Below are 72,089 nucleotides of genomic sequence, written 5' to 3' on the forward strand. Positions count from 1 at the left end.
CGGCATTCTTGAGGCCGAATGGCATGGTGACATAGCAGAAGCACCCGAATGGAGTGATGAAAGCTGTTTTGATTTTGTCGGGTCCATATAGACGTATCTGATGGTACCCGGAATAGGCGTCTAAAAAAGACAATCTCTCACATCCCGCAGTCGAGTCGACAATTTGGTCAATTTGAGGGAGAGGGAAATGATCTTTCGGGCAGGCCCGATTGATGTGTTTGAAATCGATGCACATGCGAAGTGACTTGTCCTTCTTGGGGACCATGACGACATTGGCGAGCCACTCAGAGTGGTATATCTCTCGGATAAACTCTGCTGCTAGGAGTCGAGCCACCTCCTCGCCAATGGCATTTCTCTTCTGGACGGCGGACCGTCTAAGATGTTCTTTAACAGGTTTTGCTTTTGAGTCGACTCTTAGACGATGCTCATCCAGCCCCCTGGGAACACCCGGCATGTTAGCAGGCTTCCATGCAAAGATGTCCCAGTTCTCACGGAGGAACTGGATGAGCGCTTCTTCCTATTTGGAGTCGAGTGTTGTGGAAATATGGGTCGGAGATGCGCTGGGGTCGGTCGGGTGAATGTGAACGGGCTTCGTCTCACCAGACGACTAGAACGCTGACTCTGTGGTAGGCTTCTTGGCCCGCAACAAATCACTCGGATCTGCATTTTTCTTGTATTCCTCTAGCTCTATCACTGTTATCTGGGAATCGGCAATCTTCGAGCCTTTCTGAAAACACTCTTCTGCCTTCTTCCGATTGCCAGTGATAGTGATCACGCCTTTGGGACCGGGCATCTTCAACTTGAGGTACACATAACATGGTCGAGCCATGAACCGTGCATAAGCTAGTCTCCCCAAAATAGCGTGGTAAGCGCTCTGGAAATCTACGACTTCAAATGTCAGTTTCTCTTTGCAGAAATGCTTCGAGTCACCGAACACCACATCCAGAGCTATTTGGCCAAGTGACTCAGCCTTCTTTCTAGGAACGACTCCATGAAAACTTATGTTGCTGGAGCTGAGTCTGGACATCGGAATGCCCATTCCCTTTAGCGTCTCCGCATACAATATATTCAGTCCACTACCACCATCCATCAGCACCTTCGTCAGTCGAGTGCCTTCGACGACTGGGTCGACCACCAAATCTTGCCTCCCAGGGGTGGCTATGTGAGTCGGATGATCGGACTGGTCGAACGTAATGGGAGTTTGAGACCATCTCAGATAGCTTGGTGTCGCCGGAGCGACCATATTCACCTCACGGTTGATAACTTTCAATCGACTTTTGCTCTCCACATCAGCAAAAATCATCAGGGTGGAATTGACATGGGGATACCCTTCATCACTGTCCTCTTTGTCCTTTGCCTTGTCTGACTCCTTTTCCTTATCCTTGGGCTGTTTCCCTTGAAACTACTGAATTAAGAGCCGGCACTGGCGAGTGGTATGCTTTGGGTAGATGAAATTACCCTCTTCGTCTTTCTTCATGTGGATGTGGCATGGAAAATCCATCACGTCGTTTCCTTCCTTATCTTTCACCTTCTTGGGGTTCTAGGATCCTTTGGGCTTCCCTTTGAATTTGCCCTGAGTCACGGCCAGAGCCTCTCCAGGAGCAACTGGCTCGGCTTTCCGCTTCTGCTTCCGACTGGAGTTTCCTTTTTCCGACTGACTCGGCTTGTACTTGCCACTCTGGAGTCTATCCTCTTCTTCACCATTGGCGTACTTGGTGGCAATCTCCATCATCCGACTCAGGGTCATATCCCCAGTTCGACCAAACTTTAGACTTAACTCTTTGTTCTTGACACCATCCTTGAAGGCACAGACCGCTTGATGATCAGACACATTCTACACGGTATGATGCAAAGTGATCCATCTCTGGATGTAATCTCTCAGGGTTTCATTCGACTTTTGCACGCAGACTTGCAGCTCTGTCAATCCTGCTGGTCGCTTGCAAGTTCCCTCAAATGTCCTGACGAACACTCGGGAAAGATCTTCCCAAGTGTAAATGCTGCTAGGAGCTAACTGATTCAACCATGCCCTGGCCGAACCCTCCAACATGAGTGGTAAGTGCTTCATGGCCACCTCATCATTACCGCCGCCAATCTGTACCGCCACTCGGTAGTCTTCAAGCCAGCTTTCAGGTTTGGACTCACCGGTGAACTTACTTACCCCAGTCGCCAACCTGAAGTTGGGGGTATCACTGCGGCTCTGATGGCTCTGCTAAAGCATTCGGGACCTGAAACATGGACTCGGCTGCTAGTGGGCGCATCTCTGTCGTGACCACCTCGATGAGCTCTGTTCCGATCGACCAGACCTTGCACAATGATGGATCTCGCGTCAAAGCCTGGTTCCCTGGGGTCGACCGGAGCTCTTCGCCCAACACTGAGTTGGCGCATGTCATCTTGCTGCCGATGGGCGTAAGACCCACCCCTTGGGGGAGGAGTGGGCACTCGACGCCTATCATCACGATCAAATCGGTCATCATACTGGTCACGCCGACCTTCACGTCCTTCGCGTCGCAGAGGCGATCTTGGGCTATGAGCCGACTGGACAGTATTCGCAGCGACGGATCGACTGTGAATCCTGTTGCGTGACTGTGACACAGCTGAATTCTGATCCCCTGCTGCCCGGAGCAAATCCCGGATCTGCATCAAGCCTCTGCCAGCCTCCGACTGAGAGGGCTGAATTGACTCTGCTATGCGGGCCGCAGCTGCTAAATTCTAAATCGGGGTTCGATATACCAGAGTTGGTTGCGGAAAGAGCTGACGTTGACTGGAGTCGGGTACTCGTTGCCGCGCACGCTCGTCGAGTGCTCGCTGAAGGTTCTCCAGTCGAGTGCGTTCAGCCAAGTTGGCCAAACGCGCCTCTTCCAAGGCACGAGCCTCGGGAGTTTCTCCTGCGATGGGAGTATGCAGGACATCCATGTTCCGGCGACGAAAATCTTCCCTTTGCAGAGAAGTGAGTGGCTCGGGTTGATATTCCTCGTGGGCCTGAGCGGGGTCGCCTCCGCCGTCTATCCCGTCGGTGCGGGGGAAGCCGGGAGGACTACGGGCCCATTGACCATCAGAACCTCCGCCGCTGGATCACTGTTGTCGCACTCGGATGCAGACTCTACGGAGCCAGTCGACAGATCGAACAGGCCGTAGAGAGATTCGTCGGGCTCGATTGCCGCGACTTGGGTGGTGGCCGATTGGCGAGCCACTGTGTGTCTCACCCACCGCTGAAGCCTCGACCGACTAGAGCGCTTGCGCTGGCGGGAAACAAAGAGGGAGGACGACACTGGAGTCGACCGATACGGAGTCGACGGTTGCCGCAGCAGGACGCCGCGGACACACGCCCGAAAATGCGTCGCACCGCGGACGGGGAGCGCGTCGATGTCGAGTGGAGCCTCCTGGAGCCAAGCGGAGTCGTCGGCGATGAAAGTGAGCACACCGAGACGGATCTCGCGGCCCTCGACCAGAACTCCGCCAGAAACCATGATGAAGGCAATCGGAACAATTGCAACTTCTCCAAAAAGTCGCTAAGACACCTGCCCCACGGTGGGCGCCAACTGTCGTGGTACTAAGACTGACAGTAGAATGGGGGTAGGTATGGAGAGGCAAGATCCTAGCTATGGAGTAGTTGTATACGCGAGGAGTTTACGAGTTCAGGCCCTTCTTGGAGGAAGTAACAGCCCTACGTCTCGGAGCCCAGAGGCGGTCGACTGGATTATATGCGTATGAGTTACAGGGGTGCGAACCCTTTACACTGAGGAGGGGGGTGGCTTATATAGTGTCTGTCAGACCCCTCCGGCCCTCAGTTATGCAGGGTTTAAAGTACATAAAGGATTGGCGTTACTGGTAATGCCCTACATAAAGTGTCATCATGACCATAAAGACTAGTTAATTACAGACCGTTTGGATATAGAGTGGCTCTTAATTTCCTGGTGGTCGAGTGAGTCTTCATGGTAGAGTGCCTTCGAGTCCGTCGAGTGGAATCCCTCTTGGTCGACTGGGAGGCAGCTTCTTATGAAGATGTCCTTGGGGAGGGTATTTTGGACAGGTCCATGACCCTACCCTAGGTACATGACTTCATCACCGCTGCTCCTCCCTGACTGCCATGCCGATTCTTCTCCCCGGCCGCGGCGTCCTCTAATCCTCTTTCCGCACGCCGCCACCTCACTCAAGCCTACGCTGCCAAATAAAGCTCATGCCATCATGGAGGATGCCATGTCCGCTGCTCCCACTACCCTACGCCGATCCACAGCCAGAGGGTGCGCCCCGATGGCAACCCAACACCCTCGGCCACCAGAACACTGGGATGTCCCTTCGACTCCATCAACTGCGCGGCCGTGCCGTCGATCTCTCCGGCCGATTCAGGTCGCCCGAGGGACCATACGGACATGGGGAAGGTAGCCCTGTGGTCGGTCCCCCCATCATCTACAACAGCGTCCGAATTTGGTTATCTTCCTCAACTCCTCTCTAGAATTCCACTTTCTCAAACAGCGTAAAGAAAAGGCTGACTGTGTAAGGAAGTTTGTCCATGATAATACGAGTATCATTGCGTGGTGCTTAGTATTCAGAATTCCATAAACGTTTCAGGTCTGCTTCCGGGTAGATGTTGTTATATCCATCTGTATTCGTGTAACTTCAGTATCTGAATCACTTTTTAGACATCTTCGATTAATTGCGTTGCCAAAGTTACTTAAAAATAGCATTGCAGAAACATTGTGGCTAGCAGCCGGAAGGCACATGTGATGGCATGTCTAAATTTCATCACCTGTAAGATAACAAGCGTGATTGTTACTTTCTTTTTGGGCTTGACAGCGGCACCATATATATGTATGCCTTGATAGCGGCACAGGTGGAGTAATAAGGAAGAACCAAATTGTCATAAAGAAAATCTGTAACATCTCCACTTTTTTCTGGTCACATATGACACCATTTAAATCGGTCGTTTTTTTAAGTGTGTTACAAATTCTTCAAGTATGCTTATGAAAATAACAACCATGGTCTCGATGGTGATACGTACTACTATATGGATCTTGAAGATAATAGTTGCACATTACCAATTTGGAGGGCGGTGCCCAGTACAACGAGGAGCACAACAACATCTTGGACCCCAAAATTTGAATTGAAAAGTAAAAGACGGTTTTGTATCCAGAAACCCTATATATGCCAGAAAACCTTTCATTATTAGATTTTTAGTTTATTACTCCCTCCATTTTCGTATACAAGGCCACAAACCCATATTACAGATACCAAGGTAGAAATTAATGCTTACTTAAACCAATGTTGCAAGCTTGTACTTAGAAAAGGGATAATAGACCAACAACAGAGTGATATTGCTTAGAAAAGGGATTTAATATGTGAAAGGTCGAAGTAATGGGTTTTCCTTTGTGGTGATAAGTTGCCTACTTAACTGCTTTGATACGGCAGGAGTCATTGGTTCAAATCCAGTAGTAGGTAAGTAGCTACAAAAATTACTAGATAGCATTGGACTTGCTTCGCTTTGCTATATAATAACTTTTTCTATCCCTCTTCCGTGTTTCTTTATATCAACTATAAACCACTCGATTGTCTATAATTGGGTGGGGGAATCCAGTTGACTGCCTTGATTCGTATCCTAGCTCGTCTAAGAGCGAGCTTCGCTTCAACCAAATCTTTCATACCCTGAGCTTTACTCAAGTTAGCTTCGGCTATTTCTCGCTTCTTCTTTCACTTCCACGCTTGTGCTTTCAACAAGTTTGTACCAATCACTAGAAGAAGAAAAAGAAAGAGAAATGATTGTCTTTGTTGCTCTCCATTATAGGTTTAAAATGTGCATGGTTATATCTGCATTTTATAGCCAACACAAACACTTTGATTTGTAATTGAATGCTTTAGATTTTTAATTCTAAATCAAATAGGTATGATTACACGATCAATTGACACTATTTGGTGTAGCATGTTGTTTTGCATATAAGAAGGTTAGGAAGATTTGCAACGGAGATGTTGTCATGCCAACATTGCAAGTCAACCTGATAGAAGGAAGTCCTTATAGGGGCTTTAGAATATTTATATCCCGTTGTAACGCACGGGCAATTACCTCGGGCTCGAGGATCTAGCCCGAATGAAATTTGTACACATTCATGCTGAACAATATTTTCTATTATCTAGATAATTCACATTCAAAGATTTTTTTTATGATTTGTCGTAAAAAATTATGTACACTCATTTTGACATATATTTTCCTTTATCTAGATTTTCAAATTTCAAATTATCCTAATTCAAAAAACAATGTCGTTGATTTATCAAAAAGAATTTACATACATTCATTCTGCACTATATTTTCTTTTATCTAGATTTTAAAATAGAAATTGTTCCAGTTTAAAAAATTGATTTGTCCAAAAAATTAACTTACATTCATTCTACACTATATTTCCTTTTATCTAGATTTTAATTCAAATTCAAAAAATATATTTGTTTTGTCCAGAAGATTTTATGTACATTCATTCTGCACTATATTTTTATATAGATTTTTAAATATACATTTATTCTAATTCACACATAAATTGAGTTTATTTGTCCGAAAAACATATGTACATTCACTGCGCACTATATTTCCTCTTATATAAATATTTAAATTTAGAATTATTCGAATTCAAAGAAAAATTTCGTTGATTGGTCCAAAAGATTTTATGTATATTCATTCTACATTATATTTCCTTTTATCTAGATTTTAAAAGTAAAAAAGATATATATTTTGCACAAAAGAATTTGTTGGTTTGTCCAAAAGAATTTGTTGGTTTGTCCAAAAGAATTTGTTACTTTGTCCAAAACAATATGCATTCATTCATTCTGCACTACTTTTTACGGGAATATATATTTAAAGTTAGGTAATATGTGCAAACAAAATCTACCTGTGCATAAAAAAAAACATACATAGTTCGCTGGCATTGGGGTACATAAATTTTAAACTATACAATACATAGCACTTTTACCTCTATTTATCACTAATAAACTAAAATTAAATCTATCTGATGTAGAAAAAAAAGAATACAAAAGATAAAATCTGTTTATGCTATTAATAAGTGTCATTGTGGCCTGATGGTTGGCACTGGTACACGAGCTCATAGTATCAAACTGGGGCTTTCCTTTTCAGTACACCCTTTTGTTATTTTAATTTCTATTTTAATTTATGCAGTACGTGTTAAATAGATTTAAATGTGCATTTTAATGTCAGCTATTAGTTGGTCTAGTGGCTCTCTATGCCAGGCGGATCGTGGTAGCTCGTTGCTTCGAATCCCATCGTGTGCTGCAGCTTTTTTTCATTTTATTTGAGGACTTTTTGTGTAAATAAATAGAATGTATGGGTCCTTTTTAATAAAAAAAACAGCCTCAGCCACTGACAGTGGCCCCGCGACGTTGGCATGCGTAGGGTTACGGTATGAAGCACCGTATACGAACGAGATGACAATATCGGAAACATGTATTTTACAAGTTTGTGCACCAAACTGACTATCGGATGCAAGTTTTATAACTCCCGGTGTATTTATCTCGTACTATAGCATCAATATAGTAAATGTAGCGAGTACATGCAGCCACCAACACAAAAATTTATTCACATAAATATATGTTGGTTAGGGATAACACAGAACGGCCTAGGGTTCCTCCCGCGCCTTCGCCGCCGCCGGCCGCCCTTCCCTCCCCTCCCGCGCCTCCAGCCGCCGGCAACGCGCGCCGTGCAGCGCCCCTCTTCCTTCCCCCTCCCGGCCCGCCCTCCCGCTTCGCCTCCCCGAGCAAGGCGACTGGGGGGCCATCATCCCGCCCCCCTAGCTCCTCCCCCTCCCCTTCCCCTCCTCGCGCCGCCGCCGGCGTGCGCCATCGGCCCCTGCCCGCATGGTGTTGGCGGCGGTGGCGGCCTTCCCTTCCCCGCGCGCGGTGCCATGGCTCGGGTGGTGGCGTCCCGCGGCGGTGCTCCTCGGTCGACAGTGGTTCCGGCAGCGGCGGCTGCTCCTAGCGGCGCAGCCCCGGGTGGCCTAGAGGCAGCGGCGCGGCCACTTGGTGGCGTGCCGGCGCGGTGGATGGTGGTGGCGCCCTCCCGGCCCAGATCTGGGCCCTTTTGGGCACCATCTGGGTCTGGGCGGGCCTGACTTTGTCTCCCCTGCGGCAGCTCCGACTGGGGCGGTGGTGGCGCAGCTCGTGTGGGGGGTTGTGGAGACGGGGGCTCGTCTACTGCAGCTCGGCGACAGGTGCTTCACGAGCCCCTTTTGGGCTCGGCTAGGCCTCGAGGGTACGCTCCCCTTGCCGCGTCCGGTCGGTGACCGCTGATGGCGGTGGAGGTTGTCTCCTCCGGCATGGTTGTTGTCGCTGCCGCTCCTCGTTCCCGGCTGCTCCCTCTCGTCCTCGACGGTCTCGCTTCGATGACCATGGTGAGGCGGCGGTGATGATGGCAAGACCGTGGTGGCGCACGTTCGTGGGTGACTTGTCTGGTGGAGCGCATCGGACCGTTCGGGATTGTGAGTGGTTGGTGGATGGGAGAAATCCGTGTCGGCTTGCCGGCACCGACGCGGTGACGCCCATGGTCGCCATCGTTCCTTCCTGAAGGGCGTCGGGTCTTCCCCTTCCCCACGCCCCTTCGCGAACCGGGGGAAACCCTTGGACTTGTCCGGTCAGCAGCGTCGTCGTCGTCGTCATGTTCCTTCCTGAAGATGTTGCTTGGTATGCGGAGGTTCGAGGTGCCTGGAGCGAGGTGGTACATCTCCGGTGGGCGCAACGATTTCGGGTTATCATCGTTTTCGTCGATCCGACGCTGTTAACATTATTTTCTCTCTTCTTTCTCTTTTGTTTCGTTTAGGCATGCTTGTGTTATTTGCCCCAGCATTGGACTCTTTATTGTATCGGGCGGTTGCTATATCTATATAGCGGAGCGAAAGCCTTTTTCGTTGGATAACACAGAACCACACCACAAAAGGCCCATCAAATCATCACATTATAAATAAAAATAAAACACATTCCATCATCTCCCCCACCCTCCAAACTAAATATTTCATTGTTCCAAAATCTAAGAAGTATTATTTTTTTGAAAAGTCAAATATCTTTAACTTTGACCAAGTTCAGAGAAAAAGTATCAACATCCACATTATTAAACAAAGAAGTATGGAAATTCATTTCATGATAAATCTAATCATACTGATTTCATATTATGAATTTTGTTATATTTCTCTACAAATTTGATCAAACTTAAAAGGTTTGACTCTTCAAAAAAGTAACATGCATTATATTTTTTAACAGTGAGTAATTATTTATAAAACCCTACAACAGCAACGGCGCAGCAAAGTGCGTCTAACCCTTCTAGTCTAAGATGATCTACCACAAAAAATCGAAGAACAAATGGAATCACATCAACCTGATGGGTGCCTATGTGGCGATGGACTCGATCACTACCGAAAATACTTCTGATGCGCCTGCTTGCCAGGATGCACCACCTTTTATTGTTGTTGATAGATGCATGAAAACTGTGCATTGCCCATGTTGTCTTAGTATAAGTTGAAAAGAGATAGAGAGGAGGGCCAAAGCGCCGTTAGTGAAGCATCGCCGGAGCCCAACCAACCTCAAGAACCAGCCCTAGGGTTTGCAGCTGCAGCCAGGTGGCTTGCACGAAGGTGGAGGGGCAGGGGAGGGAGGGTGTCGCGGCTGTTAGAAATAGGCATTTTGTCCAAAGCACCGTACGGACGCCTCTGTCCATAGGGTCGCATCCCTTCCTCTATATGGACACCTGTGTCCGATACAGGCGCCTCTTTCTTCGTCGGTGCTCTCTCGAGGCACCCCTCTACTTGTATATATACCCAATTGATCAATGGAAAGAATAGACTGATTCATTCAAAGGAAACGTTCCTGGTCGGGGCACCGGCCGAACCGTTGCGCCGGTCACGCGCGGTTCGTTCGATTGCAGCAGATCGTCTGGCCCGTGTGCGCTCTTATCTGCTGACCCCACCGCTTTTTAATCTACTGACCCCAACTGCTCCTCTTCCTTATCCTTTCTTTCTTATCCTCTCGCGTTCCCAGCCACACAACTATTCTTCCCCCGCGTCCTCTCCCTCTCGTGGTCTACCTTCAAATAAACAGCTCGCCGGCGGCGGAAGAGGTGTGTGGCGAGCGAGCGACCCCGGAGGAGCACAAACGAAGATGCAGAGGTGCGTAGAGGACGACTGTCGGTGAGCGGAGGTGTGGTGCTTCCAGCTACAGCGGCAGCCTGTGGATGCTGGCAAGAGCTACAACCATGGCGGCCAAGTGCTGGAATCCGCAGAAGTTTTTGCTTCAATCGGCGTTCAGTTTTTTGCTGAAACTAGCGCTGTTCTGTATGTTTTTGCTACCTCCGTTTTGTATTTTGCTGGAACCAGCGTCGTTTTTTGCTACAACCGTGTTTTGATTTGCTGGAACCAGCCCTCGACTTTGCATCTTTGCTACAACCATGGTGGCCAGATGCTGGAACCCGCACAATTTTTTTGCTTCCATCGGCGTTTTGGTTTTACTGAAACTAGCGTCGTCTTTTGTATTTTTTGCTACCACCCTTTTGCATTTTGCTGGAACCAGCGTCGATTTTTGCTACCATCCCCTTTTTGATTTGCTGGAACCAGCCCTCAACTTTGCATCTTTGCTACCACCGGTGTTCTGGTTTGCTGAAACAAGCTTCAATTTTTGCTACAACCATGCTCTGATTTTTGCTGGGACCAAACCATGTTTTTGCTACAACCTTTTTGCTGCATTTATATTTTTTTTGCTGGAACCATAATCTGATTTTGTTGGAACCATGTAATTTCTTTGCGACAAGCATATCAACGTTTTGCTGAAAACCATCTCATTTTTTGCTGGAACCACACAAATTTTTTGCTGGAACCATATAATGTTTTTGCTGGAATCATGTTTTTTGCTGGAATGTCTCCGCTTTTTTTGCTACGAACGGCATCGAGATTGATACCGTGGGGCGACGAGCTGGGCGACGGAGGTGCTGCGACCTGCAACCGGCGCACGCCGGAGCTGCGGCCGTCGTTATGGGGAGCTGCAACTACGGGACACGCTGCTGCATGCACGGAACCGACGGGAAACACGGAAGGAGACGACGGCGGCGAGGGCAGCGACCGGCGGCGAGGGAGGCAACCGGCGGCGAGCGCGGCAAGCGCGGCGAGCAGGGATGGTGGCCCGGGGTGGCGAGAGGGCGCAGGCATGTTCGCTGCCGGGGAGAGAGAGAGATGCGGGGGGGATTTTGACCCATGCGAGAGAAAGGAGGAGGAACAGATCCTGTGGCCCACCTTGCTCAGATCGAACGGCCGCCAGCAGACCGGCCGAAAGTTTCGGCCGGCGCACCGGCGCAGAGTGCTGGCCTTCATTCAATCAATCACTTCTCCTTTTCACACTAACACGTTATCAGTACTTTGCTCTCCGAAGAGCGAGAAGGCCAAGCAACTCGCGGCGCTCCGCCCGCGGCCGCACCACGGCCTCCGCGCCGCCGTCCGCCCGGCCTGGCCCGGCCGCTCGGCCGCTGCCCTGCGCTCAGCCGCGCCGCGCCCGTGGCATCTTTCGGAGCCCCGTCCTCCCAGTTCCCAAACTCTTCGGGTCCTCACGACGTCCGGCGCTACGAGTGCAGAGGAGACGTCGGCCCCAACGCTGCTCCTCTCGAGACGGCACCTCACACGTTCGGCCGGCTGCCCGCGGCCGCGCCTCGGCCCCTGCGCCGTCGGCCGTGCCCCTCGCCCGGCCTCAGCGTCGCGCCCCCATCCTCAACCTCAACACCTCCATGGGCGTGCAGATCGAGGACGAGGCGTCGTCCTCCGAGTCACCGCGCCTCCCGGCTAGCGGCGGAGCTTCACGGGGGCGAACCTGGGCGGTCGCCCCCCCCCCAGCAAAATTGAACTTTTTCTAGTACACTGTAATAGCACTGCAGCCCATAACAAATAGGGAAACGGTTGGGGCCGGCGCACCAGCGGAAAGATTGGGCCGGTCTCCCTCTTCCTCGCGTCACTCCGCGCACATCTCGCGCAGCTCGCCGGGGCGCGCGCCGCCCTCTTCTTCTGCCCCCTCCTCCCCACCCCTTCCCCATCCCTTCCCCCTCCCTCCCCCCCCCCGCCCCTGGTTGCAGCACCGCGCCTTCCCTCCGCGCTCGAAGCTGCCATGGATCTGCACGGTGACCATTCCATCTCGCCGGCGACCGAGGGGCGGTGACCACGGGAGATGCTGCAACCGGGGGCGATGGGGTGCTACCACGGCGACGCCTACCTCGCATGCATCGGAGCTCTGCCTACTTCGCCGGAGCCATGGCAGACTACACCCCACGGCGATTTTTTGATGAAACCGGTTGTAGCAAATTCAACTGCCGGTGGTAGCAAAAATCTACTACGGTTGCAGCAAAACGGCGTCATCGTCATCGCGGGGTCGCAGCTGAGATAAGGAGTTTGAAGCTTTTTTCAATGCGGTTGTAACTTTTATAACTATCGGTTGCAACTTTTTGTTTTTCGTCCATGGCTTCGTTTCCACGGTTGAAACTTTTTTTATAGTCGGATGAAGCTTTTTTCATCGCTAGATGAAGCTTTTTCTGTCGCCGGTTGTAACTTTTCTTGGTCATCCATAGCTCCAGTCGTATACTGGTTGAAGCTTTTTTCGTAGCCGGTTGAAGCTTTTCCTATCGCTAGTTGTAGCTTTTTTCGTCGTAGGTTGCAGCACTGAGCATCTCCCTGGGCGCTCGATCTTTTTTGTTCGCAAGCGGGGGATGAGCGCCGGCGAGCACACCGATCAGCACGCCGGTGAGCTCCGGTCGTCGCGCACCGGAGCTGCAACGGTGGCCATGGAAGCTGCAACCGCAGGGATGGGCTATTTGCATGGGGGCGAAGCCGGTGAAGAGTACGGCCGCCGAGGACTACCGGCGACCAGGGCGGCCGCGAAAGACGGCCGGCGAGGACGGTGATCTGGGACGAGGAGGGCGGGCGAGGGAGGGGCGGCGACGAGGGGGAACGCGGGGGCAGCCGGCGAGATGGGGTTCGCGAGAGGAAGAAGACGCTCGTTAGGCGCCCGCGAGAGGAAGACGAGGACCTGGTTGGATAAGGATCCAACGGCGCGGGACGGGCTGATCTGACGGCCAGGGCTGGACCGGCCGAAACGTTCGGCCGGCGCACCGGCGCCTAGCATCGTCCTAACAAATAAGGCCCATTTATCTACTAAAAAATGCTAATGAGGCCAACATCCAGCAGCAACCCGACCAGCTCTGTTCTTCTCGATCTAAAAAAAGCTCTGTTCTTCTCGTCTAGACCTTGCGCGAACTTGGCCTTGGCTAACGGCGACCGGCTGGGGCTGGGGCTAGGGCAGATGTGTTCGGGCGTGGGGCACGGCGGGCCGGCCGCCACGGGCGTCCGTTTTCCTGACTGTCAGATGGCCAGAGGCCTCAACGCCTCGTCACGGCCTCGTTCAACATCAGGGCGACATCGGTGCTCCGCGAGGTGAGCCAGTGATGAGCAGCAGTCTACTCACCATCTCGAGTCCGTAATTTTAACCAATTCGATTAATAGTTTCCTGCTGCATCTTAATTGGTGGGGAGAAGTTCTAACTAGGTCAGATATTTTGGACTAAATAAATTTGTTGTTTACGGCCTAAAGAACCCAAGCTAGCGATGGTTAAGGGGAATACTAATATACAACTGATTCATTTTATACAAAAGAAATAGAGGTGAATGTGAAGCTAATGAACCAACATTGACCGAGTGGTCGACCAACTGTCTTGTTGATCCATTTTGAACATCAAAGTCATAAAGAACAATGACATCAAACTCAGACAATTAAATTCTTATTTCAAGGGATTGAATTCTTGGAACGGCATCCAGCATTGTACGTGTCCACATATTTGGCAATATCCACCTAATCAAAGCGATGATGCGGTGAGCAGACTTGAAGCTATGTCTTATGCAGACCCTTTTGAAGAATTGCAAATTTTAAGATATGCAAGATTGACACTTCACATATAATTGATTCCATCCTTACAATTTGGGGCAGTTCTACGATTTGGTATGAAAAAGTGTTGTAGCTTCGCCCCTCCTAAGATTTCTTTGAAGCTCCGCCACTGCTCCCGGCCCCGCTTCGCCGCCGCCTCCATCGCCCTCCGCTCAGGCGCCTGGGGCCCGGCTGGCCTCAACCTCCCCGGATACGCTGCGGAGGAGGGCGGCCCCTCCTAGAGCTCGCCGGCGCCGGGCTCAGGCAGCCACCATCGTCGGGATCAGGTGGTGAGTGGAGAGGCGGAGAGGCAGGGATGCGGTCAAACACGACCGCGCCCCCTCCACTCGCTCTCTTATCCATCCGCTGGATTAAGCGTCGGCCGGCCTGGGCCTGGGCCGAAAGACCAAGTGGGCTGCATCCCACTTTAGAAAAAAAAACACGAGCATAGGCTAATTTGCAAAAAAAAAATTGCATTAGCCCAACTATCTGTACTATTTAGTATTTATCAAGTTTTAGCTGGACGCGGCGATTCGGTGCCCGAGCTTAGCTGCTCCCGAAATCGTCGGGAGCAACTAATTAACGAGCGCTCCTTCGGGAGCCTCGCAACGATCAGCGCCACTTGGCGCGCTCTCTGCCATTTGCCACGTGTCGCGCTCTGGGTACTCCCTCCGGATTTTTTATTTTATTTTTCCGCACGCGTTGGCTTTTTAAACGGTTTTTTTCAGGTTTTTTTTACATTTTGGTTTTCTATCGGTCTTCCCTAGCTTTTCGACAAAAAAATTCGAAAAAAATAATATTTTTGCGTAAAAAACGCATTTTTTCGTGAGAGTCACGGTTTTGTTTTCGCGAGAGTCACGGTTGTGCTTTCGCGAGAGGCACGGCCGTGCCTTGATACGTCTCCGTCGTATCTATAATTTTTTATTGTTTCATGTCAATATTATTCAACTTTTATATACTTTTGGCAACTTTTTATACTATTTTTTGGCACTAACATATTGATCCAGTGCCCAGTGTCAGTTCCTGTCTATTGCATGTTTTTTGTTTCGCAGAAACAGAGAGATAGATCCAATCTCGGAGGGGCTTCCGCCCCTCCCAAGCTATGGGAGCCAAGGACCAGAGGGGAAACCCTCCTCCCATCTAGGGAGGAGGTCAAGGAAGAAGAAGAAGAAGGGGGCCCCTCTCCCCCTTGCTTCCGGTGGCGCCGGAATGCTGCCGAGGGCCATCATCATCACCGCGATCTTCACCAACAACTTCACCGCCTTCATCACCAACTCTTCCTCCCTCTATGCAGCGGTGTAGCCTCTCTCTTACCCGCTGTAATCTCTACTTAAACATGATGCTCAACGCTATATATTATTTTCCAATGATGTATGGCTATCTTATGATGTTTGAGTAGATCCGTTTTGTCCTATGGGTTAATTGATGATCGTGATTGGTTTGAGTTGCATGTTTTATTATTGGTGCTGTCCTATGGTGCTCTCCGTGTCGCGCAAGCGTGAGGGATCTCCGTTGTAGGGTTTACAATATGTTTATGATTTTCTTATAGTGGGTTGCGTGAGTGACTGAAACACAAACCCGAGTAAGTAGGTTGTTTGCGTATGGGATAAAAGGGGACTTGATGCTTTAACGCTATGGTTGGGTTTTACCTTAATGAATCTTTAGTAGTTGCGGACGCTTGCTAGAGTTCCAATCATAAGTGCATATGATCCAAGTAGAGAAAGTGTGTTAGCTTATGCCTCTCCCTCAAATAGAATTACAACAGTGATTACCGGTCTAGTTATCGATTGCCTTGGACAAATAACTTTCTCGTAACAAAAAGCTCTCTACTAATATTTACTTTATTGCATCTTTTATCTAAACAGCCCCTAGTTTATATTTACGCGTTCTTTATTATCTTGCAAACCTATCCTATCACACCTACAAAGTACTTATAGTTTCATACTTGCTCTAGGTAAAGCGAACATCAAGCGTGCGTAGATTTGTATCGGTGGTCGATAGAACTTGACGGAATATTTATTCTACCTTTAGCTCCTTGTTGGGTTCGACACTCTCACTTATCGAAAACTATTGCGATCCCCTACACTTGTGGGTTATCATGCCTCTTGGTAACGGAAAAAAACGTGTTTTCTGTTTTTTTTTCTTTCGCGAGAGGCGCGCTTTTTCTTCCGCGAGAGGCACGGTTGTGCTTTCGTGAGAGGCACAGGCGTGCCTCTTTCGAAAAGGGAAAAAACGCGTTTTCTGTTTTTTTTCGCGAGAGGCATGGTTTTGCTTCCGCGAGAGGCATGGTTGTGCTTTCGCGAGAGGCACGGGCGTGCCTCTTTCGGAAAGGAAAAAACGCGTTTTTTTTTCTTTTGTTAGAGGCACGGTTTTGCTTCTGCGAGAGGCACGGTTGTGTTTTCGCGAGAGACATGGGCGTGCCTCTTTCGGAAAGGAAAAAAATGTGTTTTCTGTTTTTTTTATTTCGCGAGAGGCACGGTTTTGCTTCCGCGAGAGGCACGGTTGTGATTTCGTCAGAGGCACGGGCGTGCCTCTTTCGGAAAGGGAAAAAACTCGTGTTCCCGGTTCGGTTTTTTCGTCGGTTTTTTCGTGAAAAAAAGTTCGTCAAAACCTATCAACATGGGATCTAGTTTTGAAGATCTCGACGCGAGGAATCCAACAGCGAAAGCGGTTCGAGATTTGGACGCACAGTTTAAGAGATAAAACGTTTTGAATAAACGGATCTACGAAAAAAGGGAAAACTCCCAGGTTGCGACAAGTGACGTACATGCAGCGCGCCACTTGTCGCAACTTGAGGAAGTTGGAGTGATCTCCGCAAGGAGTACTCCTTAACTAGTGATTTCGGAAATCGTCGCGGTCCAGTTTGGCCTTGGGATCCGAATAAATGGGCTTGTGGCGTCTGACGCGAAACTGGAGAAAAGGGCTGTGTGGGAATATACAGTATAGAACAGTACCTCTGGTGGGGCCAGATCGTATTGGGGAAACGGCGGACGCGGACCAGAACGTTGTCATTTATCCCGAGCCGCGGATCAGATAAGGTGTACAGGATAGTATTCTTTTTCCCTTGTGATTTGGGTGAGGTGGGCGGCGGGCCGGCGGCGCTGGGCGTGAGATGGGGTGGCGCGCATGATAGTGGGCCGCTGAGAGTTCTCTGTTGCGGCCGTGAGGGAGATCGGCTGGGGCGGCGTGTCACGGTGGTGGGGGAGGCTGCTTGGTCGGCTGCTGTGGATTCACTTCTCAGGGTCTCTCTCAGAGGTCACATATGTTGGTGATGGTCTGTGGAAGGAGGGTTTCCGGCCGGGGGGGGGGGGGGGGGGGCGGCGGGCGCTGTCTAGCGGGGTTCTTCGTCGCTGATCTGCGGGTATTCTCTCTCAAGATTTTCCTTTGGTGCATTCTGATTCTTTTCTTCACATTTTTGGTTTTGATGTTGAGCGTCCCTGTGTCCGCTCTGCTCCGGCTTCTCCTTCACCTGCTGCACTTCCTTGCCCCGTCCAAATTAGGTGGTCGGCAACTGCAGCCTTCAGCCGTCCCTGCAGCTGCCTAGCGTTACCCTCGGACGCTGCCGACACGTTCCTGGGCACACTATCGGCGCCCATCCTAGAAGAACTCCACCTCACATTGAATCTGAACCCGTGATGCCCCCTCCCAGCCGTCCCTCACCCCCTTGCGCCCCTACACTTGTAAGGCTTCTTCTCTCTTAATTTTTTTTGGTTCCCAGCTGTCCTATTGAAGTATTATGCATCGGTTTCTTCAACCTGTGATAAAGGGGGCTGAGGAATAGATTTAATACAAATTAAGGAGATCGAGAATTAACATAAACTTGATTTTGAGATTTGAAGAAATGTGATGGTAATGAGTGATAGGTAACTGGATCGGTTAGGGTTAGGAATTCACGGTGAACCTACCTTCTCCTTGTCCAGATGAGGAACTCCCGGTGCTGGCCATGGTGACGGTGGCCGGTGAAGGCAGGGAGTGGATCGCGGCGGTGGTGGAGCTTCCCGTCGGCCTAGCGCAACCCTAGATCGGATTGGTGTGTCGGTGGTGTTGTGGTGCACGGTCAACCTCGTGATGTGTGCCCCGGCACCCCACCTCTTTATATTGCGCTGGCGACAGGGGCCCACCAAACCATGGTTTGGTTGGGCGCCCCCGATCAGGGCGCGAGTCAGGGGCCCGTTCGACCCGTTGGGTTCGAACGGGAGAGAGATCAACCTAACATTCTCCCCCTTGATCTCAAGTTTACTTTTAATCTTATACTTTCTAGTTTATTTGTTTCATCACATATTGGTACATAGAGCATGTTTCATCGTCACAGCTTAATTGCCGATAGAATCATACAGCTACAACATACGTTATGTTCAGAAACAAATTATGTTCCTTTTGGGCCTATCCAAAAATCATAAGGCTTTCCCTTAAACCCATGCCGGCTAAGTGTTCCTTGAACACATTGGGTGGTAAGCCTGCATATCCTTTGTCCTTATATGCTCGAGACTTATAGTTTGATCCTGGATTTTATCTTTCACAACATAATACCATATCTCTATTGTTTTGGCAGCATTACTCGACTTGTTGTTGTGAGCGTAAAATACTGTGGGTTGGTTGTCACAGTACATCTTTAGTGGTTTGTGAATACAATCTACCACTTTCAAGCCGGGTACAAATTTCTTTAGCCATATCGCCTGCCCCATGGCTTCGAAGCATGCTATGAATTCTGCATACATTGTGGATGATGCAACTATTGACTATTTGGAGCTTTTCCACGAAATAGCTCCCCCAGCGAGGGTGAATATGTATCCTGACGTGGATTTTCTATCATCTCTGTCCCCCGCAAAATCTGCGTCTGAATACCCTTTTATCTCTAGGGATCACTTCTCTTGTATATTAGCATGTAGTCCTTCGTGCCTTGTGCATAACGCAATGCTTTCTTTACCATCTTCCAGTACTCTAGGCCTGGATTCTCTTGATATCTACCGAGTACCCCGGTGATAAAAGCTAAGTCAGGGCGAGTGCACACTTGTGCATACTGTAAGTTGCCAACTACCGAAGCATATGGTACTGCTTTCATTTGATCGATCTCATACTGGTTCTTGGGACATTGGAATTTCCCAAAACTATCGCCCTTGACTATTGGAGCAGGTGTGGCTTTTACTCGCATGCATATTATACTTTTTAAGAAACTTTTCTAAATATGCTTTCTGCGATAGTCCTAAGACTCCATTGTTCCTATCTCGGTGAATTTCTATGCCCAAAACATATGATGCTTCACCAAGATCTGTTATGTCAAAAATTGAGGATAAGAACTTCTTTGTTTCTTGTAGTAGACTAACATCACTGCTAGCAAGTAGGATATCATCCACCTACAAGATCAGGAAAATATATTTCCCATTTTTAAACTTTGCATAAATGCAGTTATCCTCAATATTTTTTTTAAATCCAAAACTTTTAATTGTTTCATTAAACTTTAGATAGTACTGTCTAGAGGCTTGCTTTAATCCATAAATGGATTTCTTCAGGCGGCATCCCATAATTTCCTTGCCTTCCATGATAAAACCTTTGGGTTGTTTCATGTAGACATTTTCTTTTAAATCCCCGTTGAGAAATGTCGCCTTTACATTCATTTGATGTAACTCTAAATCAAAATGAGCAACTAATGCCATTATGATTCTAAAGGAATCCTTACATGAGATTCGAGAAAATGTCTCATTATAATCTATCCCTTCTCTTTGTGTAAATTCTTTTGCCACGAGTCGTGCTTTATACTTTTCTACATTCCCTTTAGAGTCATACTTAATTTTGTAGACCCATTTGCAGCCTACTGTTTTGGCTCCTTTAGGAATTTCCTCTAAGTCTCAAACATCTTTGGAACTCATCGATTTCATCTCGTCTTCCATTGCCTTCACCCACTTCGATGAATGAGGGCTTCTCATGGCTTCTTCATATGAGGTGGGATCTTTTTCCACATGAACCATTTCTGTGTTATAAACTTTAAAATCAGTAGAAATAGCTGACTTTCTTGGTCTTGTAGACCTTCTAAGGGCCTCAGTTTCTGGCACATTTTGTGCCTCAACTTCTGACACTTCTTCAAAAATTTGCTACTGCACCTCCCTTTCATGCTCAACAACAGGTTCAGTCGGCTCCCGACGGACAGGTTCCGGTTCTACTCCCATAGTTGTCATGGGTGGAGTTGCAACTGGTAGTGAGAAAATGGCTCCTGAATCATCGGATTAGGTGCATGCACCCTCTTCTCCTCGAGATCAATTTTTCGAGCTACCAAGCTCCCCCTCATCATTTCGTCCTCTAAGAATACTGCATGTCTTGTTTCTACAAACTTTGTACATCTGTCTGGGCAGTAGAAACGAAAACCTTTTGATCTGTCTGCATAGCCAATGAAGTGGCAACTCACTGTTTTGGGATCTAACTTCGCAATGTTTGGATTAAACATTTTAGCCTCAACAGGGCACCCCCACACACTGAAGTGTTTTAGGGAGGGCACCCTTCCTGTCCATAGCTCGTACGGTGTTTTGGGCACCGACTTGCTTGGTACTCTATTGAGAATGTGAATGGCGGTTTTAAGCACCTCCATCCATAATCCCAATGGCAAGTTGGAATAACTCAGCATGCTGCGCACCATATCCATAAGTGTACGGTTGTGCCTTTCAGCTACTCCATTCTTTTCTCTTAGAGTGGGATACATTAAAAGCACATGAGTTATCATATCTTTCTCTTGCCAGAATTTCTCCCGCCATACGGGATTTTTGACATAATATTATGCCAGCTTTACCCCGTTACGCAGGTATTTTCCCAGACTTTTACCGCCATGCAGGTTTTATCATAATCATCTTTTCCCGCCATGCGGGTAATTCCCTGTAAGGGAACATAATTGCCAGAATTGGCTTTTTTGACTGCATATTCAATCATCAAATTTAGGAATAAATCCGAATGCTCTTTGACACACATGCTTGATCTGACGTTGGTCAAATTAAACACGCATGTTCCTTGTTTCATCTCAAATCATGTTGACTGAAAAAACTTCTTCATAGAAACTACATGAAAGACATTCATCAACCAAGACTCTCAATGATCTATTTCTTTTCTTTTGATGTCATTCCTTAGAGAGAACATACTCCCTCACGTTATGACCTTTCTTTCATCTTACGGGTCACAAGTACCCAGCCATTCGCTTTCACGAATGAAAGCATAAAAACTTTTAGTCTGAGAAAACTTAGCCAATAATCAACAACAATGGGCATAAAAATAACCCTACGTTGGTCTGGTTAAAAGAAATGCACATTAAAATTTTGAAACTTTCTTTTATATTCTAAATCATCGTTGTGGCAGAATTAGAATAAACATCATCCTTCTACATTAATTCCATATCACCGTTGGGCGGAAATGGAAATAATGCATATAACTCATAAACAATGTGACTTTCTAAGAATTAATCATCATCAACAACTTTATTGCAGCGGGAACAAGAGCATTTCTTGATCTTTATCCGTTCTCTAAAAATTGATCACTTTGATACAAAATTTATTAGAGATTTTAACTTTGAACATAAGGCTCATAAAATTATAGCACTGTTATCATCAATGTTGGTCAGAAAATAACAATACCATATTTTAACTTTAAAACAAATATCTTTCTTTTGTCATAGTGGAAACTATCTGCATCTTATTTCACCCAGAGGGGAAAAACATTGCTAAGAACATTTCTTCCAATTAAATTTTCCTGTTGATTCCAATTTAATTGGAGGATAAAAACTTTTACTTTGCAGCGTAAACTTTATAATATTCTATTCAAAAATAATTCTGTACTTTTTTACTCAATAAGCAAATTTAACCGGTTGGTTAAAAAATGCATTAAAGAATCAACAATTTAATCTTTTACTTTAGTTCTATTCACTTTTAAAAGAGCACCTTCAAATTTCAATAATAAAACATGATCGTGTTATTAACAACGTTGGTCATAAAAATAACATAATCATATTCATTTTAATATTCACTTTAACATGCTCTTAAAAACTTAATTCTATCAAAATTTTATTTTCTTTGTAAAAGAGCACTATTAATTATTTACGCAGCGGAAAAAATATGAATAAAAAATTCATGAAATTTTTACTTTTTACAGAAACATTTCTTTGATCAAATAAAAATCCATGAACTTTATTATTTTCTTTATAAAATTCATGAACTTCCCTTTTTCTTTTCAGTAAAATTTTTGTCATTTTTTCTATTTTCTAAATAAATATTCGTTGGAATTTTTTTTGCATAGAAACTATATATAAGATCTGCCCAAAAGCTGGACAAAATTCATCAAAACTCTGCTGTGTAACAAAATAGCAGAGAAACCCCCCTTTTTTTGTGGTGTATGCAGCCTACAGTCTGCTACTGCGGGCCGCGCGGTTGTGGCCCGAGCGACGCGGCCCATGGCCTGCGCGCTGCGGCAGCCGGCCTCAGCCCAGCGCGTGGGCTGCGCCCGCGGCGGCGGCCTTGGCTTCTTTTAAGCCCAGTGGCCGAGCAGCGGGTTAGGTTATCGATCTGGGCCGTCCGATTTCATCCGACGGTCGACCGCGCCTCTCGCTAGAACAAAAACGAGCAGCCCGGCCACCCGATCGAAACCCTAGCCTCCTTTCGATTCTTTCTCTCCGCCTCGCGCGCCCCCGCTCTCTTCTCGCGCACTCCGGCAGCGGGCAACCGCGCCGCGCCGGTCGCCGGTGACGGCGACGAGCGCCACCGCGCCGCGCTGCGCCATGCGAGCCTCCTCCTTTTCCTTCCTCTGTTTCTCCCTGTCTCCCGCAACAGAGAGCGTGAGAGAGAGCAGAGAGGCACAGCCCGCCTAACCGATGCGGCGGATGGGGCCACCCCGGCCACCGGCGACGGCGACGAGCCGCGCTGTGCGAGCCTTCCCTTTCCCCCTTCCTTTCTCTTTTTCACCCATCCACCACCTCCTTCTATTGGAGAGAGCCGTGAGCTACGGCGGCGCCCTCCCTGTCCGCTTTGCCGGCGTGCGCGAGCACCTCGATGGTGAACGCGCCGCCGTCAAACGGCTCGGTGGTGGTGCATGTACTTTGCCCCTGTGAGAGGGTAGTTCTTCGTCCCTGTCGCCTCGGCTTGCCGATGCGCGACGGGATCGAGAGGAACAGGCGCGGCCTTACGGCGGCGCTCTTTGTCGGTGAGGCCCGAGGCCATACTCCGGTGAACTTTTGTGGTTCTTTTGTTTGCTTTTCTCTGCCCTGCTAGAGTTCTTTGGGGGGGGGGGCGACTTTTTTCTTTGTGATCTATTTCAACCGAAAAATTCTATACCCAACCTGTCTGATACCATTGATAGATAACTGGATCGGTTAGGGTTAGGAATTCACGGTGAACCTATCTTCTCCTTGTCCAGATGAGGAACTCCCGGTGCTGGCCATGGTGACGGTGGCCGGTGAAGGCAGAGAGTGGATCGCGGTGGTGGTGGAGCTTCCTGTCGGCCTAGCGCAACCCTAGATCGGATTGGTGTGTCGGTGGTGTTGTGGTGCACGGTCAACCTCGTGATGCGTGCCCCGGCACCCCACCTCTTTATATTGCGCTGGCGACAAGGGCTCACCAACCATGGTTTTTCAGCCCGTTGGGTTGGAACAGGAGAGAGATCAACCTAATAGTGAGATGTATCCATATTTGGGTCTGCGAATTTCATTGTGACTGATCGGTTTTATGTCCATGAGAAATAATTTTGTAGAATATTTTGGGGGGGGGGTCATATGATGTATTTTAAAGTTATGAACTAATTTATGTGTTATGTATACGGAGCTTATGGAGTTCAGTATCCATCGGTTGACTGCTACAGGAGCAATTGGAGTGTTCCATGAACCTCTTGGCCATGCATTGTATGAATGCAATTTTGGAGTCAAGGAAAATACTTGTCTCAAGTCTGCAGAAAGTAACCAGTGCAAATGTTGTATACCATTGCATTTTTTTTCCTAATGAAACTACTAATTGAAACAGTTCCCATCTTCTACAGGTACAGGGCTGGGTTCCGTTGGAAGTCATCTGCAAGTGTGCCACCTCTCATGATGGATTCTTCTCATGGTGGGGATTCGGTCTGAAGGTGGAAGCATTGCTCCAGAGTCACTCAAAGTCTCTGTACGTTTTTCATATCCATTCATTGGTCCTAATTATGTAACAAAAATACTTGAATTTGGTTTTCCGTCCTTCGACCCCTTCCACTTTGCCTCTAAACATTAGAATACTTCACATTCTTCTTGCCTTTTTTTATTCATCTCCTTAGTTGGGTTGAAAACTCTCTTGCAGAAATTTGGCAACAAATATATTTGAGGAAAGAATACGAACACCATTTTTGTCGTTGCACACCTGGACTCTCATGGATATCTGGGAATGAGCACTTCCTATTCAAAATTCACTTGCAGAATCAACTCAATGGTATGTAATTTTTGCTGCAGCAATATGAGCAAATATTATATTCTTTGGGATAGTTGCTGATGTTTTTTCTTCACATGAAAAGCTTAGTAATGATCTAAGGTAGGGTTCCCGTGTCACTTGTTAAATAAACGATTCAGTTTCAGCTAGACTATTCTTTGCTACATCACACTTATACTTCCGCTGCCCAGACGATATGCATTATTAATTGCCACTAAATTAGGCATCAAAAGTAGTTTGTGGCTCAGGTGTTAAATGTTCTTCATGCACATCAAGTTGTCCTAAATTTTGGTGGAATTAATTTCTCTAAAACAACCTTCTGACTAAGTTGTACTAAATCAGCGACACTTATTTTGGGACGGAAGGAGTACTAAACATAATGTTTTTGCTGCTTATTGATATTGCTAATCTTTTCCATGAATGTTTCTCACTCTGGTATCTTCGATAGTTTACCTGCTTTGGCTCAGACAAGATATACTTATAAAGCAAATTATTTCATATACTAAAAAATTGTTCCTTGTGTTATCCGAAATCATCTCATGCCGAAACCTATCTTTGGACTAAGCTGCAACTAACAGCTTTTATTCTGTATTAAATCAGCTATCAACAATATCCACACTACCGTATTTATTGTGCTTTTTAGTTGCCTTAGTAGTGGTATAGTTCACATGTCCATGTCCATTTTGCAGAAGGTCCATATGTTGAACTTCTGTTTAAGAATCTGCTAATGACGGTGTGTAGAACTGCGGCTTCCTTGCAAGGACTGCTCGCTGTCACTCTTTTGGCAATCTTGCTGAAGATTGGATCGCCAGTGTGCCGTTATTTTATTTGTGGAGCTGTAAGGCTTGGGACTGAGGCAGGAGCATTCCCCCAAGGAAAATCAAGTTTTATTGGGAGGTCATATGTTGTGGATGTCACCATATCGTGTATTTTCCTTCGTTGAGGTTATATTTCATTTCAGGTTCTAGAATCTTATCCAAAAGGCAGTGTTGTTTTTATGGATTTTGTTAAGCTTTGTCTTACGACACTTCATGGCAGTGTTCACTGTCAAATCCTGTAGGAAATATGGCTGACTATGGATGCGCACATGTGATTGATGTTCATTCATTTTGCAGCACTACTAGCTTCGCCACACACACCACCTGTGAGATGGTTCTGCCTGTAGAGATGTACCTATAATGAACTATAAATGAGATTGATTGTGATTCATTTTACAACAGTACTAACATAGCCACTTACACCACCGGATGTTATCATGGTAATCTCGTAGTCATGAGGAAAAGGCGCCTTGGTGGCGAGTGTCATGGTTTTTTCCTTTTCACGTGTTTTGATCACTTCATTGGTCAACGTAGGAGTGTGTGTGCGCCTTAATGCCTGTGTATTTTTGGTTGAAAACATGATTGGTACTTGGGACAGTTTTGATGTGAAAACACTAAGGTTAAGCAAGTGCCTTTTTTTAGCTGTATAATAAATCATGTGGTATCCATTTATGACTGGGCTGGTGCAGTTGGACGTTACTGACTTCGTGGACGGAGACGCTCAGATCGGCTCAGAAAAATGACTGAGCCGTTCGAGGCCTACCTGATCCGCATCTACAGTTGTAGCTTCCGTCTCATTCAATGCGTATCAGGTCTGAGCTTATTTTAATTCAGCATATGTGATATACGGACGGAAACCACTGCTGATGGCACGGATCTAAATGTGAGTGTACGATGCTGATTTTGGAAGCATCTGAGCCCGAGCTTAGAAATGAATATCCGGTTTTAGCCCTGTATATTTGTAATTTTATAATATAGATCCAACTACTAGTGCTGTAATAAGTACTTGTCATGTTTAGATTCTATATTTATGTATTTAAGGTTGTACCCGATTGTATTGTTTATTGATCTTTTAGACAATATGATATATATGAATTATATGTTCAATGTGTTTGCACTTTGCAATCCCTACAACATATACACATGGTACAACATATTATTTTGCAATGGAGATCTTTATTAATTCATCTTAATTAAGTCTGAAATGCCTTTAAAAGGCACTAAATCGACTTGATTCGAGCAGAATTATCATGCAAAATAAAATATCAATTCACCATCAATTAAGTCTAGAAAAAAACTTGGAAAGCACAAAAATTGACTTAATTCGAATTGAATTGATATGCAAAAAGAAAATTGTGAAGTTACCATCTCAAATTTATATATGGGATCACAAGGTAATGTGGCATCTACTGCGCAATATGCAGATTATCCACTACATTTTGTCAAAATTGACATTATGACTACCTTCATAGTGCTTTTCCATATATTTTAATCATATAATAACATAAGGTACTAAGACCAAGACATCTACTGACTATAGTCAGATTATGTTTCTTAGTACTGCGAGATACACCTGATAATAGATGTAATTATCTCCAAAGTGTTATCATAGATGATTTGAGATCTGCATTCAAGTCTTCACTTGAACTCACAACTTTGCAAAATTTTGTTACAACATTACCATGATGACTTCTAATTTACTGACAAGTAAATAAAATAAAAAGTTTATGGTTTGAATCCCATGTAAGCCAAGATGACCATAATTCGAGGAGCAAACTCTCGACGGTCACAACTAAATCTACATGGCATATGGATGTTGAGGTCAATAATGTGTCTCATGGAATTATAGCAGCACGTCAACCACCCCATGGTGCATGCCCTGCTAGCAAATCAAAATTATGAGTCAACATGTGGCAAGTTATCAATAAGGTATGAACATCATGAGGAAATCATCTTGCCTAAAGCAAATCATGATTGAACACATCTTCGACTCCAAGGTTTGCAAAAACAACCCACATTATGGTGAAAATAGAAGACGTTGTCTACTATCTTTCTTGTTAATAGGATCTTAATTATAGCAACAATATCGTGCAAAAGATGCCTAGTTTATCTCCGATCTTCTGAATTTACTACTCTAGAAGGAGAAAAGTAATGAAATCCTTAGGAATCATCATTACAACCATGTCAGTGTTTCTCCTCTACATGTTGTATATGCACATTTTCGGGATATCAAGTTTGATGGCTCTCCTAGAAGTCAATCAACAAACTGCAAAGGGAAATGCAAATGCAACAAGAAGCACAAGCCACATGCATCGGATCGTGGGAAAGGCACTACAAAGACGAAGTTTCTTAAGAACTAATCTTTGTCAAAAATGTGTATGCTACCAGCATCCCGCAAAATGCCATACCCTACGACATATGATCAATTTGTTCAAACTATCCATGATCGATCCGCTGAAGGGTAAAGATATGAAGCACGCTGCAATCTTCAATCTGACTGTATCAAGGAAGCTATTGTTCACAACATGTGACAACAAAGCACTCCAACAGTCATGAAATCCCATCAACAAGGAGAACATGGTCATCAAATATGCTTTGCATGACATGTTTTCGAGATTTCACTAGTCTCCAAACTCCTTATTAACATCCATTTATTGTTGTAATAAATACATTGTTGTTGGTGTCATTATATATTGTTCATCACAATATAATGTATCAGCACTTGGATACAAATTCATTTGTATGTATTCCATATATCTAATAAAGATTTTCGTATTGAGAATCTTCAAAACTATATATAGATTTCTATGAGAGTCAATCTGATGAAATAGTATAAGTGCCTTGTGAACATATGCACCACGAACTCTATACTTAGGGCAGTAAAAAAAGATTTACACTCTCTCTAAGAGAGAAAGAGATATTATTACAATCGGTAGACGCGATGATGTAATTATTGGTTCCATTCGAATCATATTATTGTCCCTATGGATATTCAAGAACCATCAAGGATTTCTTTACTGAGTCCAGGTTCAACTCGTATCCCACTAAATTATAGAGGTATCTGTCAAAATAGCTTCTATATAGAAACTCATGATGACAACAAAGAGAAATATATTCTCTTTACCATATGCAACAGATATAAAAGCACATTCTCTGTGTATCATCAGAATTGCACTATACATACTACAAAACCCGTAGCACATGTTGCATACAAGATAGTTTCTAGAATGTTATTTACATGACAAACTTGACACACTCACCTTGGTCATTCTGACATTGACTTGAAATGAAAACTATCAGCAATTCCATTAATCATGCCTAAAATGATGCTAAGTTCTAGCAATATTTGGATTTTATGTGCACTACATGTGACAAGGAAAGCTAATTTTAAGGTCCACACACCTTAAAGTGTTTAACCACTCAGATTCCTTGAACGCATCAAGCCAAGGTAAATGGTACTTCTCAACCATTGATTGGACTATTCAGTTTGTTCCATGGTTCTAAAAGGCACATCTACATGATGGTCTTCTGTGTGCATCTACCCACATGAACCATTGACTCATTATCCTGAAGGTCAATTTCAATGAAATTCGAATGGACAATGTTGCAAATCTCTTTGCGTGCCATGAACATGGCCCTGTGATGTAAATTAAGCACTTTGCCCCATATGTCCGGTTTCAAAATGGTTTGGTAACATCCTATATCCAAATAATTAAGCTCATTGCATGATCTTTACTTCGGAATTGTAGCTTACCAACTTGATTGGAGTCATGCGGTTTTACACACCGCTGACTTAATTCAACTGTAACATACTACATATCATAGTACACCCCCTCTAAAACTAGTACGTGCAAACCAAAAGTATTTCTCATTTGCGATAATTCGGTTCCATACCGATATCACCACCATAGCATACATCACTGGCCTTCACAAAAAAAATTGGGATCTATGTGAGGAATAACTGTATTTCCGTCAACTATAAATACCTTAAGCCCCTCTCAGGGGGAGTTATTCATGGCTAGTATGCTCAGTGAGGTACATTTCCAGGCATTATGGGGAGATTTTAAGTACCAAAAAGAATGCCGGGAAATCACTTGGAATGTTCAACACATTTCTACCTCAAATCCACGTACTCAAAGATCTAAACACAATGTTTAGAATATTTGCAGCACATTGCAAATAACCTACCAATCCCATTTACCGACTATAATGGTGTCACAGAATCCTATAATCCTACAAAAATGCGCCCAAGAGAGTGGAGGTACCAACAAAAACCACTCAACTCCCCATTCAAAACAAGAAGGGTAGAAGTACGACCACAATACATCAGGATTCAGCTTTCCGGAAGCAACAAAGGATATTGAGGCCTCTGACTCGGTAAATGCAAGTCAACTTCACGTTGATAGACACCTCATGGGTAGTATACACCCAATAAGAGGGAAACCTCCATAACCCAGCTCAACAGTGCACACAATGTCTGGGACATTGGAAACCTAGACTCAACCGTATTGGGAAACACGAAGAGTCATCAAAGGTAACAAGATTTCACCAAAATTTTATACATTCTGGAGAATCATATAAATGAAATCCTACAACTGTCGACATAAATTTCTCATGATTGCAAACAACCTTTATAATGATCCGGATCCAAAGACCATGGCCATGGCAGAGTTTAAATAATACTAGCTCGGACTGGACTCAAACAAAGGATGCAATCCAAGAAGAAATAGCCTCGCTCAACAAAAGGAAGGTATTCACAAAAGTAATACCTACACTAGTTTTCATCCTAAAGTGGAATAAGAACATAAATGTGGTGAATAGCAAGGCTTGTAGCATAAGGGTTCACGCAGATACCCAAATCGATTCTCCATACACAAGTGAAATCATTTTCTGATAACTTATCTCAATGGCAGTGCAAAGCATCTATTTATACAATTGATAGATGTAGTGACCACATATATTAATGTGTCACTTGATTCAGACATATAAGTTCCTCATGGGAATCCCAATTCTGAATCCAAAATGAAAGTGCAACATGTTTTGTGTAAACTCAATAAGTCACTACATGACTTATAATAGTCGAAATAAATTTGGTAGAATCGACTTAGTGAGTTCCTTATGCAAAAGGATACTCCAATAGTGATTATTTCCCATGCGTGTTCATCAACAAATCCTCATTAGGATTCCACTATTAGTGCATGGTAATGATTATAACATCATTGACAACACACAAGATATTTATGAAGAACGTAGTCATCCATAGACGGAATTTGAGATGAAGGATGTAAGTAAAAACAAACTTTGCTTCAGCTACAATTCGAGCCCCTTCACTCATATATTATGATACACCATGTTGTCTATATCCAGAATATATTGGACATGAACAAGTCTTATCCATCTATAACTTTCATGGTTGTTCAATCTCTAAACGTAGAGAAAGATCCATTTTAAACCATGAGTAGATGGAAATAAGATATTGGAACCCAAGGTTCCATACTCTAGTGTCACTAGATCCACCAAACGCAATTGGTCTAAACTCGAGAATATCTTTTGATATCTCCAAGGCATCAAACACCTTGTCCTAATTTTCCAATTAAATATGGACACCAATATCATCGGATACATCGATCAGATCCGCACTATGTCAGATCATAGACACACGTCGTGTACTCACTTGATGTGATAGCCATCCTATGGAAGTCTTTAAAATAAATGTTAGTGGCTAGATCTACCAATCATTCTGAAAGACATGACTTCATATTAATATATGTTGCTTTACAGAATGATAAACCAGATGCAACATTCATGTGGAATTGGTTCTATCGAATTACCAACTATTATCTACAACGATAATAATACTTGTGTTGCTCAGATGCAAACGGGTTATATAATAAGCAATATCACTAAGCGTATTGCCCCAAATTGCATGGAACAGGGGGAGTCCCTTCCTGAAATATAACATATCCAAACATTGTATTATACTCTTTTTCCCTTTATGGGTTTACTCTCAAGGTTCTCATCAAGGTTTTTAATGAGGTAATATCAACACAAGAATATATGTCATACCTCCTATTTTTCCCCACCGGATTTTTTAACAGATGTATACAAGGGATATTAATTGTCCTCTAAACTTACTAATTGAGTTTTGTCCTTTCAAGGTTTTCTCATATAAGTTATCAAGGAGACAATTACCATCATATGTCATATCATTTTCTCCTTATATTTTTCCCACTGGGTTTTAAAGGAATTTTCAATGACATATCAGATCACACTCTTTTTCCTTATGAGCTTTCTCTCGAAGTCTCTCCTAAAAGATTTTAATGAGGTGATATATGCAATACTTTCAACATTCCCCAATAGTGATTTTAAATGAAAGTATATCAAGCATATATATATTGTTCTCCAAACTCATCAACGAGTTTTTCTCCTTCTTCAAAGGTTTTTCTTGCATGAGTTATCAAGGAGACAATAATCATTATATGTTGCATCATTTTCTCCTTATTTTTTCCACTGGGTTTAAAGGAGTTTTAGCAACATATCTGCACTATTCTCTTCATATTTTTTCCATAGGGTTTTTGGAGGAGTTATACAAGATGATCAATTATAAACACTGGACTTTCCGAAGATGATTGATTACTAATACAAGACGGCGTTGTACAAAGGGGAGTGTTAGAAATAGATTATTTTGCCCAAAGTGCCATACGGACGCCTGTGTCCGTAGGGTCGCATCCCTTCTGTACGGACGCCTGTGTCCGGCGCCTCTTCCTTCGTTGGTGCTCTCTCGAGGCACCCCTCTACTTGTATATATACCCAATTGACATTAACAGCGGCGACAGGGGTGCAGCCTTGTGCGTTTTTTCTCTTTACCGTAGGACGACTTGTGTGTTGATTTGGGGAAAAGAAGCGTGATGGGATTGTTCCGTCTATACAGAGATATACTCCACCGTCTCAAATTGTCAAGTGGTGAAAAAAAAGTGTAAACAACGAACCGGACCGGACCAAGGACAAAAATCAGACAAGAAACGACAGCGTAGGAATTACCACAGGAACCCTTTAAGAAAAAGGAATTACCCAAAGAACTGGGAAATCACCACAGCCAGGCTAGCTTAGCCGGGCTTAAATTCTCTACTTATAAGTAGTACTTACTATATACTCCTATTTCACAGTACAAAAAAGTGCAAGCATTTATCACAAATAACACATCCGAAACTTACGTTTGCAAAAATATTTCACACTTATGGAACAATACTACTTACCCTCCCATACTCAGTACTCTACCTCCATCCTGGTTTATTGGTTCTTCGTATTTAGTGTCAAATTTTAATCATAAATTTAACTAACAAATTGTAAATGCATGCCACCAAAAATTATACCATTGGAAACTACTCCCTCCGTTCCTAAATATAAGTTTCCACTATGGACTACCATTTTAGAGTAGATTCACTCATTTTGCTTTGTATGTAGTCCATAGTGGAATCTTTACACAAACTTATACTCCCTCCGTCCCAAAATTCTTCTCTTAGATTTGTCTAAATACAGATGTATTAAGTCATATTTTAGTATTAAATACATCCGTATCTAGATAAATCTAAGACAAGAATTTTGGGACGGAGGGAGTATTTAGGAACGGAGGGAGTACGTTCAAATACAAATCCAATGATATAATTTTTTGTGACATGCTTTAACATTTTATTAGTTAACTTACGAACAAAATTTGACACAAAATACAAAGCGGGCCAGTAAACCAGGACAGAGGTGTACAATCTTAAAATATACATAACCGAAAAGGTTCACTAGTGAGCTTGCAGCTCAAGAGCAGTATGTTGACCAAGTAGCAACATGCTCTAAATTGGGGAACTGAATCCGGACGGCCGAAGACAGCATCCCCACATTGAGCTTGTGGGTGAGCGACACCTTCTCCTTCAATGTCCACTTCTGAACCGTTTGCTTGCAATTCTGACACACTAGACTCTTATAAAGTTTTATGCCCTCCAGACTCACCGCTGCTTCCATTACATTCCGGACAAAGCGCACAATGTTGTCATATGCTAGAAACCTCCCAAAGATTCTGACCTCAGCAAGGTTGCGATGCTTGAAATCAGATGCGGATGGTTCCCACTCTACTCCCTTGTCCTTCTCCTCGCTAAATGCATACAGTTTTCTCTGCTCCCCCGTTACCATTTCACATAAATGATCCCGCACCTGTATTTTGTTTTGTCAGATCAAAACAAAATTAACTGGCCACACCAAGTTTGAACTTCAAACTGAGACAATAAAAATGAGAATTGGATAATCGGTACAAGAGTTCACCACGATGCATAGTTCCTTAAGGCTGGGTGCCCCTTGGAGTATGAACATTATCCAAGTCAGATCGCATCCTTCAAAAATGTTATACAAATTCACACGCCTTAGTTTGTGGAACACCGGTAACAATTGTCTTCGACCTTCCGGTTTGACCCAAATCTGCAAAAGAGGGGAATAATGCAGAATTATGTTAACCAAATATAATGATTACAAGTTCCACCCCACATGGACAGCAAAACTTGTGCACATCACTGACAAAATTGAGGACCTTCACTAACCTTCTCGCTTTTGAAGTTCAAATGCAGATTGCTTATTGCTGTTTTACCAAGCAACTCACTTAACTTGAGCATCTTGTGCCAAGAAAAACCAGTATTAATGATGCTGACAGTCTGGAGCAGAGGGGCATAGCCAAGACAGAAGGGGTCATCTTGAGATCTAAATACATTAACTTTCAGTACTATGAGTTTTGGTACCCACTTTAGATCAATCCTCTTAATAATCCTACTGCAGGCAATCACTAGTTCACTGAGCTGTGGGTGCTCCACTTCCAGCAAAGACTCAATGCCCATATCACAGTGGTAGAGGCGGAGGAACTCCAATTGCTTGCATATACTGAAAATTTTCGGAAAGCCTGATTCGCCTAACCTCAAATTCTCTAGTGTGAGGCGTGCAAGACCACCAAATGTGACTGGACAAGAATCAAAGAATGACATGAACTGACTCCCATAAGTGAGCAGCTCATTATTGGTAAAAACATTGCGCAACTTCGTTAAGATTATAAACTCAACTGAAGCAACCTTTTGTGTTGCTATGGTGTTGGCAACAGTCTGGCCAATGAAAATGGACTCATCTCCCAAGTAGAATTCCATGCGCAACAGGTGAATACTGTATGGATTTCCCGCCCTCCTTTCAAGTATGCCCCTGGTTGCTTCCAGCATGGCAGTATTGGCCTGAAGTATATCATCTGAGGTTAACTTCCTCCCTTCGTGCTTGGGCTGAAAAGAACCAACCATTATAACAACCTTTGAGAGTATCGCAGGGATCTGCTTCCAACGTCTGGATAGGATGGTGGTTCGTGTGGCATCAGCAATATCAAGTCGCTCCACAATGTTGAGCAAAATGTCATCAGGCAACTTGCTGAGCATATCAACTTCATTATCCTACTACATTTGATATGGAAACAAATCAGAGTTGATTTCTTATTAGTATTTTCCACAAACAAAGATACAATTTTCAAACTTTCTCACAGAAAGACGCAATTTTGATTATAACTATTATACTTACCCACAAAACAATGCAATTTTGATTATACAGTTTTTATACTTTCCACAGAAATAATGAACACAAATTTGATTATACAAATTTTATACAACCTCTGTAACTTATGTACCAAAAACGTCTTACATCAAGTTACAGAGGGAGTACTTTCGAAGATACTGGCGCAATTTTGATACTTCCCACAAAAAAGGTGCCCTGTTTGGAAGCAATGTTTTGTTTTTTGAAAGCTCAGTATTCCGATACTATGGCTTTTGAGTTAATTACACCCATCATACATAATCTTGGAAACTAGTGAAAAGTGGTACACTAACTCTGGTTCAGATAACCAAACCACACAAAACTGTCTGAATCAACCCACAGGCCGACAAGTGTCATTGTTTCTTTATAAAAGAACCCTGAAGCTAATTGAATCTGCACAACAAAGGTCCTAGCCTTATAATCCCTAAATCTGCCGCTGTGTTGGTCGCAGCAGAGGGCGGCAGCAGCTGCGGCTTGAGCACAGCAACAGTCAGTCAAGCACACCCACCAAATGCAGCAGAAAGAAGGAGGCAGCCCGAGAGGGTCATGTTGCACGGACTGCCCGCCGCGGAAGAGCCTATCAACGGTGGGGGCAGGCGAGCCACGCTAGGGCGTCGGTGAGCAGCAATGGGAGCGAGCAGGGTGTGAAGAAGTCCCTCCGGTAGCAGCAACAGGAGACTGAGGCAGTGGGCGCGTCGTCAAGGCACTTTAGGTCATGCAACACGAGCCAGGCGCCGCCCTGGCCGCTGCAGTTCAGGGAGGTGGTGACCAATGGGTACAATGAGAAGTGGGTTTGGGCAGACCAGGAGGTACTGCCTCGCCGGTGAGGTGTACGGCAAGATGTTTAGATAAACAATAACGCTTAAGAAGGCCGCTTTCCATGTGACACGCGGAAGTGTGAGTGGAGGTTAAAGTGAGAGAGACAAGAGATTAAACAAACAACAGCAAAGAGCCAAATGAGAAGCTAGCTCCTCAATTTGGCTGGGCTACTATGAACGAACGATCACAACACCACACTAGAGATTAATTAGTCTTCCGGCCGCTGCACTGTATGGGCGCATGTATTGCCGCCGTTACATGGGCGACATGGTGGAGTGGTGCAAGTAATGGGTCGGCTAGGACACCACAGCCGTCGTCAATCTCCTCTACATCTGCTGCTGCGCCCTCCATGCGTGGGGCTCCTCTGACTACCTCAAGGATGTCGGCAAGGGTGGGACGTCAGACAACATGTCATGCACGGGCGGTGAGGCATCGACCAACACCAGTTAGGTGTTCACGCATGCCAGGGACTACGTCTTACGCAGTAGACAAAGGCATGCACGTACAACGCGACTGCCATGGTCGGCATGTTTGCCATGCTCACAAGGTAGCCGAGCGGGATTCCTTGGCGACGACGGCAACAATGCCGGCCAACGGGTTGGATTCCACGGCGCACACAAAAGCCACGAGAGGCGTCGGCACAACTAGGGTAAGGGAAGATGGCAGCGCGCTTGCCGCCACCTGCAGGAGACACAACCATGTGGCACTTGTAGTACTCGAACAGCCTCCGCAACCTGAACGAGAACAATCACAATGCCACAACAATGTGCCCACTACGATGCTCTTTCCGTTGCCGATTAGGTGGCTCAACCCCCTCCCACCTCCGCCGTCGCGGTTTCATTGGAGGGCTCCTCCATGGTGGGCAGGCCTTGCAACATGAACCTCTGGGTCGAGGGGCTGCTGCTGCATGTCCAGGCTGTTGGTCAGTGGAGGCTGAATCACATGGCGGTACGCTGCTGCTGGCGGGTGCGCTTGGCCGCGCTCCAGCTGTGCAGCCGCCCTCTTTTGCGGTCAACACAACAGTAGATATGGGGATTTTAGGATAGGACCTCATGTGACAAATTTGATTAGCTTCAGGGTATTTTTTGTTAAGTAACAACGACACGTACCAGCTAGTGTGTAGATTCAGACTGTTTTGTATGGATTCGTTATCTGAACCAGAGTTAGTGTATCACTTTTGTGGGGTTTTCAAGATTGTGTTTGATTTTATTATCTCCCAGAAAGTTCATGTATTGTGGGTGTAATTAACTCATGGTTTTTTTATAAATGAACTGTAGTTTATGGAAGCATCAGTTTTTTTTAAGTATTGGCATGTTTGGCAAACAACGTATAACATCATAACAAGCCACCACTAGACAGGGCTTCTGTTTTAGTTTCTTTAGTTTCTAAAAAGAGGTCCCAGCCTCTTTTTCTAATCTAAAATACTGCAAAAATACTACAGTTATAACACTACAATTTTAACTAGAGCCAAACAAAAGTATTTAAAACCATAGTTTAAAGAAACTGTAGTGTCCTTGAAATACTTTTAAAATACTTTGCAACCAAACACACCTAAAAGAGCATGGATTCAGATTATGATTCCTACCTTTTATTGATCCTTGATTTTGTTCGCGGCGAATTTGTAAGAGGATCTACCTAAAGTTAAAAAGGAACAGGAGGACGAACTCACCACAATGTTGAGGGAGGATTTGCTGAGGCCCTGCACGGATGATTTGGTCATCGATGTGGTGTGCAACTCGGAGATCAATTCCAAAGACCGGTTTCTGGATGTATCTAAAAAAGGACTGGTTTGATTGCGGATTTGCGACAGAAAAAGGGGAAGGCTTCGATTGCGGACTGCGGCTCGGGGAGGAGCCGCTTGATTGCTTCGATTGCCGGTTGCGGCTCGGAAAGGAGCTGCTGCTGCTGCTTCGATTGGGGACTGCGGCTCCCAAAGGGGGGTCTGCTTATTTGGTCGCCTCTTCGCAAGCACCACTCGATCCTCATACGAGGCCTTCGACGGCGACGGCGAGATGAGGCAGATCGGAAAACGGCAGGCGGCGGCGCATAACTGACCTCCGATCTCCTTTTCCTCTCTTAGTGGAACCCTAGGAGGGGGGTTCACCATTTTATATACGCGGCCTGCCTGCGATGGAGGAATGATGGGCTAGGCCGCGATGCAGGAATGATGGGCTAGGCCGCGATGTACGCTTGCAGCGTGAGGCCGACTTGGCTGATTTGTTTACGGTGCTATCTAGAATTTCTTAAATCTTCTAAAAAAAATTCTAGAAATTCCTAAAAAAAATCTATCTTTGCCTAAAAAAACTATCTATTTATCTATCTTTACATATATATATATATATATATATAGAAATATTACTCATCACCCAGGTTGCAGTTTAAGTTATTCTTCACCCGAGATAATCTTACGATCGCTTCATAAATATATTACGTTTGGAATACAAATAGTTACATTCATATTGATTCACTACGTAAAATTTGGTATAAGAAAACAAATAAAATAGGTTATAAAACTAGAAATATCACTTTTTATGTATGTTTTTACGTTTGTAACTTTACATAACATAAAATATTTTTTAGGCAAGTATATATTTTCTTACGTTCTCTTTTGACGTTTGAAATAAGATAAATTTTATGAAACCTAAAAATATGGTGCATTGATGTCAAAATAGAGAGGGGTGAAGAATAACTATTCCCCACCATATATAGAATAAGACTAAATTTGTATTCGGGGCGGCGGCGGCCCGAACGGGTAGGATGGCTTCCCGGATGAGCAGGGCAGTGCCCGGGGGCGGACGGAGCGGCAGCCGGGAGCGAGCCATGAAGGTTTTGATGGCAGTTGGACTCCCGCCAACGGTCTTTCGCATATACAGGACACCCTCGGGTTGACTCCGAAATCCTTATTTTCACATGTTCGGTGGGGATATTTTCCGCGCCCCTTAAAGAATTTTACAGGTCGGAGTCGTTTACGAGTTCTATTCGGGTCGTTTTTCCCGCCTAAAACTGTACACGGTGGTTATTTTACAGTTTCGTACGTTTTAAGGGGTTTGCTAAAGATACTCTTAAAACAGCTTCCACAAACAAAAACTACTATGTATCTAAAGGGATGGTCTTGAGCAGCACTGCAGTTGCTAAGCCACATCCATCAACAAGACAAACTCTTACTTTTGGATACTTTCTGTAAAATAATTCGCCACTTCCACTGAGTTGTTTTGCTGCCTGTGCCAGCAATATAAGGGATTAACTATTTGCCCTGCCCACTTTATGTGCACTAAACGTTGGCAACAGATTTGTTATTGTCCTATTAATTACATATAAACTACTCCCTCCGTTCCTAAATATTTGTCTTTTTAGAGATTTCAAATGGGCTACACATACGGATGTATATAGACATATTTTAGAGTGTAGATTCACTTATTTTGCTTTGTATGTAGTCAGTTGTTGAAATCTCTAGAAAGACAAATATTTAGGAACGGAGGGAGTAGAAGGAAGATAAAAGTTATCCCTACATCTGTTTTGTCATTATGCCCTAATATGTACTTCCTCTGTTTCTTTTTACTTTGCATATAAGATTTGATCAGAGTCAAACTTTGTTAACTTTAACTGAGTTTATAGAAAAAATATCAAGATTCACAATATGAAATCAATATTGTTAGAAGCATCATGAATTTTATTTTCATACCATATAATTTTAGTATTGTAGACGTTCATTTCTTTTTCCTATAAAGTTGGTCAAACTTTACAAAGTTTGACTTTAACAAGATCTTATATGCAAACTAAAAGAATAGATGGAGTATTAAGCAGTTCAAAAGTCAAATGTTGTGTTAAAGCACACAGAGAGAATTACGTTACAATAGCATGGCCATCGTACCTGCTTTAACAGTCCTAGACTGACCACTTGGAGGTCAGGAAAACCAGTACGTACTCGTGAAATCGGAGTACTAGCAAGCTAAAGTAGCCTTTGACCTGACTACCATTACACTGGACTAGTGCCGACGCGTCTGTTCTTCCAGTCTGGAACTCTGACACTAAGCAAAGAAATTTGTGGTCTCGTGTATACATGGGCACACACATGCACGACGCAACGCCCGGACGACTCGGGCTTGCTCAACAGAACACCAGCGGCTACTGCCCAAAACACCAACGGCTTGTGAACCAACCTGTGGTTGGATGGTTAGAGAAACTGCGGTATTCCCAGCCCATCAGGGTTCAAATTCTGGTGCTCGCATTTATTCCTGGATTTATTTCAGGATTTCCGGTGATGCACATTCAGTGGGAGGAGACGTTCCCGTCGACGACGAGGCACTTATGATGACTTCGTAAATCTCAAGATGATATGCCGACTCAGTCTTTCGGAGGTGCTCATAGGGGTAGGGTGTGCGTGTATGCGTTCATAGGGGTGAGTGTATGCGCGTGTATATGAGCGTTTGTGTCTGTATTGATGTTCAAAAAAAAACACCAACGGCCTCGGACTCTAATGTGACACACACGCGCCGGCACCGCGACACAAACGCACACACGCACATGGCACACCCGCCACGGTTTATTCCACAAGCACAAGACTAAACCAGTCCTTGTCGTGGTTTGATAGTCGGCGCTGCCGCATGAAGCTATCATTCATCCCCACAGACAGCAGGAGTGAGGTGATGGGCGGCCTCGTCGAAGAAGGTAATGCCGTCGTCACCTCGTTGAATCCCTCCAAACTAAACTAAGGATTAGGAAAAGATCAGCAGAAGGTGGCACCGTGGTGGCGTGGCCTCATCGGAGTATATCTATTAATTTTATTGCTAGTATATTGGGTCAAGTGCGACAAACAATTCGTCAATTTATGCAATTTTGTAGGGGGTAATGAAGCGTGTTTATAAAGTTTTGTAAGGGGTAATAAGCGGATCACTAGTTGGGTTAGAGGTAAGTGGAGGGGGCAAGAAAAAAATTGCAACAGGCTGCAATGATGGACCCGTGAATGACTGAAGCCTCTGGAGATTTGTGTGATGTAGGGATACTATGCGCCTCACGAATCCTGACAGGCGACAGCTACGGCTCAAGCTTTTATCCTGGTTTTGAGCATACTGTTTTGGTTCAGACTTGTGCAAGACTGGCGCTAGGCCAATTTGAAGAAAGTTGTGTTAACTAGAGGACATACACTAGGCGTGTTACACACACAATTGCTGCACGTTTGACCGAACAAACGGACACATGAACTGCTATTCTGGGACAGTGTTAAGATGGAAAGTATGGATGCACATTGCTATATTTGTGTGTATAGCAAACTAGGGTGCAGCCAAGACTGCCTTCTGAAACGAAAAGATTCAACTTTTCTAGTTGTGCTTTTGGGTGAACTGAAGGAAAGGTAACAAAACCACTGGTTATGTCTGAAGATTGATGTGTCAACTGTCGAAAATAGAGTGCAAAATTAAAGCTGGATTTTCAGAGAAATAATAGGACAGAAATCATTCGACACAATGGTGCATGTACAATTGAGATAATTGAGATCAGGTGAAAGAAATCTGATAAATCCATTTGATAACAATGCGTCTAATGCAGTACATGGCAATGAATATGTTGGTTACAACATGATACAAATGGTACCATAACTGAAGATACTGACATAACAAAAAATAGGACTACACACTACTAAACTTGATGCACATAACCAACGCAGGTCCTCCTCGCTGCCTCCCACATAACCAACACAGCGAAGGAAAGGCCGTTCATGGTCTCTAGAATTTGAAGACCGACGCCTAACATCCGGCTCGCTGCAGTCGCAAAGAAAAAAGGGGCTGTCACCGTCCATGGATGCTCCCCGGCAGCTAATTTGATAACCCAAATTTCCTTAACTGTAAAATAATCCATGCTGGCTGTAGGGCGTTGCTCGTTGCAAACGCGATGAATATGATGTCCGTGACATGGTATTAGTGCTGGTCAGAGAAACAAAACAAAGCACTGACAAATAGTATTGCACTTTGCCTAAAATGAGTGTTTGTTGTTCTCGCAACATCGAAAAAAGGTCCTGCATAGTCCGGAACTCTTTGTGTCAAACGGTGCCGTCCGGCCAGACAAACACATAGGCATGTGGTCTAGACTGCAGCTAGGCTATGGACCACCAAGCTAAAAGAGGAAATATGAGAGAGCTGCGGAAAATCGTTTAATTCAAAGATGGAAAGAGATAAAGCTTGCCTGGAACATGTCCAGATGCTGGATGGACGGCTTTGATTGTAGAGAGCATGGACTTACACAATACATAGACTTTTCTATCTCTCTCTCTTTGTCTCTCTCTCTCCATATATATGGAGAGAGAGAGAGAGAGATCAACTAAACATTGTGAAGATAAATCATGAAGACAAATCAATGTTGAAAACAAACCAAATGTGAAGACTATGCAAACATAACGCCAAGAGAAATGCTTCAATAAGAATTTGGTGGTGGCGTTACCCACCGTATAGGAAGTATTAGACCCAGACACGGCGCACAATTATCGTGGCGCTCCGAAGTCAGATTCCGCATTAATGTATTCACACTCAGAGGGTAAGTCTTCATTGATTGAAGATATACGTTACTTCGTGGGTTGCACATCTAAGTTGTCACGATGCATAAGCGTTTGGATGTGTGTCCAATTACAGGACACTTGGATTCTAAGATATTTAGCTCACACCGCAACTTGCAAAACATTTTCTCATCCAAGGGCTTAGTGAAGATATCTGCCAATTGCTCTTCAGTGTTGACGTGAATGATATTAATATCTTCCTTGTTGACATGATCTCTGAGAAAGTGATGACGGATCTAAATGTGCTTTGTCTTTGAGTGCTGAACTGGATTCTTGGAAAGCTTGATGGTGCTTTCATTGTCGCAGAAGAGTGGTGCATTCTTTGTGTTGATGCCATAGTCCTTGAGAGTTTGCTTCATCCATAGAAGCTGAGCACAACACGATCCAGCAACAATGTATTCAGATTCAGCAGTGGAGAGTGATACACAGTTCGGCTTCTTTGAAGACCAACAGATAAGTGATCGACCGAGAAAGTGACATGTTCCTAAGGTGGACTTGCGATCAACCTTGTCACTAGCATAATCAACATCAGAATACCCAATCAGATCAAATGTTGAGCCCTTTGGATACCATAATCCTATCGTTGGGGTGTAAGCCAAATATCGAAGTATTCGCTTCACCGCTAGGTGATGCAACTCCTTTGGTGCCGCTTGGAATCGGGCACACATGCAAACGCTGAGCATTATATCTGGCCTAGATGCACATAAGTAAAGTAAAGAACCAATCATGGAGCGGTATACCTTTTGATTGAACTCTTTACCATTGTCGTTAGGACCTAGATGACTTTTGGTTGGCATTGACGTTGTGTATCCTTTGCAGTCTTGCATTCCAAACTTCTTCAGGCAATCTTTAAGATATTTCTCTTGTGATATGAAGATGCCATTCATTTGCCGACGGATTTGAAGACCAAGGAAAAACTTCAGCTCACCCATCATGGACATCTGATATTGCTCTTGCATCATGTGCCCAAACTCATCACTGTATCTCTTGTCAGTTCAGTCGAAGATAATGTCATCCACATAGATTTGGTACACAAACAGTTCACCGTCATATGTCTTTGTGAAGAGTGTCGGATATAGAGAACCAGGTTTGAAGCCTTTGCTCTTCAGGAAGTCTTTGAGTGTGTCATACCAAGCGCGAGGAGCTTGTTTGAGGCCATACAGTGCCTTGTTGAGCTTGTATACCATATCAGGATGTTTTAGACCTTCAAACCAGGTGGTTGCGCAACATACACCTCTTCTTCAATCTTGCCATTGAGGAAGGCACTCTTCACATCCATTTGGTACAGAAGGATGTTGTGGTGGTTGGCATAGGCTAGCAGTATGCGAATGGCTTCAAGCCTTGCCACGTGAGCAAATGTTTTATCGAAGTCAATTCCTTCTACTTGAGTGTAGACTTGAGCAACTAGACAAGCCTTGTTTCTGACAACTTGACCATGCTCATCTTGTTTGTTGCGATAGATCCATTTGGTGCCAATGATATTGTGCTTGCGAGGACCAGAACGCTTGACCAGTTCCCATACATTGTTCAGCTCGAACTGATGAAGCTCTTCTTGCATAGCTTGAATCCATTCCGGTTCCATAAAGGCTTCAGCAACTTTCTTGGGTTCAGATATAGAGACAAATTCAAAGTGCCCACAAAAATTTGCTAGTTGTGTTGCTCTTGAACGAGTGATTGGACCAGGTGCATTGATGCTATCAATTATCTTCTCAATCTGTACTTCATTTGCAACACGGGGATGAACTAGGCGAAGATTTTGCCCTTGCAGATCATTGTCTTCAGCTTCAGCATTGACTTCAGGCTGATCATTGTCTTCAAGTTGACTTGGTGCAATGATGAGTTTGTCTTCAGTCTGAGCTTCTAAAGGTATGATTTCTCCAGTACCATGAGCCTGATAGATTCACTAGGAGGAACTTCATCTAGCACATTTGGCGGGTGCTCTCTTTGCGAGCCGTCAGTCTCATCGAACCGCACATCCACAGTTTCAACCACTTTATAGTGAAAGAGGTTGAAGACTCTGTAGGAGTGCGAATCCTTTCCGTATCCAAGCATAAAACCTTCATGTGCTTTCGGTGCAAATTTTGAAGTGTGATGTGGATCCTTGATCCAGCACTTAGCACCAAATACTTTGAAGTAACTAACGTTTGGCATCTTACCAGTTAGCAGCTCATATGATGTCTTCTTTAGAAGCTTGTGAAGATAAACGCGGTTGATGACATGGCATGTAGTATCGATGGCTTCAGGCCAGAACTTCCTTGGAGTCTTGTACTCATCAATCATCATCCGAGCCATCTCAATGAGGGTTCTGTTCTTGCACTCCATGATGCCATTTGATAACCCACAAGTGTAGGGGATAGCAACAACTTTCGAGGGTAAAGTATTCAACCCAAATTTATTGATTCGACACAAGGGGAGCCAAAGAATATTCTTGAGTATTAGCAGTTGAGTTGTCAATTCAACCACACCTGGATAACTTAGTATCTGGAGCAAAGTATTTAGTATCAAGAGTGGTATGACAATAAAGTTAACGGTAGCAAAAGTAAAGATAATACTTTTTGGGTTTTTGTAGTAATTGTAACAGTAGCAACGGAAAAGTAAATAAGCGAAGAACAATATATGAAAAGCTCGTAGGCAATGGATCAGTGATGGATAATTATGCCGGATGCGATTCCTCATGTAATAGTTATAACATAGGGTGACACAGAACTAGCACCAGTTCATCAATGTAATGTAGGCATGTATTCCGTAAATAGTCATACGTGCTTATGGAAAAGAACTTGCATGACATCTTTTGTCCTACCCTCCCGTGGCAGCGGGGTCCTAGCGGAAACTAGGGGATATTAAGGCCTCCTTTTAATAGAGAACCGGAACAAAGCATTAGCACATAGTGAATACATGAACTCCTCAAACTACGGTCATCACCTAGAAGCATCTCGATTATTGTCACTTCGGGGCTGTCGGATCATAACACATAATAGGTGACTATAGACTTGCAAGATAGGATCAAGAACACACATATAATCATGAAAACATAATAGGTTCAGATTTGAAATCATGGCACTCGGGCCCTAGTGACAAGCATTAAGCATAGCAAAGTCATAGCAACATCAATCTCAGAACATAGTGGATACTAGGGATCAAACCCTAACAAAACTAACTTGATTACATGGTAAATCTCATCCAACCCATCACCGTCCAGCAAGCCTACGATGGAATTACTCACGCACGGCGGTGAGAATCATGAAATTGGTGATAGAGGATGGTTGATGATGACGACGGCGACGAATCCCCCTCTCCGGAGCCCCGAACGGACTCCAGATCAGCCCTCCTGAGAGAGATTAGGGCTTGGCGGCGGTTCCGTGTCGTAAAACGCGATGAAACTTTCTCTCTGATTTTTTTCTCCCCGAACGTGAATATATGGAGTTGGAGTTGAGGTCGATGGAGGTCCAGGGGGCCCACGAGATAGGGGGGCGCGCCCTATAGGGGGCGCCCCCTGTCTCGTGGACAGTGTGTGGGCCCCCTGGTGTATTTCTTTCGCCTAGAAATTCTTATTAATTCCAAAAAGTGCCTCCGTGGATTTCCAGGACATTCCGAGAACTTTTCTTTTCTACACATAAAACAACATCATGGCAGTTCTGCTGAAAACAGTGTCAGTCCGGGTTAGTTTCATTCAAATCATGCAAGTTAGAGTCCAAAACAAGGGCAAAAGTGTTTGGAAAAGTAGATACGTTGGAGACGTATCAACTCCCCCAAGCTTAAACCTTTGCTTGTCCTCAAGCAATTCAGTTGATAAACTGAAAGTGATAAAGAAAAACTTTTACAAACTCTGTTTGCTCTTGTTGTTGTAAACATGCAAAGCCATCATTCAGGTTTCAGCAAATATTATGAACTAACCATACTCACAATAACACTTAGGTCTCACAATTACTCATATCAATAGCATAATCAGCTAGCGAGCCATAATAATAAAACTCGGATGACAACACTTTCTCAAAATAATTATAACATGATATAACAAAATGGTATCTCGCTAGCCCTTTCTGAGACCGCAAAACATAAATGCAGAGCACCTTTAAAGATCAAGGACTGACTAAACATTGTAATTCATGGTAAAAGAGATCCAGTCAAGTCATACCCAATATAAACCAATAGTAATGAATGCAAATGACAGTGTGCTCTCCAGCGGGTGCTTTTAACAAGGGTGATGACTCAACATAAAAGTAAATAGATAGGCCTTTCGTAGAGGGAAGCAGGGATTTATAGAGGTGCCAGAGCTCGATTTGAAAATAGGGATTGAATAACATTTTGAGCGGCATACTTTGACTGTCAACGCAACAACTATGAGATGGCTGTATCTTCCATACTACTTGCATTATAGGCAGTTCCCAAACAGAATGGTAAAGGTTTATACTCCCCCAACCACCAACAAGCATCAATCCATGGCTTGCTCGAAACAACGAGTGCCTCCAGCTAACAACAGCCCTGGGGGAGTTTTGTTTAATTATTTTGATTTGCTTTGATCTTTTTGGATCATGGGACTTGGCATCCTGGTTACCGGCCCTTTCTCGTGAATGAGGAGAGGAGTCCACTCCTCTTGAGAATAACCCACCTAGCATGGAAGATATAGGCAGCCCTAGTTGAAACATGAGCTGCTTGAGCATACAAAACAGAATTTCATTTGAAGGTCTGGAGTTTGGCACATACAAATTTACTTGGAACGGCAGGTAAATATCGCATATAGGAAGGTATAGTGGACTCATATGGAACAACTTTGGGGTTTAAGGAGTTTGGATGCACAAGCAGTATTCCCGCTTAGTACAGGTGAAGGCTAGCAAAAGACTGGGAAGTGACCAATTGAGAGAGCGACAACAGTCATGAACATGCATTAAAATTAATTTACACCGAATACTAGCATGAGTAGGATGTAATCCACCATGAACATAAATATCATGAAGGCTATGTTGATTTGATTCAACTACATGCGTGAACATGTGCCAAGTCGAGTCACTCAATTCATTCAAAGGAGGATACCATCCCATCATACCACATCATAATCATTCTAATAGCATGTTGGCACGCAAGGTAAACCATTATAACTCATAGCTAATCAAGCATGGCACAAGCAACTATAGTCTCTAAACGTCATTGCAAATATGCTTACTTCATAATAAGCTGAATCAGAAACGATGAACTCATCATATTTACAAAAACAAGAGAGGTCAAGTTCATACCAGCTTTTCTCATCTCAATAAGTCCATCATATATCGTCACTATTGCCCTTCACTTGCACGACCGAATGATGTGTATAATAATAATAGTGCACGTGCATTGGACTAAGCTGGAATCTGCAAGCATTCAACTCAAGAGAGAAGACAGGGTAATATGGGCTCTAAGTTAAATAAATAATCATGCATATGAGAGCCACTAAGCATTTTCAATATGGTCTTCTCGACCCCCAAAGAAAATAAAATAAAATAAAACTATTTACACGGGAAAGCTCCCGACAAGTAAGAAGAAGAAGAAGAAATCTTTTTGGGTTTTCATTTTAATTCTACTACAAGCATGGAAATTAAACTAACTAATTTTTTGGTTTTTCTTAAAGTTTATCAAACACACAAGAAGAAAACTAGAAAAAGAAATTTAAACTAACATGGATAATACAATGAAAGAGTATGAGCACTGACGACTAGTGTGTGAACATGAATGTAAAGTCGGTGAGAAATACATACTCCCCCAAGCTTAGGCTTTTGGCCTAAGTTGGTCTAGTACCAAGGACCGCCGCTACTCTCCCCGGTGTACTGGGAGGTGTAATAAGGATACCACTGGCTGGTCATCTCCGGTTCCCACTGGATAGATGATGCATGATAAGGGTCCAGTTCAGGTTCCGGCTCAGGTTCAGGTTCTGGAGTAAAAGCTTGGGCTCGATGATTGTTCACCGCTTCCGGTGTGACAAGAAAATTTTCTGCAAGCAAATCAAACAACAGAGGCGCAGGCAAAATAATAATCTCAAAGTGTTTCTTATTAAATCTAAGTTTATACAAGAGCATCCTATCTTCGTTGTCAACAATAAACTTGTGTGCTACCATGCTCTTGTAATCTAAAATGTGAGGAGGCAATTTTGTCTCCTCTTTCTCATGGTGCCTAATGGGTATCTGAAAATGTCTAGCAAGGCGTGCAGCATAGATACCTCCAAATATGGGGCCTTTTGTACGATTTAGGGCTATTTTTTATTGCACGAATAAATCAGAAAACAGATAGATAATACTATTTTTTTCTTTATTTATTCTAAATAACAGAAAGTAAAAAGAGGGTACAGAAGGTTGTGCCTTCTATTTTCATCCATCTCATGATCATCAAAATGAATCCACTAACAAGGTTGATCAAGTCTTCTTAACAAACTCATTTCGAATAACACGAAACCGGAGAAATTTTGAATAACACTAAGTTACCTCAACGGGGATATGAAAATACCCAACAATAAGAATATCATACCTTTTCTTGACAGTAGGGAGAGGAAATTCAAAACCTCCAATAATAATAGTTGGAACTTTTCCAATAGAATTGATGCTATGAACTTGAGATTGTTTCCTCGGAAAGTGTACCGTATGCTCATTACCATTAACATGAAAAGTGACATTGCCTTTGTTGCAATCAATAACAGCCCCTGCAGTATTAAGAAAAGGTCTACCAAGGATCGACATACTATCGTCCTCAGGAATATCAAGAATAACAAAGTCTGTTAAGATAGTGACATTTGCAACCACAACAGGCACATCCTCACAAATACCGACAGGTATAGCAGTTGATTTATCAGCCATTTGCAAAGATATTTCAGTATGTGTCAACTTATTCAATTCAAGTCTATGATATAAAGAGAGAGGCATAACACTAACACCGACTCCAAGATCACATAAAGCAGTTCTAACATAATTTCTTTTAATGGAGCATGGTATAGTTGGTACACCCAGATCTCCAAGTTTCTTTGGTATTCCACCCTTAAAAGTGTAATTAGCAGCATGGTGGAAATTTCAGCTTCTGGTATCTTTCTTTTATTTGTAATGATATCCTTCATATACTTAGCATAAGGATTTACTTTGAGCATATCAGTTAAGTGCATACGTAAGAAAATAGGTCTAATCATTTCAGCAAAGCGCTCAAAATCCTCATCATCCTTTGACTTGGATGGTTTAGGAGGAAAGGGCATGGGTTTCTGAACCCATGGTTCTCTTTCTCTATCGTGCTTCCTAGCAACAAAATCTCTCTTATCATAACGTTGATTCTTTGATTGTGGGTTATCAAGATCAACAGCAGGTTCAATCTCTACTTCATTGTTTTTGCTAGGTTGAGCATCAACATGAACATTATCATTAACATTATCACTAGGTTCATGTTCATCACCTGATTGTGTTTCAGCATCAGAAATAGAAATATCATTGGGATTCTCAGGTGTGTCTACAGTAGGTTCACTAGAAGCATGCAAAGTCCTATCGTTTTTCTTCTTCTTCTTTTTAGAAGAACTAGGTGCCTCTAAATTATTTCTCTGAGAATCTTCCTTGATTCTCTTAGGGTGGCCTTCAGGATACAAAGGTTCCTGAGTCATTCTACCAGTTCTAGTAGCCACTCTAACAGCAAAGTCATTTTTATTATTTAATTCATCAAGCAAATCATTTTGAGCTTTAAGTACTTGCTCAGCTTGAGTAGCAACCATAGAAGTATATTTGCTAACTCGAAAGCATTATTCTTTATCTCTCTACCAACATAAGCATTAAAACTTTCTTGTCTAGCCATAAAGTCATCAAATTCATCTAAGCACAGGCTATGAAATTTAGTAGAGGGGATTTCAACTTTATCATATCTATAGAGCGAATTTACCTTTACTACCTGTGTCGGGTTATCAAGACAATGTGGTTCTTCAACAGGCGGTATATTAAGACCATGTATTTCTTCAATAGGAGGTAAATTCTTAACATCTTCAGCTTTAATACCTTTTTCTTTCATTGATTTCTTTGCCTCTTGCATATCTTCAGGACTAAGAAATAAAACACCTCTCTTCTTCGGAGTGGGTTTAGGAATAGGCCCAGGAGTTGGCTCAATTGGTTCAGGAATTGCCTCGGGAATTGGATCAGGAAGAGTCCAATTATTTTCATTAGTCAACATATTATTCAATAGTAATTCAGCTTCGTCGACTGTTCTTTCCCTGAAAACACAACCAACACAACTATCCAAGTAGTCCTTGGAAGCATCGGTTAGTCCATTATAAAAGATATCAAGTATTTCATTTTTCTTAAGAGGATGATCGGGCAAAGCATTAAGTAACTAGAGAAGCCTCCCCCAAGCTTGTGGGAGACTCTCTTCTTTGATTTGCACAAAATTATATATTTCCCGCAAGGCAGCTTGTTTCTTATGAGCAGGGAAATATTTAGCAGAGAAGTAATAAATCATATCCTGGGGACTACGCACACAACCAGGAGCAAGAGAATTATACCAAGTCTTAGCATCACCCTTTAATGAGAACGGAAATATCTTAAGGATATAAAAATAGCGAGACTTCTCATCATGAGTAAACAGGGTGGCTATGTCATTCAACTTGGTAGGATGTGCCACAACAGTTCCAGATTCAAGGCCATAAAAAGGATCAGATTCAACTAAAGTAATAATCTTAGGATCAACAGAGAATTCATAATCCTTATCAGTAACACAGATAGGTGAAGTAGCAAAAGCAGGGTCACGTTTCATTCTAGCATTAAGAGACCGCTGCTTCCATTTAGCTAATAATTTCTTAAGATCATATCTATCATTGCAAGCAAATATAGCTCTAGCAGCTTCTTCATTCATAACATAACCCTCAGGAACAACAAGTAATTCATAATTATTGGGAGAACCTTCATCATCACTATCATCAATAATAGCATCTTCAATAATTTCGTTCCCCCTAACTCTAGCAAGTTGTTCATCAAGAAATTCACCTAATGGCAAAGTAGTATCACGCACAGAAGTAGTTTCATCATGCATAGCAGAAGTGGCATTATCAATAACATGCGACATATCAAAATTCATAGCAGTAGCAGGTTTAGGTGTCGCAAGCTTACTAATAACAGAAGGAGAATCTAGTGTAGAGCTAGATGGCAGTTCCTTACCTCCCCTCGTAGTTGAGGGCAAAATCTTGGTTTTAGTGTCTTTCAAGTTCTTCATAGTGATCAACAGATATAAATCCCAAGTGACTCAGAGAATAGAGCTATGCTCCCGGCAACGGCGCCAGAAATTAGTCTTGATAACCCACAAGTGTAGGGGATCGCAACAACTTTTGAGGGTAAAGTATTCAACCCAAATTTATTGATTCGACACAAGGGGAGCCAAAGAATATTCTTGACTATTAGCAGTTGAGTTGTCAATTCAACCACACTTGGATAACTTAGTATCTGCAGCAAAGTATTTAGTAGCAAGAGTGCTATGATAATAAAGGTAACGGTAGCAAAAGTAAAGATAATAGTTTTTGGGTTTTTGTAGTAATTGTAACAGTAGCAACGAAAAAGTAAATAAGCGAAGAACAATATATAAAAAGCTCGTAGGCAATGGACCAGTGATGGATAATTATGCCAGATGCGATTCCTCATGTAATAGTTATAACATAGGGTGACACAGAACTAGCTCCAGTTCATCAATGTAATGTAGGCATGTATTCCATAAATAGTCATACGTGCTTATGGAAAAGAACTTGCATGACATCTTTTGTCCTACCCTCCCGTGGCAGCGGGGTCCTAGCAGAAACTAAGGGATATTAAGGCCTCCTTTTAATAGAGAACCGGAACAAAGCATTAGCACATAGTGAATACATGAACTCCTCAAACTACGGTCATCACCGAGAAGTGTCCCGATTATTGTCACTTCGGGATTGTCGGATCATAACACATAATAGGTGGCTATAGACTTGCAAGATAGGATCAAGAACACACATATATTCATGAAAACATAATAGGTTCAGATCTGAAATCATGGCACTCGGGCCCTAGTGACAAGCATTAAGCATAGCAAAGTCATAGCAACATCAATCTCAGAACATAGTGGATACTAGGGATCAAACCCTAACAAAACTAACTTGATTACATGGTAAATCTCATCCAACCCATCACCGTCCAGCAAGCCTACGATGGAATTACTCACGCACGGCGGTGAGCATCATGAAATTGGTGATGGATGATGGTTGATGATGACGACGGCGACGAATCCCCCTCTCCGGAGCCCCGAACGTACTCCAGATCAGCCCTCCCGAGAGAGATTAGGGCTTGGCGGCGGCTCTATGTCGTAAAACGTGATGAAACTTTCTCTCTGGTTTTTTATTCCCGGACGTGAATATATGGAGTTGGAGTTGAGGTCGGTGGAGGTCCAGGGGGCCCACAAGATAGGGGGGCGCACCCTATAGGGGGGGCGCCCCCTGTCTCGTGGATAGGGTGTGGCCCCCTAGTGTATTTCTTTCGCCCAGAAATTCTTATTAATTCCAAAAAGTGCCTCCGTGGATTTCCAGGACATTCCGAGAACTTTTCTTTTCTACACATAAGACAACATCATGGCAGTTCTGCTGAAAATAGCATCAGTCAGGGTTAATTTCATTCAAATCAGGCAAGTCTGAGTCCAAAACAAGGGCAAAAGTGTTTGGAAAAGTAGATACGTTGGAGACGTATCACCATTCTGCTGAGGTGTGTAAGGAGCTGAAAACTCATGAGTGATGCCCAGTGTATCAAGATAAGTGTCGAGGCTAGTGTTCTTGAATTCTGTGCCGTTGTCACTTCTGATGTGCTTGATCTTGACGCCATAGTTCGTCATGACATGATTGGCGAATCGTCTGAAGACATCCTGCACTTCAGTCTTGTAGAGGATTATATGCACCCATGTGTATCTTGAGTAATCGTCAACAATGACGAAGCCATAGAGACAAGTAGTGGTACTAAGAGTAGAGTAGTGAGTAGGGCCGAATAAGTCCATGTGAAGTAGCTCGAAGGGTTGAGATGTCGTCATGATTGTCTTTGAGGGATGCTTGGCCCTAGTCATCTTCCCAGCTTCACAGGCACCACATAGATGATCCTTCTTGAACTTGACGCCCTCGATGCCCACAACATGCTTCTTCTTTGCGAGAGTGTACAAGTTCCTCATACCTGCATGTCCTAGCCTCCGATGCCAGAGCCAACACTCTGAAGCTTTCGCTAGAAGACATACGACGAGATGTGGTCCTGCTGAGAAATCTACCATATACAGATCATCTTTTCGATACCCTTCAAAGACTAGAGATTTGTCAGATTCCATAAGGACAAGGCAACGATATTTTCCAAATATCACAATCATGTTCAAATCACATAGCATTGATACAGACATTAAGTTGAAACCAAGGGATTCAACAAGCATCACTTTATCCATGTGCTGATCCTTTGAGATTGCAACTCTACCAAGACCCAATACCTTGCTTTTACCAGTGTCAGCAAATGTGATGTGACTTTTATCAGACGGGCATAGGGTTGAATCCGTCTTTGATCACCAGTCATGTGGTTGGTGCAGCCACTATCCATAATCCATTCTAAAGCCTTTGGTGTCATATCCTATAGTAACGTTTGGGGGATAGGCTTCACCAAGAGAGTTGTGAAGCAGAAACATTTGACGAACAAGCGGAACATGAAAGTACATATCTTGGTTAGGATAAATAGGATGATTGTCAAGGAATCCTGGGACGAAATACATAGTAAGACCATTTGGACATTTTATTTTGCATCCCATAAGACGTTTAAGGTCCCCAACATAAGCATCAACTGCCTTTGATTTCCGGCTGGAGACCTTTCCCTGCAAAAGAGAGTTAAGTTTTCTTAACCACCCACATCTTCAAGGGTGGCTTAGAAGCAATGAGTCTAAGTGCAGCATCTGAGAACTTCGACTTTGGAGCCCTAGCAAATAGCCTTGCAGGAGGTGAATAATACTCATAATAATAAGCAGAAGAGTTCTTAGACTTATGAACATAGCGGTTTGATGAAACACGCTCATATTCAAAAGTCTGAGTATGATTTCCATGCAAAACATTGGTGTTAGGGTGACTCAAATGATTCCTTTGTCTGTATGAAGCATTTGGACCATATGAAGCCTTTGGTCCGGGATTTTTCTTCTTCCCAGGTGGTGTCATGACGACATTCACGGGAAGACTTTCCAGACAACTTTTGGGTACCCAGATCTTCTTACGAGGTGGTCCATTCCTATAGTTAGTACCAATATACCTGGCAAACACTTCAACATTCTGATTCCTAAACAATTTATAGTTTGCATCAAAGGATTCATCAATGATAATTGGGTTAGCACTAGTGAAGCCAGATAAGGTAGATGGGTCCACTGAAGGTTCCTTAGCAGCAACCCATGTGGTTTTGGGGTACTGCTCAGGCATCCAGTAAGAACCATCAACATTCATTTTCCTCTCGAACCCAACATCCTCTTTCCTAGGGTTTCAGTTCAGAATCTGCTTTTCGAGGACATCACATAGTGTCTGATGCACTTTGAGACTTTTGTACATTCTTGTCTCAAGCAATGACTTCAAGCTGGCATTCTCATCAGCAATAGTAGTGGTATCCTCAGCAGAGGGGTTAGTTACCACATTAGCAGTTGAAGATATTGCAACAGTAGCTGTCGGGGATATACCCCGCGGTGTAACCCGGCCGAACTTGGCGACTCACTAGAGACCCGGCTGGAGCTTGGCGATTCGCAGGCGATCCACCCGGACATGGCGGTTTACATGTAACCCGTCTGGACATTGTGATTCACTGGAGACCCGGCGGGCAGATCAGACGGACGACAAGGCCCAAGGCCCAGCAGGCCGGCTTATACTCTGGTGGGCCGGCTTAAGAGGAAAGCGTAAGGAATATTCCTTTACAAAGGAAGCAAGACTAGGACTCCACTTGTAATTGAGTAATTCTAATCCTATTAGGACTAGTCATGTAGCCCGCCCCTTCAACTTATATAAGGAGGGACAGGGCTCCCCAAAGAGGGACAAACAACAAGAACAATCTCTAAGGCTAGACACAAATAGTCGGCTTATCGGCGACTCTCTCATGATCATAATGAAACCTAGCCACAAACATCATGTAGGGTTGTTACCGGATGATGTTTCCCGGGGCCCGAAGCTGTCTAAGTCCTTATCTTGCATGTTGCGACTCTCGTCCCGATCAACCCCTTTCAAGCTACCACATAGATGCGTTGGCCTCGCGACTAAGTCCTGACACTAAGGACATCTGCCGTGACAATTCCACGACAGTTGGCGCCCACCGTGGGGCTCGCGCACGGTGGTGTTGAGTTCTTGAAGGGCACTATCCCAGGGATCGAGAAGCTCCGCCCAGTTTATTGAAAAAGTTCCGACCGCCTTGACGAAAGGTTCCGTCTAAATCGCCGAAAAAGTTCCGACCGCCTCGACGAAAGGTTCCGTCTGAATCGGCGAAAAGTTCCGACCGCCTCGACGAAAGGTTCCGTCTGAATCGGCGAAAGGTTCCGACCGCCTTGACGAAAGGTTCCGTCTGAATCACCAAAGAGTTCCGATCGCCTCGACGAAAAGTTCGGTCCAAATCGTCGAAGGGTTCCAGCCTAATCGCCGAAAGGTTCCGTCCGAGTCGTCAAAGAGTTCCGACTTAGACTACAGAAAAGTTCCGGCCGGATTATCAAGAAGTTCTGGTTCCAAAAATTCCGGCTCAAAAAGTGCCGGCCGGGTTATGTGGAGAGCTCATGCACTAGAAGACACAGAACCAATTATCTTTTTTGTCAAAAGACAAAAGCAGCACTATGCATTATCCAGCGCCAGCATCCGGCAAAAAATACCAGGTGATATCCATCCATTTTACTTTTATCAATATTTATTAATTTTCTGAAAACAACCACTCTGCCCTATAGTGTTGTTATATACAACCATCGCCCCTGCAGTTCGGTTTACATCAACGCGCCGACCGGCTCTCCCGTCAGCACCACCTTACAAGGCCACAGACGACTCGCCCGTCCGCCCTCGCGGCCGGTTCACGCGTCCTCACCGGCTTACAACGTGGAGGACAACTTGCTCATCCGCACCGGCTTACAAACGCCATGGCCGGTTTATCTGTTTGGTCCCGCGGCCGATTCACCCGTGAGGGATTTCAGTTTCACCTAGTGATCATCAACTTCATGGCGGATTATTTTCGGCCTAAACACATCAGGTGATATCCATCTAAAAAATATTTTTAGCACATATTATTTTTGTCAAAGAACAAGTTTACCTTTGCCTTGGTCTGCAATATTATTTATGCAGGACAATTGTTCACTGCAAAACTATGGCTATGTCATGGGTGTATAAACTCGCGCCACCATTATAAATGCGCTAAGTATCTTATCATGCCATCAAGCTCGATGAATATATGTGCAAACCGTCATTCTACAGACCGGTTTACATCAATATGATGTGGCTAATTCGCTCGTCCACGCCAGTTTACAACACTGCGGCCGACTCATCTGTCTGTGCCACCTCTGAAGCTGCGGTCATCTTTGCTGTCCATCTCTCGTGGCCTGGTCTACATCAACATACCGGGCCGCACCTGTCTGCATGAGCTGTTTGTTAAGTATGAGCAAGTCACTGCTTGGGAAGCCCGATTTTCTTCCAACAAACTGGAGGCAAATTATCATATATTATCAGCCGCCGTCTCCACTGGATGGTTCAATGGGCAGGCGCACGAGTCGCCACCACTATAGTTTGGTTAACTTCGAACAACCAGTTGGAAGGAGCCATTGGCCGAGTTGCTGACACGGCTCATACGGGATCATTTATAACCCGCCGCAGTCACCTCAACCTTCTGTGGGTTCACATCACGCTATCAATGCGCCGATGATATACACCTTCTGCTCTGGTCAAATATGGAGAATCTCAAGCCAACTCCTCGAGTCGTCCTGAGACTCGGGGGCTACAATGGTATGACTCGGCAAAATTAGCCGGTTTCAATGAATTCAAGAACTCCGGGTCATTGAAGGGAAAAATAACCCGGGCCCCGGAGATTACTGCTAGATCAATGAAAATTTAAAAGCCGTCAAAATATTTTCGGCTCAAAATAAGGACTCTGGTTTAAAATCCGGTTCAAGAGACCTATTTCTCCCACAAAGCAATGAAGCTCCAAAATCCCGGTATAAAATCTGGCTCAAGGTAACTCTGTCTCTCACAAAGCTTTAAGGCTCTCAATATCCGATTTGAAATTCCGGTTCAAAAAGAATTCATCTCTCGCAAGTTCGAGTTCTCAGAAAAATTAAAGGTTGCCAAAAAGAACTTGCTGCCATGATGCACGGTTCAAACATAGGGATCCTGCCTTACGGCTTATTTTATTATGGTCACTTGGGGGCTTCCTGCTCATCGGGCATAGCTATCAGTACCCTCTTGATCGGCGCAATGCTAAAATTTATATGGTCACTTGGGGGCTTCCTGTTCAAACATAGGTCGTATTCGAACCAAAGAGAACATAGCTGTCGATACCCTTTTGATTAGCAAATTGCTGAACCTACTTGGGGGCTTCTTGATCATATCCGAATCATAGCTCAACCCCTTTGGGAATCGACGTGGATCGTATTCGAATAAGCATCGTTAAACAACTTTTAAGGTCATTTGGGGTCTTCCTGTTCAAACATAGGTCGTATTCGAACCAAAGAGAACATAGCTGTCGATACCCACTTTGATCGGCAACGCCAACGCCATTGGGGGCTGTATGATCGTATTCGAATCTTAGCTTAACCCCGTTGGAACGGTTTACTGATCGTATTCGAATCAGAAGCCTCAAAATTTTTATCTTTTTTTATACAATCGCAAGTATTTGAATTGTCACAAATATCATATGTGCCGGCTCTTACAGACTTGAGTTATCAACTTCACTATCCTGGTCACATAAGCCGGCGTTATCATTCACAGGATCATAGGGATCTTGTGATCTACTTGTGCGCATGATAAGACTACATTTGGGTGGTTACCCGCCTTGGCTTTTGACGTTAAGTCGCTAGGGCATATGTTGTTTAAACTCCGTGCAGGATTTGCAGAACTATGACTTATATAAATGCTTCAGTCCAAGCTCATCACTGAAATTGGTGTTTCAAAAGGGTTATCAATTATTGATTTTCCCAAGGGCTATAGGCCACCGGCTTACAAAAATTCCGGCTTAGAATGCGCATTAAGTCGTCATTGGCCAAGAGCCGCCAGGTATTTAAACTCCGGATTTACTTGTCAACCGATGAGGTATTCAAATCTTTAATAGCCAAAACTGGCTGGATTTTCATGATGATATTGAATGATTGAAGTTTTCATACCGGATTATATTATTCAAATATTGAATAGCCAACATGGTTGGATTTCTATTGTGATTATCAATAACCAATGTTATGATTGAGGTTTTCAAAGTCGCTTTAGCGCAACGGCTATTATTTTTATCAATGGGCATGATTTATTTTACAATGGAGGAAATAGTCCCGAGTCGCTGCAGGCTTACGACCCGGCACTTGGGGGCTACATTGTTCAAATTGAGATTAGATCAATATACAAGTCCCATGTCACTGCCAGCATGCACCATGGCACTTGGGGGCTAATGCAAAGTCATTTTTTGCTCAACTTATTGAAATACCCGACTCATCATATCATAATGAGCCGGCCCTTGCGGGCTACTAATTGCTCCTGTCAAAAGTTCAAGGTACACAAGTTTTATTACATTATATTGAAAGATCCACTACTCGGTTGGTAGAGTACAAAGCTCTTAACCTTGTGGACGTGGGTTCAAGCCCCATGGTGGAGATTACATCATATGATGTTATTATCAATGAATCATATACAAAGTCCTAGCTCAGTAATATCTTACTGAGCCGGCCCTTGGGGGCTACACTGGTCGAAAGTTTTATGAACATAAGGCAACTATAAGTCCCAGGTTACTGCAAGCATGACAACCCGACACTTGGGGGCTACAGGTGATATGCATATAAGGGGGGGAAATCGTCAAATTCTTAGAGTTGAGTTATTCAGATTAACCCGGTGTTTGCAACAATCATGATCCGGTGTCACCAATAATTATGACCCGACGTTGGCAACAGTTATGACCCGGTGCTATCAATATTTACAAGCCGACAATTTTGGCAGTTATAACTAGCCAGCCTCGACATCTTTAAACCGGCGGATCACCAGATGAATCTTGAGTCCAATATGTTTATTAAGCCGAAGCTTTGGAAACCGATTCAAATGGATTATTTCTTATAATATTTCTCAACAAGAGAACAATGTCAGCAAATTGACTCTGAATCTGGCCTGTTGACCCGGATTTCTCAAAGGAAGTATCTGGATCTTTTGCATTGGTAAAATTGGGACATATCTGCTAAGGAGATTTGCTATGAGATCATGGATATATATCAAGGAAGAAATGTCAAGGACTTAAGGATGATCAGGTGCCGGTTTAAAAGAATTCTTAACTCGGAGCACAACCTGTCAAATTTGTTCTTGTGTTTATTTTGCAGCATAAGTTTACCATGGATAAATCCAAGCTAAACTTGGGGGCTAATGTCGGGGATATACCCCGCGGTGTAACCCGGCCGGAACTATAACCCGGCCGGACTTGGCGACTCACCAGAGACTCGGCTGGAGCTTGGCGATTCACAAGCGATCCACCTGGACATGGCGGTTTACATGTAACCCGTCTGGACATTGTGATTCACTGGAGACCCGGCGGGCGGATCAGACGGACGTCAAGGCCCAAGGCCCAGCAGGCCGGCTTATACTCTGGTGGGCCGGCTTAAGAGGAAAGCGTAAGGAATATTCCCTTACAAAGGAAGCAAGACTAGGACTCCACTTGTAATTGAGTAATTCTAATCCTATTAGGACTAGTCATGTAGCCCGCCCCTTCAACTTATATAAGGAGGGGCAGGGCTCCCCAAAGAGGGACATGCAACAAGAACAATCTCTAAGGCTAGACATAAAGAGCCGGCTTACCAGCGACTCTCTCATGATCATAATGAGACCTAGCCACAAACAGCATGTAGGGTTGTTACCGAATGATGTTTCCTGGGGCACGAAGCTGTCTAAATCCTTGTCTTGCGTGTTGCGACTCTCGTCCCGATCAACCCCTCTCAAGCTACCACATAGATGCGTTGGCCTCGCGACTAAGTCCTGACACTAAGGACATCTGCCGTGACAATTCCACGACAGTAGCAATAGTTGAACGTTCAGCAATAGAGACATCATTATCACGCTCAAGACATTTTAGACATGGTGGTTCAAATCCTTCCTGAGCGGAACTGATTTGTTGAGCGCGAAGTGACTCGTTCTCCTTTTGAAGATCTTCATGAACCGATCTCAATTTCTCAAGCTCTTGCTTCCTTTGAAGATAATCATAGATAAACTTTTCATGAGAAATTGAGAGCGTTTCATGATGACTTTCAAGTTCCTCGTACTTAACATGAAGATTTTTAATGTCTTCAATTAATTACTGAGTTCGGGTCATTTCCTTGTCCAACAGGTCATTGCTTTTGTCTAACAACTTTTGAATATGTTCCATGGCATTCTGTTGTTCACTTGCAATTTTAGCAAGTGTTTTGTAGCTAGGTTTAGATTCACATTCAGAGTCATCTTCAGTTGATGTTTGAAAGTAAGCATCGCGTGAGTTTACCTTGGCACCATGTGCCATGAAGCAGTAGGTGGGAGCAGAGTCATCCTCATCCTTGGCATCAGCGTTGGTGACGAGGCCATTGTCTTCAGTGTTGAAGATGGACTTGGCGACATACGTAGAAGCTAGAGCCAGGCTTGCTACTCCAGAATCAGATTCCTCTTCAGATTCCACCTCGGCCTCCTCAGGTGCAGTCTCCTCCTCTGAATCCATATCCTTGCCAACAAATGCACGAGCCTTGCTTGATGAGCTCTTATTGTGTGATGATGACTTTGATGAGGACTTGGAAGAAGACTTTGAGGATTTCTTCTTCTTCTTGTCATCAGAATCATATTCCTTGCTCTTCTTCTTCTTCTTCTTCGTCTCATTGTCCCACTGTGGACACTCAGAGATGTAGTGACCAGGTTTCTTGCACTTGTGAAAGGTTCTCTTCTTGTGATCACGAGAGGAAGCTTCATCATTTATAGCCAGGAGGCAACCCGACCTGATTTGTCCAAAATGACCCTGGGTCACTAAGGAACTGACACGTGTCCAACGGTCAGATTTCAAACACACGCGGCAGCTTAGCTTGGGCTACAAGCAAAGCTGACTCATCTAGCTCTGGATAAGATTTGCTCTCATTGTCTTCGCTCGAAGACATAGGCTTTTGTTGAGCATCACATCAGTCACTCTGACTTTGTTCACTTGGACCCCACTTAACAGTGCGGTGGTTCCTACGACTCAACAAAGAAGAAAAGGAAACTACGAAACAACTATGTCTTCGCACTCCATAGTCTTCATGCGATGTCTTCTCTTGTCATAATCTTTAATGTGAATATCTTCACATACCACCATTGTCTTCAATGTCTTCACACATTTTTAGGGGTCATCTCTGGTAGGTAAACCAAATCAATATGTGACTACTACATGTGTTATCCTGCAATTCTCACAAACACATTAGTCCCCCAACCAAGTTTATCGTCAATACTCCAAAACCAACTAGGGGTGGAACTAGATGCACTTACAGAGGGCTTTGGTGAGTTCGGCCGCTTGGGCCATACTCTTCTCTCCCAAGGCCTCACACTTGCCGATGGTGTCCTTCAGCTCTTGCTCCACTTCGGCCACCCTCTCATCGTGTTGGCGGTGGGCAACCTATTCGGTCTTTAGTTCCGCAGCTGCTTTGTCAGCGGCTGCTTTATTTGCCCTTGCCTCCTCCTTGGCCCGTGCAAGGGCGCTCTTGAGGGTCTCGACCTCAGCCATGCTACCTGCACTCATAATTACAGCAGTACATGAGTTACACTCTGAATTTGCATATCACTTCAGATATATGATCAAACTCTTTAAACGTACACACATACCTTGCACCTCATCGAATCGCTTGTTAACGAGGTCGATTTCATCATCAGCCAGCTTCAGTTTTTGATTGAGTTCGGAAACTTTTGTGGCCTGGGCGATTGCCACCAATAGGGAAGCCTGTTATAAAATAGAAATGTATGTCACCTCTTATGAATACTATGTGATCCTCTGTCCGACTTTTTCAAAACCGAACAGAGTTTCAGGGGCTACTATTATATACCGGTATATTTCCTTCATATGAAAAAGCGTCTAGAGCATTACGTCGCATACCTCGAAGCCTGCTAGTAGGCTAGTGAAGGCTTTGTTCAGCCCACTCTTGGCAGACTGAACCTTCTCTACCACCACACCCATCAGGGTGCGGTGCTCCTCCACAATGGAAGCACGTCGTACTGCTTCCACTAGAGTATTCGGCGCCTCCGGATTAGTGGAGGCTGCCGCTGGAGCTAATGCTCCCCCCTCCTTAAAAGGGGGCTGCTTGTATGATTCCGGAGCCACGTGGGTCTCCGAAATAATGTTCAGCTGGGGGCCGGACTGGTCAGGGCCCCCGCCATCGGTCGCCATGGGGGTCGCACCCCCCATGTTTTCGGCAGCCGAGGTATCACCCTTGGGCGCCGTCTAGGCAGCCTCACTCACCCCACCGCGGCCAAGAGAGGTCCTTCGGGACAATACGTCGGAGTCATCTGCGATGATTGGTGGAGAGGCTCGCGGAGGCGTCTCGCTCTCTGCCATGTCTGGTGGAGAGAACTCCCCTCAGATAGCGAAGGGTTGGGGAGGTCGCGAGCAGGGCTGAAATACACACAATTTAATATGTTATATTAAAAACATAGAGGACCGAATACATGTAATAAATCGTTTGATACTTACAATTCGGCCAGGGGCTTCACCCTGGAAAGCCTCTTGGGGATGGGTTTGGCCTCCGAATCCAAACCATCTGAGAGGGCCATCTTCCCCCTCTTGGGTGCCTCCTCCCCCGGATCTGTGGAGGTTGCCCTCTTCTTCTTCCCTCCTTAAGAGGGGAGTTGCTTTCCACGTCCTCCTCCTCTTCGTCTTCATCTTCCTCGTGGGAGGAGGGGACTTCGGTCTCTCCGGACACTACGTCCGAAGTACCCTTATGGCAGAGGCCGCCTTTGGCCTCCTTGCTCTTCTTCTTCTTGGCCTTCTTCTCTGGCGCCTGATAGGGCGCCGGCACCAGCATCTTTGTCAGCTGGGGTGTGGTCGGGTCCTCAGGCAGCTGGGCCAGACACTTAATCCGCTCTGCTTTTGCTATCCATCCCAGTACAAGGGACAGAAAACTCATTATGTTTATAAGAATTTATTGACCGAATATATGTTCGGGAAAATCATACTTACCGGAGTGGCAGGATTCTCGCTGTCAAGACTGATGTCTTCGATCTTCTTTGGCCATGCTTTTTGGGCCTTGAACAACAACTTCCAGATGTCTTTGTGCGTCATGCCGAAGATGTGCTTCAGGGTCCGTGGATCTTCCGGATTGGACACCCACATGTGAGAGGGCCGAAGTTGGCAGGGAGGAATCCGGCGGAAGAGCATCACCTGAATCACGTTAGTGAGACTGGTGTTCTTGCCTATCATGTTTGTCTTTTGCAGCATCAACACTTCCATCGTGGATCCCCATTCTAGACCCTTAGTGGTCCATGAGGTGAGCCACATAGGGGGTGCTACGTCTTGAGCTTGCGTTGGTTTTCCTTGAAGAGGAAAGGGTGATGTAGCAATAGTAGCGTAAGTATTTCCCTCAGTTTTTGAGAACCAAGGTATCAATCCAGTAGGAGGCTCCTCAAAAGTCCCACGCACCTACACAAACAAACAAAGAACTCGCAACCAACACAATAAAGGGGTTGTCAACCCCTTCACGGCCACTTGCGAAAGTGAGATCTAATAGAGATAGGATGATAAGATAAATATATTTTTGGTATTTTATAATATAGATGCAAAAAGTAAAGATGCAAATAAAAGTAGGATTGTAAGCAAATATGATAAAAGATAGACCCGGGGGCCATAGGTATCACTAGTGGCTTCTCTCAAGATAGCATAAGTATTACGGTGGTGAACAAATTACTATCGAGCAATTGATAGAAAAGTGAATAATTATGAGATTATCTAGGCATGATCATGTATATAGGCATCATGTCCGTGATAAGTAGACCGGCTCCTGCCTGCATCTACTACTATTACTCCACACATCGACCGACTCTTGCATGCATCTAGAGTATTAACTTCATAAGAACAGAGTAACGCCTTAAGCAAGATGACATGATGTAGAGGGATAAACTCAAGCAATATGATATAAACCCATCTTTTTATCCTCGATGGCAACAATAAAATACCTGCCTTGCAACCCTTTCTGTCACTAGGTAAGGACACCGCAAGATTGAACCCAAAGCTAAGCACTTCTCCCATGGCAAGAAAGATCAATCTAGTAGGCCAAACCAAACTGATAATTCGAAGAGACTTGCAAAGATAACTCAATCATACATAAAAGAATTCAGAGGAGATTCAAATATTTCTCATAGATAAACTTGATCATAAACCCACAATTCATCGGATCTCGACAAACACACCGCAAAAAGAGTTTACGTCGAATAGATCTCCACAAGAGAGGGGGAGAACATTGTATTGAGATCCAAAAAGAGAGAAGAAGCCATCTAGCTAATAACTATGGACCCGAAGGTCTGTGGTAATCTACTCACAACTCATCGGAGGGGCTATGGTGTTGATGTAGAACCCCTCCGTGGTCGATTGCCCCTCCGGCGGAGCGCCGACAAAGGCTCCAAGATGGGATCTCGCGGATACAGAAGGTTACGGCGGTGGAAATTGTGTTTCGTTGGCTCCCTCGATGTTTTTGGGGTACATAGGCTTATATAGGAGGAAGAAGTACGTCGGTGGCCGCCCGAGGGGCCCAGGAGATAGGGGGCACGCCCTATAGGGGGGGGGGCGCCCTACCCTCTCGTGGCCGCCTCGGCTGCTTCTTGACTTGCACTCCAAGTCCTCTAGATCACGTTTGTTCCAAAAATCACGCTCCCAAAGGTTTCATTCCGTTTGGACTCCGTTTGATATTCCTTTTCTTCGAAATACTGAAATAGGCAAAAAAAAACAGCAATACGGGCTGGGCCTCCGGTTAGTAGGTTAGTCCCAAAAATGATATAAATGTGTAAAATAAAGCCCATAAACATCCAAAAGGGGTAATATAATAGCATGAAACAATCAAAAATTATAGATACGTTGGAGACGTATCAAGCATCCCCAAGCTTAATTCCTGCTCGTCCTCAAGTAGGTAATTGATAAAAACAGAATTTTTATGTGGAATGCTACCTAGCATAATTCTCAATGTAATTTTCTTTATTGTGGCATGAATGTTTAGATCCAAATGATACAAAATAAAAGTTCATATTAACATGAAAATGGTGATACTTCAACCATACTAATCAAAGTAATCATGTCTTCTCAAAATAACATGGCCAAAGAAAGTTATCCCTACAAAATCATATAGTCTGACTGTTTCTCTATCTTCATCACACAAAGTATTTAATCATGCACAACCCCGATGACAAGCCAAGCAATTGTTTCATACTTTAATAATCTCAAACTTTTTCAACTTTCACGCAATACATGAGCGTGAGCCATGGACATAACACTATATGTAGAATAGGATGGTGGTTGTGGAGAAGACAAAAAGGAGAAGATAGTCTCACATCAACTAGGCGTATCAACGGGCTATGGAGATGCCCATTAATAGATATCAATGTGAGTGAGTAGGGATTGCCATGCAACGGATGCACTAGAGCTATAAATATATGAAAGCTCAACAAAAGAAACTAAGTGGGTGTGCATCCAACTTGCTTGCTCACGAAGATCTTGGGCATTTTGAGGAAGCCCATCATTGGAATATACAAGCCAAGTTCTATAATGAAAAATTCCCACTAGTATGTGAAAGTGACAACATATGAGACTCTCTATCATGAAGATCATGGTGCTACTTTGAAGCACAAGTGTGGAAAAAGAGATACTAGCATTGTCCCTTCTCTCTTTTTCTCTCATTTTTTTCTTTTTATTTTTTTTCTTTGGCCTTTCTTTTTTTCTTTTTGACCTTTCTCTTTTTCTTCTTCTTCTTTCTTTTGTTTTCTTTTTGTAAAGTCCGAAGTCTCATCCCGACTTGTGGGGGAATCATAGTCTCCATCATCCTTTCCTCACTAGGACAATGCTCTAATAATGAAGATCATCACACTTTTATTGATTTACAACTCAAGAATTACAACTCAAAGCTAGAACAAGATATGACTCTATATGAATGCCTCCGGCGGTGTACCGGGATATACAATGAATCAAGAGCGACATGTATGAAAATTATGAAGGTGGCCTTGCCACAAATACGATGTCAACTACATGATCATGCAAAGAGCAATATGACAAAAGTAATGCGTGTCATATGAACGGAACGACGGGAAGTTGCATGTCAACATATCTCGGAATGACTATGGAAATGCCATAATAGGTAGGTATGGTGGCTGTTTTCACTACAAAAAAAGACACATCCGTGACATTTTGGGCCGAACGAAATTTTTTTCTGTCATACATATGACACTTCTATGAAGATAATTGTGACAAAACCCGGTATCATCATAGATGTGGTGGGCTCCTACTTCTATGACAAAAAATCATGACAGAAAATGGGCTTTTCGTCCTAGGCTGGCCGGAGACGCAGCTGCACATTCTTTGGGCCGTCCATGACGGAAAAAACTATGGTAGAAGCGAGGGGGAGGAAAATTTCGGGGAGTTGCCGGTTACGGTGGGAGGTCGGGAGCCGAGCGATGCGCGTTTCTCTTGTACACGTACGCGCGTGTGTGCAAGGCATTGGATCTAACTGAACCCGAGCGAGGCGTTGGGCTCTAACTGAACTCGAGTGATTGCACTGCAGGCTACGTGTTACTGAACCCGAGTGATCGATCGATGGTTGTTAACTGAACCCGATCGAGCGATTCCTTCGCTACTGCTGCTAACTGAAGCCGATCGATTGGATGAACAATGAGCGTTGGGGGGGGGGGTTGGATGAACAGTGAGCGGTGGCTTTGCCTCTGGATGAACAGGACCCCATGGTGTGGAGGGATGGATGAACAGTAGACGGTGGAGGGGTGCCCGTGGAGGGGTGGTTGAACAGGACCCCGTGGTGTGGAGGGCTGGATGAACAGTAGACGGTGGAGGGGTGCCCGTGGAGGGGTGGTTGAACAGTAGCCGGTGGAGTAGCGCGCGGTGGAGGCTGCATGAACAGGAGCCCGTGGAGGCTGGAGGAGGTCGACGGTAGCCCGTGGAGGCTGGAGGAGGTTGACGGTGGAGATGAACAGTATCCCGTGGAGTCCCGTTTTGCGGTACGCCACACCCCTCCCGATGAACAGGACCCCCGTTTCGACCGTAGCGCTCAAACACAAGTCCGTTTCGTCCGTTTTGCGGTACGCCACACCCCTCCCGATCAACAGGACCCCCGTTTCGACCGTAGGAGGTCCGTTTCGTCCGTTTTGCGGTACGCCACACCCCTCCCAATCAACAGGACCCCCGTTTCGACCGTAGGAGGTCTGTTTCCTCCGTTTTGCGGTACGCCACACCCCTCCCGATCAACAGGACCCCGTTTCGAACATAGGAGGTCCGTTTCCTCCGTTGTGCGGTATGCCAGGCCTCGTTTCCATCGCCTGTTCCATCCAAGCCGGTTGGCTCCCACGCGTTCCGTTGCCTCCCGATAAACACGAGGCATTCCGTTGCCTCCCCATGAACATGATGCATTCCGTTGCCTCCCCATGAACACGACGACGATGCTGTTTCTCCGTTCCGACCCAGCCATGTACACGAGCCCTGGCCGTACGTATGCGTGAGTAGGCGTTGAAGACCCCGCCCGTATGTTCGTACGTGGCCGTATTTTCTTTCTTGCACCCTGGCCGCTGTACGTACGTGTACATGCTACGTGCGCGCCTCTACTACGACACGTACGCGCCTCTACTACGACACGTGCGCGCCTCTACATCGACCAGTATGTACGTACATGTTCGCGACCAGGATGACAACGCTACGTACGCTTCGACCAGGTGGGTCCCGACTATCAGGCACTTCCTTGCCTGCGAAGATGTACCTGGTGGGTCCTAGCAGTCAGGGGGGCGAATCGTTTTGTTTTTTTGCCCGGACGCACTTCCTTGCGTGCGAAGGTGTAGCTGCTGGGTCCCAACAGTCAGGGGGGCGAATCGTTTTTTTCCCGGATGCACTTCCTTGCGTGCGAAGGTGTAGCTGGCGGGTCCCAGCAGTCGGGGGGCGAATCGTTTTTTTCCGGACGCACTTCCTTGCGTGCAAAGATGTAGCTGGTGGGTCCCAGCAGTCAGAGGGGCGAATTGTTTTTTTCCCGGACGCACTTCCTTGCGTGTGAAGATGTAGCTCGTGGGTCCCATCAGTCAGGGGGTGAATCATTTTTTTCACGAAATACGGTGGCCCGTCCGGTGGGTCCCCGCTGTCAGGTGGAGGAATAATTATTTTGTGCGTAATAAGGAGGCACTTCCTTGCGGCTGCCGTGGACCCAGCTGTCAGCCTCTCCACGTATAGTCCACGTCCGATGGAAGTCGTTCCTTGACCACGTTGACCATGCCGCGCCGAGAGCACCACGGCGGTGGACGACGGCGAGGCCTAGGAAGGGGACGACGCGGAGCCGGGGAAGACGCGACAGTGGATGCACATGCGGAGAGGAGTACGAGGTTTCGCTGGTTCGGCTGCGCTGCCGTCGCCACAGAATAACAGGGGGTGTGGGTGAGTGGAGGGATGGCCTGGCCAGCGGTGGGAGTAGTAGGGGGCGGTGAGGCCTCCGCGGCAGCACAGCCGGCCACGGGAGGCAGGAGCAGGCGGCACGACCGGCGCTGCTTTGGGCGGCTGGAGCAAGAAGACCAGAGGTTGAAGAAGCACGACGGCCGTTGGATGGACATTGTACGGTCACTGCAGCTAGAATCGTTTATATTGACTAAGTTGACAAAGCCCTTGGTACGTCAACTTAGTAGGCCCACAGGTCAGCTTCCGAAACGGTGCGCCCCAGATGTCAGGGGGAGGAATCATTTTTTGGGCGGGTGAAGCTAGAATATCCGAGATTGAAGAAGAAGCACGACATCCGTTGGATGGACATCCAACGGCCACTGCTGCTAGAACCGTGTGTTGACTATAAGTTGACAAAGCCTTGCATACGCGTCAACTCTGTTTTTTTAGGGGACGCGTCAACTTAGTAAGGCCAGAAGTGTGTGGCAGAGAACTTATAGCCCATTTGAGATTTGTAAGAATGTGTAGCCCATTTTTGAATTCTAATGGAATTTACTACAGCCCATTTACAGTTTGTTAAAAGTACAGCCCATTTCAACCAACCGTTCAAAACAGAATTCAATAAAATTTCCCACATTTTGATGGGATCCGAATATTTTTATCCCGAAATTTCTAGTCAGATTAAATACAATTTCAATATAAATTTATATTACGTAAAAATCCAACGAAACATTGCGCTCGCAACAATTAATGAAATTAAAATTTTCAATATCCAAAAATAATATTTTATAAAGTAATCACTGTTTGGTGCATTTTTTATAGTTACTACCCAGTTTTTATAATTACATCCCATTTATTATTTCTTAAAGCCCATTTTCTTGTTAAGCCTAATGCATCCCTCCTAGGAAAGATTTGCAGCCCAGCGGGGCGGAGAATAACAACTTGACCTTGCCTGGGTATTCCTAAAAAAAGTATAGCTGGGCTAGCCATTTTCAGCTTGAAAAAAATTAATATCTGGGCTGGATATCTGGCCTGGGCTAGACGGGCCACAGCCCGCCCAGTTAATACCTGCAGCGATGTTTTCGTTGTTGTTCAGAGGAGAAAATTAATATCTGGGCTAAACATCGAAAAACTCTGCAGTGCTCACACCTCAAAAACACAAATACTGCTCGAGCTGCTTGGTCCCAGCTGTCGGCCGCTTCTTGTGCAATTCTCTCATTTATTGACTACTCCCTCCTTTCCGGTTTATAATGCTCAATTCAAAAATCTCACCAATCAAGGTAGATGGCGAGTGGTGGAATACTTTTTGTAGTTTTGCAAAAGCACCTAATTAATGCTCTTGTTATCCTCAAAAAATTATGTTTATCAATGCATTAATTGCAATGCATGCATGCATAAAGTACATGCATTGGTCAATTTTCTCTTAATACTTGCATGCAATGATTTAATGCACCTTGGAATCTGAACATGTGATGGAAAACAACCAAATTGAGCCTTATAAAATGGAAAAACTAAAATTTTGAGATAAGCCCTATAAACCGGAAAGGAGGGAGTACATAGGTTGACAATGGTGTGGGACCGTGATGTCAGGAAACCAGGAGGAAGCAAAAAATTAGTTATATATATATATATATATATATATATATATATATATATTAATATAAGGAGGCACTTGCGTACGTGAGGCTATGGACCTGGTGGGTCCCCATTCTCATCCTCTCCAAGTAAAGTCATCTCCTCGCCCGCGCGCGCTTTCCGCCCGAAACAGTCAGCGCCGGCCGCCCCGCTTCCCGGTGCAGGCGATTGCTCCGCCTTCAAACGACACAAGTGCCGTCCGTCCGTCCATCTGCCGCACACATTAATGATACGCGGTTGCCGAGGCGGCTACTCCGGCGCCACACGTCCGTCCCTCCGCCCGCCCACCATTGCTATATAAACTGCTGCGCCGGCCATAGCCGCAGTCATCCGCATCCGTTCCCTTTCTCCTGTCCACACCACTACTGCCCACCATGGCTTCCTCGCGCTCCAGCGCTCTTCGGGACGGGCGGACGACGGACCACAAGGAGATGGCAGCCATTGCTGCCAACCGGCTGGCCGGCAGGCAGCTGGAGGACGACGACGTCCCAATGGAGAACATGGTAGTCGACGATCCGGCGCCAACCCCCTCCTCCGCGCCATCCTCGCCGGTGCATTGCTCCATGACCATCGGCGAGGCCCGTGCCCAATATATGGACAGGGTGAGGCAGATGCATGAGGAGCTGTTCCGGGAGGCGTAGGCCGACGCCGCCTACAACCACCATCTCCTCCAGGAGCACCTGCAGGCGGAGGAGCAGATCACCGCGGAGCGGGCGGAGCAGGAGGCGCTGATCGACTCATACCGCTCCGCCCGCAAGGGCCGCCTTGAGCGCTGGCGGTACCACATGCAGGTGGCGGAGGCTGCGGCCGCCTATAAAGAGGCTAGCAAAGAGGGCGATGAAGTGGGCGAGGTGCTATTTGGCGAGACCGAGGACGAGGCAGAGGACAATGCCGGCTCCGACGAGTCCCCGCTCCGCTGGCGTCGACGAGGCCCTGCTCCGCCGAGGCCCCGCGGTGCCAACAACGAGGCAGAGGACACCGCCGGCTCCGCCGAGGCCCCGCGGTGCCAACAACGAGGCAGAGGACACCGCCGGCTCCGCCGAGGCCCCGCCCCGCCAACAATGTGACAGAGGACATTGCCGGCTCAGCCGAGGCCCCACCCTGCCGGCAACGTGGGGGAGGATTTCCACTACTCCGCTGAGGCACCGCCCGTCGGCAATGAGACAGAGGACATCGCCGGCTCCGCCGAGGCCCCGCCCCGCTGCCAACGAGGCCGCGCCACACAGAAAACGAGGAAGAGTAGAACACGGTAGGTCGCCGCCGCTCGGGTCCAAGTAAGGCCACCGCTGCTACCCTCCGGTTGAAGCCAAGCTAGGCGGGTTGACCATTGACGGCCGGTTAGCTTGTTGGCGGCGACGTGGAGTCGGAGAGCTGCGCTGGAGAAGAACGCTGCTTCTACTTAACTGCTGGTGCAGTTGGCTGACTGACACATGGGCCCAACAGGCCACATGTCAGTTACACAACTGCACCTGCAGTTAAGTCACTGAAGCTTCTGTTTGACTCAGCGGGACATAGGTGGGTAGCTTCGATTAATTAATTATACCTCCAGTGCACCCCTT

General features: G+C 44.9%; 2 protein-coding genes across 10 annotated transcripts; one reads left to right on the forward strand and one right to left on the reverse strand.

Annotated features, from left to right (window-relative positions):
- The first annotated feature begins 22,525 nt into the window (after positions 1-22,525).
- LOC123069387 (uncharacterized) lies at positions 22,526-25,551 on the forward strand. Of its 8 annotated transcripts, XR_006432504.1 has the most exons (5): positions 22,528-23,093; positions 23,748-23,840; positions 23,922-24,043; positions 24,212-24,340; positions 25,027-25,551. XR_006432504.1 is itself a non-coding variant. In XM_044492236.1 (4 exons), the coding sequence occupies exons 1-4, from the start codon at positions 22,765-22,767 to the stop codon at positions 24,297-24,299; spliced, it is 354 nt and encodes a 117-aa protein (XP_044348171.1). In that variant the 5' UTR covers positions 22,526-22,764; the 3' UTR covers positions 24,300-25,551. The 8 variants fall into 8 exon arrangements, 1 of the variants encoding a protein (XP_044348171.1); XR_006432506.1 differs by having other exon boundaries at positions 22,526-23,093; positions 23,307-24,043; XM_044492236.1 differs by having other exon boundaries at positions 22,526-22,815; positions 24,212-25,551.
- Positions 25,552-32,791: 7,240 nt separating this feature from the next.
- On the reverse strand, positions 32,792-37,669 carry LOC123069389 (uncharacterized). Of its 2 annotated transcripts, none has more exons than XM_044492237.1 (4): positions 37,244-37,669; positions 33,738-34,619; positions 33,466-33,618; positions 32,792-33,357 (listed from the first exon to the last, which is right to left on the reverse strand). In XM_044492237.1, the coding sequence occupies exons 1-4, from the start codon at positions 37,292-37,294 to the stop codon at positions 32,965-32,967; spliced, it is 1,479 nt and encodes a 492-aa protein (XP_044348172.1). In that variant the 5' UTR covers positions 37,295-37,669; the 3' UTR covers positions 32,792-32,964. The 2 variants fall into 2 exon arrangements, with proteins under 2 accessions (XP_044348172.1, XP_044348174.1); XM_044492239.1 differs by having other exon boundaries at positions 33,738-34,622.
- Positions 37,670-72,089: the final 34,420 nt, after the last annotated feature.

The sequence above is a fragment of the Triticum aestivum genome, chromosome 3B, assembly GCF_018294505.1.
Source record: "Triticum aestivum cultivar Chinese Spring chromosome 3B, IWGSC CS RefSeq v2.1, whole genome shotgun sequence".
In the NCBI taxonomy this organism is placed as follows: domain Eukaryota; kingdom Viridiplantae; phylum Streptophyta; class Magnoliopsida; order Poales; family Poaceae; genus Triticum; species Triticum aestivum.

Bases quoted from the DNA above. Each gene is read 5' to 3' on its own strand.
- LOC123069387 (XM_044492236.1), top strand. From the start codon at position 22,765: ATGCGGCGGATGGGGCCACCCCGGCCACCGGCGACGGCGACGAGCCGC. The intron at 23,841-23,921 runs GTAACCAGTGCA...CATCTTCTACAG, and splicing joins TTGTCTCAAGTCTGCAGAAA to GTACAGGGCTGGGTTCCGTT. The intron at 24,044-24,211 runs GTACGTTTTTCA...ACTCTCTTGCAG, and splicing joins CAGAGTCACTCAAAGTCTCT to AAATTTGGCAACAAATATAT.
- LOC123069389 (XM_044492237.1), bottom strand. From the start codon at position 37,294: ATGACCAAATCATCCGTGCAGGGCCTCAGCAAATCCTCCCTCAACATT. The intron at 33,619-33,737 runs GTTAGTGAAGGT...CCTCTTTTGCAG, and splicing joins TGAACTTCAAAAGCGAGAAG to ATTTGGGTCAAACCGGAAGG. The intron at 33,358-33,465 runs GTGAACTCTTGT...AACAAAATACAG, and splicing joins TTAAGGAACTATGCATCGTG to GTGCGGGATCATTTATGTGA.